At 37.5% G+C, this 72,089-nt stretch overlaps 1 protein-coding gene and 3 pseudogenes across 1 annotated transcript; all 4 read right to left on the bottom strand.

Annotated features, from left to right (window-relative positions):
• Positions 1-17,364: 17,364 nt before the first annotated feature.
• LOC149637925 (uncharacterized) lies at positions 17,365-18,782 on the bottom strand. Its single transcript, XM_089850800.1, has 2 exons — positions 17,423-18,782; positions 17,365-17,369 (listed from the first exon to the last, which is right to left on the bottom strand). Exons 1-2 carry the CDS (start codon positions 18,780-18,782, stop codon positions 17,365-17,367), a joined length of 1,365 nt encoding a protein of 454 aa, XP_089706926.1.
• A 36,140-nt stretch (positions 18,783-54,922) lies between these two features.
• On the bottom strand, positions 54,923-55,040 carry LOC149637924 (5S ribosomal RNA; annotated as a pseudogene).
• Positions 55,041-55,181: 141 nt separating this feature from the next.
• Positions 55,182-55,300, bottom strand: LOC149637923 (5S ribosomal RNA; annotated as a pseudogene).
• A 140-nt stretch (positions 55,301-55,440) lies between these two features.
• LOC149637922 (5S ribosomal RNA) lies at positions 55,441-55,559 on the bottom strand (annotated as a pseudogene).
• Positions 55,560-72,089: the final 16,530 nt, after the last annotated feature.

The following is a 72,089-nucleotide window of genomic DNA, read 5'->3' as shown; positions in this document are numbered from 1 at the left end:
TATTTTTTATAAATTAGACTAATTAATGAATCTCTTTGAAATTTTAACCACATATTGAGGGCCCGAATTGTAGTTCTGTGGAATTTATTCAGAACAATTAATGCAATACAAAAAAAAAACTACATCCAAACAAAAAACCTTCCTTATACATTAAGAGCAGTATGAAGTCTTATCTAAGAGAGCTACCGCTCTCTCAGAATAAACACTACTGAAGGGCGCAAATCTATCTGTGATCGGTAATGGTGACCAATATAGCAATTTGCCCAATTAATCAGTTTGAACTTCATTTGCACATTTCTATTCGTTAATTTGAAATGTTGCGAGAAATTTGAATGGAATATAAGTAGATATCTCTTTCAGAAGATAATTTTTGATGTTGATATTTAAGATTCATTGAGTTAAAAAAATTGGTATTGGTATTTCAAGTAAGCTTTGATATCAACATCGTTTAATTTACGATATGGGCTTATGATGGTAGTCTTTTTATTAGATTAAATCGTTACTTTAAGTGTCACTAGACAGTATCTACCTCCAAAATCGAGAGTTAGTAACTTTATAACCATCTCCTAGTCACAGGATATCCGAGGGTCAATTTCTTATATATCATATGTGATAATCTGACGAAGGCTATAGCTTAAGCTCACTCTCACTACAGCTGTTTTCGGGCTGAAGCGACCAAGGCTTAGCGCAATTTCACGGGTTTCACCGCCTTAAAAAAAGTGGCAAGTTTAGGAATAGATTGTGGGACAATTAAAAGGTGGAAAATTATGAAATTAGGCTTATATTAAAGCTTGAAACCTACTTTATATTATATTTAAAATCCATCCATCAGCAAATCCACAAAAAATATGAAAATGACAACGATAAAGGACCCACTCTCAAATTTTTTCCCCTTAAAAAAATGGCGGCCACAAACGGCGTAATATTATCACGGCGACAATATTAAAGCAGTCTTATCTCACTACCGATAGGCCATTTCAACCAAAAGGCATTAAGAAAAAACAATCGGATTAATATGACGCAACTAAACGCAAAAAAAAGGCCAATTTTGGTCGCGCTGATATTTTCTAGTAAATCAGTCTATCCATGCTTAAATAACGCAGATTGGGGTAATTTTGAAAATTTAAAATTAAACATACTTAAACTTAAAATTAATCAATGAAAGCTGGAAAGCACAAATACTAGATATGAGGCTTTCGTTTAAAACCGTTTTCAAATCAAACAAACGTATAGTTATATCATGACGGCTACAACAAGATGGTTATCTGTAAAATATTTTCCCATGTTATTTCTATGGGAAAATTTCGAGGTTTTCGTCAAAATCTATGATTATTTTTATGGAAATGAAAACCACCCTTAGCAACTTTATTTTTCATTAAATAAACTATTAAATGGATCTCTTTGAAATTTTAACCACATATTTAGGGCCCGAATTGTAGTTCTGTGGAAATTTTTCAAAGCAGTTAATACGATACAAAAAAAGTTATAACCAATCAAAAAACCATCCTTATACATTAAAGTCGGTATGAAGTCTTATCTAAGAGAGCTATCGCTCTCCTAGAATAAATCAAAGTCCTGACTGACAGACTGTTTGACTGATAATCAACCCGCAGCCCAAACCGCTTTCCCTAGAAGGCTGAAAATTTGCAGGGACGTTACTCATAAGTATTAGGCCGCCATCTTAATAAATAGTGCCCAGAAATTTAAAAAAATTTTCTCTATGCAATAAAGTCCGTGCGTTTCAACCGATCTCGCAGATATTTAGTACACTGGTCTCCTTTAACCTTGAGACGGGCTAAATGGTCTTTTGAGTTCGATTTGTTGCCATCTTTTTAAATGGCGAGCAGAAATTTAAAAACCCTTCTTTATGGAACAATGTCCGCGTGAAAAGTAATAAAAATGTCCTGACGGGCAAAGCCGAGGGCCTTCACTCTTTAGATGCTACAAAAATATTAGTCATCAGTAAAATCAGAAATACATGAACCGAAATTACCGAAGACGTCTTTTTTCTCTCTTTGCAAAGTCTCATAGTGCCTGGGGAGGGTGTAAAAAAAGAAGCTTCTAAAAGTGTTCCCTCCCGCGCACGAGACAATATTTCAAGGAACCATGGGTAATTTTGTTGCCATGGTGAGAGGTAAACAATTGGTGGCAGATTTCTAGCAACCAATGGAAAACGGCATAATACGTCGTCTGCAAACCTGGGCTTAGTCATCTGGGCTAGTGTTTACAACTTGCTAGTTTTACATAATGCAAAACGTGGAAGATTTAGTTAATTATTTAAAAAAACTTACTAGACCATTTATAACTCAAAGAAAAGAGAGGTTTTAACGGCAAAAAAAAGCACTGAGCTGCAACATGAGCAGATTTGATCAAAGGCTTAGCCGAAACTTCAAATTTCTTTGGGTTTTCACCTTTAGTCAAGTTCCAAACCACCAACTTGTGCTTAACTTTCGGCTTATTCCATAAAAACATATTACATTGTGTATAAGCTTCTTTTTTTGACATTTTGAGAGAAAAAATCTAATTTCACTTGCTACTCCCTACACGCACGCTAAACAGGCTGCCATTATTACAATGACTAAAGAGATACTTTCTCTCAGTATCATTTTTAGTCTGTGTATAAACAAAGCTTCCCACAGCAACCACTACGTGGCTAATTCAGAGCTCCTGCTTGAAATCAGAGACGTTTCTAATACGAAGGGGGGATTACAAACGGCGTCTACGAAAGTGGGAGCACAAAGAACTTGCCTCTTATGTTAGGGAGATATATCTCCCGTAATTTCGGTTCATGTATTTCTGGTAAAATCTACCCATTCTTTATATCATTTTCATGTAAGTTCTTAATACAAGCGAGCGACGCCGCTGGTGACAGCTAGTTGATATATGTATAGATTCATGGTTAAATGTGCGTGGTCTTTTACTTGCCGAAGACGGTCAGGGTTAGATGTAAAACTGGCTTAAACGGCAAATAAGTAGCACATTAAAAATACAGAAATGGCGACATTTTGTTCTTGTATAACATTATTTTGAACAAAGCTTTCAAGGGCTTTTTAAATCGATAATTTACTTATAGTGAAGTTATCCTTGCAGATAAAGAAAGTAAAATGCAATATTAATTAACAGTACCTCTTCTAATATGTAGAATTGTATCATGAACTCAGTCACAATGCAAAGACTGTAAGATTTTAGTTTTAGACATTGATAATAACCTAGCATAAGGAAAACTCCGCTGCAAAATGTATTCTTAGATTTATTTAGTAATCGCCGAGGGGGTGCTTTGTCACTGAGCCAGCAAGGCCCCTGAGTGTCCACCCTCTAAAAAATAATGAAAATTACAATAATAAAACAGCGAGACACAGCAGAGAAATAAAAAGCAAAAATAAATAATAGTAATAATAAATAAAATCAAACAGGGAAAAAATCATAAAGTAATAATAAGAACAATAACAAAGCGAAAGCTCAGGGAACCTAAACAACATGGGGGCACAAACAGTCACTAAGGTAGGAGCAGTCAAAGCCGGGTTGCTGGTGTTGTTAGCCAGTTCATGACGGAAGTCGTTGATAACCAGTGTAGTGAAATGGTTCTGTTTGGCACTCGTTCGCGCCTTCGGCTTCCTTAGTTTGACGGACGAAAGGGGCGGGACTGAAATAGTCCGTGAGCAGGGATGAAACGCGACCGTAGTGAAGATCGTGAAGACAAACTAGATGGTTAACGCGATGACGCACCGCAGGAGTCACCAAACCCAGTTTCGCGTCGCGCGTGGTGGGGGTAAGAGCCCCACAACCTTGATTGACCTTCGTGAACCTGTTGTGGGCTTTATTTAGACGAACCCTGGCGCCCTCTTGAGCCGGACGCCAAGTTAACTGACGTGAAATAGAGAGACGGGAGCACGAGAGAGTTGTAAATAGAGCGCATAAGGCGCGGAGAACGAAAATAAAAGTTACGTAAGCCATGTAATGGAGTTTATACGGTTAGCAGTATTGGCAGAGTGCTGAGAAAAGGTGAATCGCGAGTCCACGAGTGTTCCCAAATCACGAGCACAGGAGGTGATGAAGATGGGCACGCCATTGACGTAGTAGGGGTGTTGAGGGTTGCGTGAACCAAGATGGAGCATTTCGACGCGTTAAAGACTAGGCCATATCAAGAAGCCCAGCTGATGACGGCATAAAGATCCCCTTGAAGAACCCCACAAACGGAGACGTCCCGTATGACCCTCGACAATTTGGAATCGTTGGCGAAGAGGAGAATCAGGGAGTGACGGACCACGGTTGGCAAGGAGTTGATAAAGATGCCGAACAGCAGGGGTCCAAGGACCGAACCTTACGGGACCCCATTGCTCAGACCGAGAGGCAGGGATGACTTTCTCTGGTACAGCACACGCTGAGTTCGACCAGTGACGGAGAGCAGTGCTTGTTACCCGTGCCCTATGTAGGTCCTCTATAATGCCTTGCGTGGGGATGGTGTCGAAAACCTTAGCAAGGTCCAAATAAATGACATCGACCGACAGGCCTTTGTCCAACCAGTCCACCAACGAGTGAGTGGCTTTGAGGAGGTTGGAAGAGCAGGAGTGATTCGCGCGGAAGCCATGCTGGGTCGGGTGGAGGAAGTCGATCGCGGATAGATGGGCGTCAATCTGCGCCTTCACGATACATTCAAAGAGTTTGCAGACAATGCTGGTCAGGCTAATACGGCGGTGATTATCGGCGGTGATACGGTCACCCTTTTTAAAAATGAGGGTCACGTTGGCCGTGGTCCATGCACGGGGGACCGAATCGACCTCGAACGTGAGGTTCAACAATCGCAAACGAGGAGGAAGAAGATTTTGGAGAACCGGAAGCCAAGAAATTTAAAAAAAAAAACCTTTGCAAATATGTGGAAAAACTGTATTAAAATTTTTTTATTCATGTTTGAAGATATAAATGCACAAATTTTTTACTCTTAATAATAGATTAGAGGCTTTCAGGATTCACGCAATTTTCACGAAGGCCATAGTGAAGGCAACTTTGACCTAATAATGTAAGTGTAAATTCTATGAATCCTGAAAGTCTCTAAAGAAATACTATCATCAAATGTAAAAACTTAAAAAAGAGAAAGATTTCATTTCTAAAAAAATTTAAGTTTTTCTTAAAATATTTTTTTAAGATTTAAAAATGTTAAAAACATTGGTATGAAAATATTTTTAAATGAAATTTAAAAAAAGTAAAAATTTTTCCTTGAACATATTTTTAAAATAAAATTTTAAACTTAAAAAAAGTGAGTTGTCAAAAAAAATATTTCTGTATATAAAATTTAAAAGTGATAAAATAAAGTGATATTTAAATAAAACCTAAAAGTTTTATAAACAGCGTATAAATATTTTTAATATCAAATTCTTAAAAAGTTTGTACAGGAAAATTAAAATTTTATAATTTGAAAAAGTAACAATTCTTCTAGGAAAATATTTTTTTACATACAAGTTAGATATTGAAGAAAGAGTTTTTCAAAAAAAAATATTTTTCTATATAAAATTCAAAAATCTTAAAAATGAAGTTACTCTGAAAAATGTTTCTTTAAAAAAATTTTAAAGTGCAAATAAACAGCATAGTAAAAATTTTATTATCAAATTTGAAAAGTTTTCTCAAGAAATATATTTTATTACAAAAAAATGAAAAATTCTCAAAAATTGAGTTTTTATAATAATAATATTTTTGTATATAAAATTTCAAAATGTTAAAACAAAAGTTTCTTTAAATTTTTTTTAAAATAAAATATCAAAATTCTATAAGAAGCATTAAAATACTTCACTTTATAAAACGTAAAAAAAGTTAAAAATTAGTAAAGGCTAAAATTGAAATCAAATCAATTAAAGGTATGACAAGCTAAATTCAGATTCATTAAAGTGCTGACTACACACTTTCACATCGCCTGCATCTTTTATTTTCTGTAAATGATTATTTATCTCCACTATGTTAGTGGTTGAAAATATCACAGATATCCATATTTATTTTGCGCCCTTCGCTAGATGGCGCAAAATATTGGGGAGCATAAACAGAAAGTTTAACTCCTCCTTCGTTTCGTCTTCGTCACACCGCTTATTGGACGGCGTCGAAAACCCCACCTTAATTTTCACCCTCAGCTGTCAGTCAACTCTAGCTTTAGAATATGTATACAGTACGCAAACAGAAGGGAAATCGCAGAGCTAGTCGTAGCCCAGGGGCAAAAAGCTCGACTGTTTTTTCCTCGTGGATTGTTTTAAAACCGAGGCTCGCGCGTTCGAGCCTACCTTGAAATTTTGGTAAAAAATTTATATTTATTTTAAGCTATATAATTCATTTACAAAATATTATTTTAAATTATATGAATTATTAATTTTAAATAATATGAAAAAATAATATTTCAAATAGTAATTTGAAATATAATTTTAAATATATTTTGGAAAATGCCAGGTATCGATTTCGCTAAAATATACGAGATGTGGCGCAAAAATTGTAATGGTCCTCATGGGAGCCTTGCTTTTAGTAGAGGGGAAGCTACGATTCTCTAGTCTCTACTCCTTCTACAATACACATCCGTGCCTTCAGGCTAGGAAAAAAGACTGGTATACTAGTTAAAAACCAGTTTATTAATAGCTTAGGCCAGTTATTTTTGATTCATAACGTGAGACTCACTGGTCCCAATGACTAGTTTATTAATTCCTACTTTTATTAAAAGTTGATATAGGGACCACTATAATTATTTTAGTTTTAACATAAATTTCGACTCCAGTTGTGCATTTTTTTATACACTCCTAGGTTGAGACTGGAGAGAGTCCAGAGAGATGTTTTTAGAATAGAGCAATGATGCCAGATTGAGGAAAATTTCCCATATCTAGGAAAATTTTCCCCTGAATTTTTAGGCCCATTTTCAATTTCCCAGACTTTTCCCTGACTTTTTAGGCTCATTTTCAATTTCCCAGACTTTTCCCTGACTTTTTAGGCCTAATTTCAATCAAAAAAGTTATTAAATGAATAAATCTATATTGTTATAATTATGTTGAAATGAAAGCTATTAAATCCATCTCTTTGTTATTTGGCTCCGTTAATTTCTGAAACTTAGCAAAAACTAGTATATTACATATTTAACCAAAATGTATGTTAATTATCTAAACAAAAAAACGTTATGAAATAAAGAGCTTGAGAATGGATCCCCTTAAAACCTGAACCAAGACTTGTAAGTGTTATAGTTTGAAACAATTTTTGAAAATGAACACTTTCGTTTCTTTTATATCTACCTACGATAATTTCAGAATCAAGGCTTAGTTGCAGAACCACTGTAACACTGAACAGTGTGTTACACATTAAACATAAACCAAAATAAAAATAATTTTAACTATACATCGTGTTATAAACGCCTTTAAAAAAAACGCGCCCTCAAAATACAAAAGCTACGTTAGTATGTCGAAAATTAAGAAAACATGTTAGAGAACCAATGAACAGCAATCTTTTGCACGTTTAATACAAAATTTAAATTTTCATAATGCGAATATAAAATGTTATTAAATGAAAGACTATATACAGTTCTGTTTGTCATTATTTCCCTTGAAAAGTTGTCGCTAGCGTTCAGCCAACGGAGGGTTCATCATCAAGGTGTAAAATTTACCACTACAGCTGATTGATGTGTCCTAGCTTTCACAGATAATTATGTAGTAATTGATTGATCTACCAGTAAGATTAATAATTAATTTGAACATACCAACAGTATTCGTAATGTCTGGCTTTTATCTCAACCGAAGTTAATGTTGCCTATAGGGACTCCTATAACATCAACATAACGGCAACGCTACCTTCACCGAGGCTTAACGAAATTAGCTTAGCGAAATTCGTTAATAACAAAATATTCTGTTGGCTTTTAAATTTAAAATTAATTTTACTAAATTTCATTGACGTTTTTTGTTGTGAAAACAATAAAAATCAGACCTAATTAGCCTCCAGTTTAATTACAAATCCAATATTTTAATTTTAACCGACAGCTCAAACGCCATGTTTTTCTTGCTTAATATCCCTCTAACGGCGAGAATCACGACACAAACGCCGTAAGTCCAATATAAAATTGAGTACTAAAATGCGTGTCTCTAACAGTGGTAAAACGCCGTAGTTCCAATACCCAAAACAACGTAAGTCAAAGTATGTGTTAATAATGATAAAAATCAATACTTAAACTTAATTTATCTTAATGAAACTAAGGGAACATCTATGGACTGTTATCTTTCATTTAAGATGGTTCCCAAACGTAACGAATGAATAGTTTTCTTTATACACAATCGCAATTAACGTCATTTTTCAAAAAAATACCATGTTATCTCTATGGAAGAATATAGTATTTTTCACCAAATGTTGGATTCATTTTATGGATTCTAAAACCATCCTTAACAACTTTATTCTTTATATTATTAACTATTAGTTGGATCTCTTTGAAATTTTAACCACAAAATTAGGGCCCGAATTTTAGTTCACTGGCAAAATTTCAAAGCTGCGAACACAATACGAAAAAAGTTACGGTCAATCAAAGAACCCTCCTTTAGCATTAGCGGCGGTATCAAGTCTTATCTAAGAGAGCGACCGTTCTCCTAGAATTTGATAAAATTGCCAAAGGTAGTGGAACTAGCAACTAAGGAATATGCCCAAAAATTGCTTATTCATTCTCGGAAGATATTTACAAAGGAAACGTTGAGTGCATGCTCCGTGATGAACGGTTAGCAACTGCACCAGCGTTCTTCAAATATCTTCAGGACAACTGGTTGTCTATAAAGGAAATGTGGGTGACGTGCTACCGAAGACAACACTTTTATTTAGGAGATACAACAAATAACCGCCTGGAATCGCTTAATCAGAAAATTAAAATCGTATGCCGTAGAAACGCACCCCTAGACGAGTTCTACACCGATCCTAAACTCCTGTATCATATTATTGAAAATCAGCATGATTTCGAAAAATTCTAAGCTAAAACCAAGACAAAATTTCAAAAAATAGACACGAACGACAAAGACGTCCACCACGCCAGTAAAGTAGTTGCTGAATTGTGTGTACCGAAGATGGTAGATAGAATAACGACAAGTTGGGAAAACCAAAATATTACCTCTCCGTGTCAAGAGGTCTACTACTACAAACGTATTTACCTAGATATGGAATTATTTCACTTTTTTGAAGTAAAAATTTACGAAATATTGAAGCAGTATTCCAAACATAGCGAATGTACAGTAAAGCAGACGACATTTTACATCCAATAAGGATAAATCTTGAACACATGGAAATCAGTCAATGGGGAAAAGAACAGGAAATGAAGTCTACGCTTCAGCTGTTTACCCTATATTCTGAAAGCTACTTTCACAACTGGTTTGAAGTGTAAACACTATCATCTCGTCTCACCTCAACAATATTCTTAGTTTGCCAACAGGAATGTTACGTTAAATAACACCTATGCTAAATTGTAGCTAGACGCACTAATAGTCAATGCGCACCATAAAGAGAATAATAAGTCTGTAGTTACTACCCGTTTACCATTAGCCCTTTTACTAATCTAATTATTATTATTTAAGAGTGTATTTAACATTCGGCCCACTCTGAACCGTTGATGTCTGTTCAATTCAGAAACGAAAATCAAAGCCAAAAGTTTACTTCACCTCAGGCCTCAATTATTTACTCTTTGTTTCACTAAGCCTATTGCGGATAATACTTGTTATACGCGCCGGAGTCTAGGTCTTAGTTTTCTTCATGAAATCACTAAATCAAGGATTATTCTATATACAGATGTAGTATAGCTTAAGCAATATATAAACAGCCATTTCAAATAACAATATTAAAAAAATTCTTTGGAATATCAAAATGAAATAGAGCTTTAAAGCTACAAAAGTACTTAATGCATCATAATTACGAAAAATACTTCCACATATTCACTTTATATTATGGAAAAAGGGAATATTAAGGTTCTGTATGATTTCTTAACAAATCAACACAAGGCTAACTGCTAACGCGACGCACAAGTGTAACAATGGACGGACACACACAGACAAAAACATAGACTGCTTTTTAACTCTTCCCCTATTAATTTTGAGTTGAGAAACAAGATTATGTTTAATATTTAAATAAATATAATTATTTTTAATTATTTTAATCTTCAATAATTAATATTAATAATAGTTAAATCGTTTAAAATAAAGTTATACCTATTATCATCTCAAACTTTGCTAATATTGACGTTTAAAGTGAAGGGTACCCCTCTTGCCCGCTTTCTTCAAATTTTGGGGTATATATACGATTCGTTTCCATTATAATAGTAAGGAAAAAGCGCAATTGCGAAAACCTTTGGTGGCGATCCCACCTTAGGGAGGCTAGACGTTTCTCGTAACCCTAGCTGGTCGCCGCGTATATCTTTACCTTGACGATGATAATGGAGTAGAAGCCAAAGCTACAGATTGGCATGCATGTGGAATGCACGAAAGACCAGAAGATGGTGGTGTTTAGAAGCCAGTAAATACAGGCTGGTATGCATGTGGAATGCACGAAAGAACAGAAGGTGGTGGTGTATAGAAGCCAGGAAGAAGAGTATGGCGTCTATGTGTTATAGATGGAGAACTACTGCGTTGTAGTGGTGTAAGAGCAACAATGTTATCAATTTCTGCGACTTGAGAAGGCAGTGCGGAAATTGCGAACACCTTTGCTCCGATTTACCAACTGCGAACGCGGTGACAGACAGACACACAGACACGTCCGGCGTAATACCTCTCCGTGACGTCATCGTCACTCGGAGAGGTAAAAAATAGTGAATAGCAGAAGAATACCAGCCTGTTTCAATTAAACTTGATGTAATTAAATACTCTTCAATCAAAAAATACAAAATCTGCTAGAGAAACGCTGTGAAGAAAAACTTCTCATGACAAATTCGAGCGTCCCCATGGAGTCAGTCTCCAAATTTCAAAACTTTGTTACGAAAATTATGCTTTTGGAAAACACTCTAAATCTAAACATAAACTAACAACAGAAGGTGATAATAGAAGGATGACACTCTGTATTTTTTCTAGTTATGTAACGTCATTCTTCCCAGGCTGACCCTTTTTGTTTGCTTCCTGCTCATCAAACTTCAGGTGTTGGGAAGAATGACTTGCCCCACTTTGTGGTATACTTCTCTCGAAGAGAAGTATTATATACTTCTGCTTATGAATAAATAGTTTTATTGAGATTTCGTCCTTTTGATATAATTTTCCAATTGAAAGCTATCAGTTGGGGGAGCTAAAATACGGGAGATAATTTTATAGCCATACTGGAGGGTTGAATACAAAAAGAAAGCTGGAATTCACAATTATGGTTGCAAAAACTGTGACAAGATTTAAGAGGGTGTGACGTAGTACTAAGTCAATTTAAAAATGATATCGAAACTTTTTGAGACACAATAAAACATGAAGAGCCGTTCCACCATGGATATGTATAAATACTAAAGTATTATGGATTCTCATCTCTCACCTTCCACAAGGCATTTCCCTTAGGCGCCCAGTCAGCAGAGAAATAACCCCTAACTAGGAGAGAAATTTGTATTTTCTCTCTTGAGCATTGGCGAATTTCAAACCTCAACACTCACGATTCTCCAGAGAGTTATAGTTCGTTTTCCCTCTAGCCATACCCATTTCCACCTCAATTTAGAAGCACTTCCCATCGACGAGTGTAACGCGTATTTGGTGGCAAAGATATTTGGCCTAGTGGGGAATCCATGATACGTAGAATTTATACTATCGTTACCTTCACTTTTAAAGCTTTACTTTAGACTTGTGGTTTCTTTTATGACTGGATTAGAAATAACAATGGCTTCCTTATAATCAAAGAAAATTGGCTCACTTATTCGAGTTTTCGTAATGCGGTTATACAAAACTCTGCCAATAGGCCTTTCTATAAATTATTTCGCGGGAGGGTACGAACGTCCTTCATCTCTGCTTTTTCCCCCGGCAACATTTTCTTTTCGCGGGAGGGAAGAATAGCCTTCGTCTCTGCTTTTTCCCCCGGCAACATACGGATTTTATGTAAAGGCCTATAGCAAGAGCTTTATTGGAAATGTGCAAAATCTGAATAAAAATGGTATACACTTGTAGATTGAAAAATTCGAAACAAATTTATTTGTTACTTTGTAATTACGTTGTCTGAGAGGTTGCCATACTCTTTTATTGTTAAATCTCTGCATGTCTCAGTCTCTTTGAGGATTAACTTATTTGCCAATTCAGACTTTTCCTAAGCAAATATTCTTGAACTTAGTATAATATCACTTATACCAGAAATGAGATGAGACTAGAAGTGAAGGGCTCTAGCATTGATAGTAGATCCTGGCACTAGTGAACAAATTTGAGGACTTTATGCCGCTTCCCACGCGCTTACACTACTGTGAAAAAAATTGGTCGAGTTCCAAAAACATTTCCTATCCCCTTCCCCTCAACCTAAAGCCGTGTAACACGGACGCGGCTCCTTGAATCTAGTTCCGCCGTCTACCACCGCGAGCGTCTCAAGTTTTGGAGGGAAAATTCAGAAACCGCTACTAGGGGGCCAACCGTTCTTGTGTTATCAAGAATATTCACTTTTGCCGAGTAAAGAATTTAGTTAGCTCAGTACATCTGGTCTCATCTCACTTCTGCTTATACGAAACACGACTTCAAAAATTTAGAGCCTTGTTCATACCAAAATTTCAAGTTTGCTTATGTAACCAAACCTAGCTTTGCGATGGTGTATTGTATAGGGGTGTGTGTGTGTGTAACGGTGAAAACTCTAAATTAATTATTTTCAAAATTATTTCAAAATTTATAAACCTTATTTCAAAATTTATAAACCTATTTTTATATTTCCAATTCTAATCTTAAAAAGCAACGAAATACACAAATACCTATTCAAACAAACTAAGGGTATTGTCCGGTCTTGGGACTCTTGAATGCGGGCATTCAAAATACCAGGACAATAAGACCCTTCAGTAGCTACCCAAAATGGGAGCGTTCCACCTACTGCAGAGGTTGTTTGCCCCTTTCCGTCCATTCGTTCCGCTAAGGTCAACTTTTGGGACTTGCAAGAGTGACCCCTTTAGCTATTCATTTTCTAAACTCTCCCCACACGTAAATGTTATTTCCCCGCTAAAAATAACTAGAAAGAAATCAAGGTTGCCAAACTAAATATTTTTGTATAGTTGTAAGTAGTGTTAACAATAAGGACACCTGCAAAATGTTACTGAATTCAAAAGTCGGCAACGTCCAAAATGACGTAGATCACGCGTAGATGGTTTTTCCATGGAAAGACACGTGAACCAGAGGACTCGAGGTCCCGAAAGATATTTTTGAAAAATACAGGAGTCCGATCGGATACTTCGAAGAGAGTAGTTAGGACGAACGCTTTTGGTCCTCGACCCCTTTGCGCGCCACCACCTTGGCCGTCATGCTTTTGGGGCTCGGACGCTGATGTACCACCTCAACCGAGACCTTACTGAAAAATCCCGCGCACTTTCCGAGTAAACTTTTAAGAAAAATAAAAGAAGTTCCGCAAATGATCGCGCAAACTAATCGCGGAACTAATCCGATAAGCGCGACGTATAAATTAAAAACCTGTGCGCGAATCGAATAGCGAAAAGATTTACTACGTCGAGAACAAGGAATTCGTCGGCCCTCAACTACCGTCCATGGACCTCAATGGAACTAACGGAACTTAAGTACCTACCCGCTAATCGGGTTCATTTTGATTTAATTATTTTTTGTATTTTTTTGTCGTGTATTCAAATCGGTTCTACTGAACCTGAATATCTTGTTAACTTTAAGTCCTTTGGCCATGACCATGGTCCACACCCTTAAGGTGTTTATTTATATATATTTAATAATTTTTACTAGTGTTAATTAAATTCCTGTTAAATTTGGCAACCTAAACCTCTCAAGTTTTTTCTCTTATTCTTATATCTAAATTTAAAAATCAATCCCCTAGACAACGTACCAATTTCTTTTATAATTTCTCACGCAAGTCCCAATAGTGTAGGCTTGCCGGTTACACGGACAATATTAAACAACCTTTGTAGGAAACCACTCATACCGTAGGTAGCAGCCCTAACCACTACCTCACTCTCACATCTTATATAGAATTCCCTAACATGTGTCGGAGCAAACGTGTTTGCAAAAAGAAATTTTTGACTTCTACTCTATTATCAACGTTAGGATTAAGAATTACGCGGCAATCGATTAGGGTTACGAGAAACGTCTAGCCTCTCAATGGCAGGGCTTCAAAGGTTCACGTAATTGCGGGTTCTCTTATCCATGGAACTAACTAACGCTAGGGACGGTCCGCACCGATAGAACTTACATTAGTCTCTCTGAAAAACATTCGTTGATAAACCCTCCCGCTTTTAAATCCCCCCTCCTAAAATTTGGTGATTCAAAACGGAAATAAGGTAATTCTTAACGCCACCTATAATTTAGTTTTCGTACTAATATACGGGATCCGCAGTAGAAGTCGTCCGCTATGCTAGGCGTAGCTTAACCATGGCGTAACCTTTGTGTAAATCAGTGTGGGAAATAAGGATTTTTTAAAAACTGGACCTGTGGCCAGTAGAGCCTAGGTATTTTAATTAAAAAACTGGCCACGGTGCCACCTACCACTTTTAGGCTAAAAATCAGGCTTTCGAAATTTAGGGCCAAATTATCTATTCTGGACAATATTTGCTAGGGCGTAGGCTTAGTAGGTTAGTTTTTATAGTTATGGATATTTAAAAATATTGGAGTCTTAAATTAAAGGGAGCCATCGGAGGGTTTGCATTTCCCTCCCGCGGATTTCCGAGCCCTCTTCTAGCTACGAGGGGAGTGAATAGAAAGTATCCCCCCATGGCCACCTAGAACCAGGCTTCTCCCACAGAAAACTGAAACAAAGTTGGACGTGCAGATTCAGCGCCACAAAAGTGCAGCGTCGAAATTTGAAACGAATAGGCAGACTGGCTAGCATACCCTCCGGTGGCTCCCTTTAAGAACTATAAGTCTTTATTGAGTAATGCTAAATTAAAAAATTCGGCCCGTAGGGAGGGAGTTGACACTCCATTGCTATCTTCCCATAGACTCTAATACAATCAAAGGCAGCAGGCTGCCTTTCCCTAGAGACCAGACCCAAACAAAACTACCGAGAGTTTATCTTCCCTTTAGCCATGCTTTAGCTAACTGCAAAAATCACTTCATCTACAGAATTTACACTGTGTAGAGCGTAGACAGACATACTAAACCCACCCATAATCCCACTCCCACATACACAATTCAGGCTAAGCAAGCAAACAGCATAGAAGCAAAGACGAGACAATTTTAGGGATTAACATAGTATTTATTTAATGATCCAAAATCTTGAGGGGGAAAACTTTGAATTAATTAAGTGGCCACCAGGGCCAGTAGACCCCAAAGCGTTTAATTTTTAAACTGGCCCAGGTAATTTTTAAACTGGCTATTGGCCTGTGAAAGTGCCATATTTCCCACACTGGTGTAAATTGTGCTACTATGGAACTAACTAACGCTTAGAAGTTCATTTTATCCCTAACTTTGAAACATAATTTATTTATTTAACACTTTGAAGGTTGTACCGTTGTTTTTAAAATAATTATAAATATGGATATGTGTGTATAGTGGTTGTAGAAGTGACAATCGCCAAGCTCATAAACAGTACATGAGATATGCAGAGATTATCGCTTTGCCTAAACCTAAGCGTAATTATGAAATAGCAGACTGCTTTTAAGGCTTTTTGTTACCCCCCCCCCTTTTAAAAATTGAATCACTTTTCCGGTTCGCACCAAAATCTCGCTAGGGTGCGTTGTCACCGAACATTTCTCAGATATTCATGCTTGCGGACCGTCCCTAGCGTTAGTTAGTTCCATGTCTTATCATTCAATGTGAATCAATCTTCTTAGATACCCCTAAAATTTCCAAAAATTGTTAAAGGGGCATACGCTAGAATTAAAACGTCAACAATAGCTACGTTTAAAATTATTTTAGGAACAAAGTTTCTTAAAACGACTTAACTAGAATTAAGGTAAATTAATGACGATTAAAAAAATTATTATCAATAATATTTATTTAATACCTCTTAATTGCGTCTCAACTCGGAGATGTTCATTTTGTTATACCAACTTGTTTTATTTAAGTTTTTGAAGTTCTTATACCTTGAGCTCAAAAGATCACAATCGAGCTCTAGATATTTTTGATTCTTGCGTCATCATAGTCAAAGAAGGGGCCATTTTTAATTTTACACGGAATTTTAATTCCGGTAAAATTTAAGAAACGGCACCAAAACCCCTGTCCCTGTCCCTGTCCCGGACGCGTCCGCGAAACGAACGCTTACGACAAGAGAGGGAAACCGGTCGCGTCCGCGAAACGTACGCTTACGATGAGAGAGAGATCGCTAGCGTACGCGGTGGCGATACGAAGCTCCGCGTAGAGAGAGAACTGCCTGCCTGGTATATTAGTGAGAGGGGGAAGAGGGAGAGGGGGCATCCCGCTCGGAGAGAGAGGAAAGAAAGGTAGTTTAAATCTCGCGGGCTTTTTTGAGTGAAGGGAAACAAGATCCCGCTCGGAGAGAGAGGAAAGAAAGGTAGTTGAAATCTCGCGGGCTTTTTTGAGTGAAGGGAAACAAGATCCCGCTCGGAGAGAGAGGAAAGAAAGGTAGTTTCGCTCGGAGAGAGAGGAAAGAAATGAAAATGGCTAGGGATGTCTTTGGAGATAGGCTTAACAAAAAAATAAATAACCACAGTTGTTAATAACTTTCTCTAGCGCAGTTATAGCGCAGTTTTGTAGTTGAAATCTCGCGGGCTTTTTTGAGTGAAGGGAAACAAGATCCCGCTCGGAGAGAGAGGAAAGAAAGGTAGTTTCGCTCGGAGAGAGAGGAAAGAAATGAAAATGGCTAGGGATGTCTTTGGAGATAGGCTTAACAAAAAAATAAATAACCACAGTTGTTAATAACTTTCTCTGGCGCAGTTTTAGCGCAGTTTTATTTCAGATTGCAACTCCGAATATTCTGGAGAGTCATCAGTATACCGTTTTGAAAAAACATATGGATTTGTGATAGGAATAGTAAGACTCCCTATAGTCCGCCCAATACTTTTCGTTGAATAATTTGTTTCCAAATGCGAGATCAATTTGGGTATGTAAGTCAGTCGAAAATTTGCCACTCAGATTTGGCATTAACTCAATATCCCATTTGGAAAAACATTTCGTCAAAGCGGTGCTAGACTTCAAGAAATCGACGTTTATGTCGCCGACTACAACAGTAGGAACGTTTTTGTTGTACTTCTCGCGGAGTGAAGCCTGTAGATTTTGTAGTACTAAGACTAAAGAAGCGTTGGGCGATTTGTACAGCAGTACCAAAACCATTTTCTCATTCTCAAATTCGCATTCCATCCACACACGCTCAAGGTGAGCTTTTCGGTTAATACCTCTTCCAGCGGGAAGCGAGGGGTGCATTAACTGCGAATTAAGGGTACTGTTTTTGACACTATTATAAACATATATAGAAGAACCAAAGGCAACTCTTTGAGACACTTCTTCATCCAAAAATATTCCACCCAAATGCACAAATCCACCAAGAGGGATATCATCAGACTTTTTCATCCACGTTTCAACAACACCAATGATTTCGGCGTTCATAATAAGATTGTCACAGCGCAAATCATCCGCATGACTCCGCAATGATGTAACGTTTTGGAAATAAAAAACTGGTTGAGAAACCAGTGTTGGTATGACAAGGGTTGCATCTCTTCTCAGTCTGGTCATTTCTATTTTGACCAAGTCTTTATCTTCTGCCTGATTATTGGGTATTTTAAATTCACCATCTATAAAAAGGCCTTGCGCTGTTTTTGCTCTACTGCAAGCGACGTACAATTTGGGACGTTGAAGACGTTTGTTTTTAGTGTGCACCACAACCGACGAGTAAGTGTCACCTTGACTTTTATGTACCGTTATGGCCTCGGCTACTCTCAAAGGAAATTGCTTCCTGGTGACGGGTATATTTTTTTGGTCAAATCTTCGATTAAACGATCTAACCATCTTTTCAATTGGAGTCCACGTTTTATCCGCATTCGTGGCAGCTATTAACCCGGCCGACGTCTTACGAGATTGTTTTCCAACAGTATCATGATCAAACTCTACCCACGTCCTAACCGGAACTCTAGTACCTCTTTTAGTTGTTCCATAGTCAATCCGTCTAAGACTACCTGTCGCACCATTTGTCAAACCGTCATTTATATCGCAGTTGTTTGTCATCATGTATCTAGCTCCTACTGTGAGTCTTAATTTTCGTGGCAAGCCATAGGTATCTGAAATTTTCCATAAATGTGCGTTTTCTAGAACCTTTTTCTTTATATCGTTCCGGACGTCTCCACCAGCGCAATCGAAGGCTAACGCAATGCAAGTTTCGGTTGTCATCTGCATCAAGCGATCTTCGTTGAACCGGTCCACATCCTTGTTGTTCTCAAATAAGTTGATGGCGTCTGACGGGTGCTCATTGCCTTCCTTAACCTGACGATTTTTGAAAAATATCACATCTTCAGGTGTAAGCATTCCTACGGACATTCGATTCAAAGTCAATGCGAAAATTTTGTCTTCTTTTTGACGCATAATTTCCGACAGTTCAAAAAGGGAAAAATTTTCCCATAACGGGCTGTCGATCAATGCCGCATAAACATTTTCGCTGGGCCGAGGGGCCCGGAAAACAAAGTTACCACCAACTGGGGGTAACTGATTAAAGTCTCCTACTACTAATACAGAAATTCCACCAAAATGTTCTTGGGAACCCATTATTTGCTGAAGTCTGGCATGTATCTGATTTAACATTTTTACGCCCGTCATGGATATTTCATCTATAATGAGCAACTTCAAATCGGTCAACGCCACCCTTATTTTACTCAAGCTTTCTACCTCCAAACGGGCCATTTGCCCACCGTATTGACTAACGGGTAGATTGAATGTGCTGTGTAGTGTAGAGCCCCTATGTTAAAGGCCGCTTTCCCGGTTGGTGCTGTTTTAAGAACAACGAGATTGGAGTTGTCCGCACCAGGCTGCTTATGGAAATATTTTGTAATTCCTTCAAAGACAGCATTGATCAAAACACTTTTTCCAACTCCAGCTCCCCCAGATACAAACAATCGCAAAGGTTTTCCTTTGTCCGTCTTAAAACGGCCCAAAATGTAGTTGAAAACCTCCTTTTGCCTCAAATTGAGACTTCTTACTAAGTTTGTATATTCTTCGTTCGTTGAATATAAAACTCTTTGGATGATAGTGTTGTCTACAGTCCCGTTATCCGATATATCCCTACTGATGTCTCCAACAGCAGTCTGCAAAGCCTCGACAGCTAAATCAGGATCATCCATTGTGAATGTCTTATTTCTTGCGTCTTCATGCTCCATAAGAGGCTGGGTATTTTCAACATCCACAACTTCACTAAGCTGAAAGTCAGCCATCGCTTCTGCTATAGCTTGTTCATCAGATTCGTGGAAAAACTGTTTTCTTTTTTCGGTTAACGCTGATAGATTTGATTTATACATTTCTTCGCTGCTTTTGTTTATAATATCCCCAATTTCGTCTCTATATGGCCAAAATAACATTAGTTGCTCTCGGTAAAAATTGGCTTCATCCTTCTCCAAGCTGTAGTGCCGAAATCTAATTATTTTGGGTTTCCCTCTTTTACGAATATATCCTTTCCCTTCATTGAGAGGAATCCAGTTCTTAGACTCTGCACCCTCATCTTCGACAATATCAAATTCATCTTCATTAATATTTGTTGAGGCTGGGGATTTTCGTTTCGATTTTTGATAGTCGTACCAAGCGCAAAATTCGGAAAGTGAGAGCGTTTCCAAATTGTCTGGTCTCATTGGATATCTTTCGATTAATCCTGATGCGTACATATCCGTGCTGTTCTCTGACAGATTTTCTAGTTCCGACGGGGATTTCAAAATTCGTAATCTTTCTTCTGGGGGACTTGTATTGATGTATTCCGTGACTCGACTGGATCGAGAAACAGGTATTTGTATACACCCGGTGGCAGCTTCTTGAGCGGATATTTCCTGACCCGAGAGAAATTTGTTCGCTACTACTTTAAATCGTTCCTTTATAGATGATCCTTGTCGTTTGGAATCTTTCATTGCCTCCAAGAGTAATTTTGAAATGCCTCTCTGCGATTTCCCTATATAAGAAACCACATACATAATGCACGCATAGGGATCCAGCACATACTGTATATCCATGTTCGCTTTCCAGAGAGGCAACACGGTTTTGTTGAAGGCATTAATGCGTATTTCTTTGGGACTTCTTCTTAGCAGAACGGTCTTCTTGCTTAATTTGTAAGTAACACAATCTGTATATACTGACTCTGTTAAGCCGAGTTGTTTAATAAATTCGTCGCAGGTTTCTGGAGCGCTATCCGGCTTCAAATTTTCAATAGCATCAAGAACTTTCCTATATTCTTTCCCAATCTTCTTTGTCCAACTTTCACTCCATTGTCTCAATTCTGGATCATGAATTACTGTTCTCGGCATAGGGGGAATAGGAATACCAAAGCGACAAACTGTTTTTTCGTCTCGTTTCTTCTTACATGTTCTCGAATGCTTGTGCGTCTGCAGTTTTATAAAGTCAGCCCACTGGTCTTCGTTTTGTTTCTCACAAGTTATAATGCGATCGATAAATTCAATAACTTCCGGCGTATTTGACCCATCAGCTTTAAGCTTTGGTGCTCCTTCAATCCAAATTAAAGCGTGCATGTGGGGAGACCCACGGTGCTGGAATTCCATACGAAAATAGTAATCCGTAACAGTTCCAAGTGGTGCTGCCTTGCTTTTTAAGTATTTTAAGAAAGCCCTAAATCTGTGGTCAAAGTACCTTGCGCAAGTAACTGCGTCATTTTGAATCAGCTTTGGCTTTTCAAGGAATCCCATCTGCTCAATTTGCTCTTCACTTTTTGCATTTTGCCCAGAAGAAATCAAAAGCGCATTTATCAATTCTGGCCACTTCGTTTCTGCAGCCGATATCGTAAAAAAGAGCGTTGGGGTTCCTAGTTGTCGCAACCTTGACAAAAGCTGTTTAGAGCGTTTTTGCCAATAAGCTGGAGACGACCTTATTGAAGCTAATATTCCAAGTGCATCATCGTGCTTAACTAGCGTCTCCAATTCCCCTGCGGATCTTACTACTCCTGCAGTGATTAAGCGCCCATCTTTACTCATTGTTTTACGCAATGCAATTTGAATAGATTGGCTAACTTTTAGCGTTTCAATTTTAAGGAATGTGTAAAATAACTTTGAAACATCCGACGCGCATCTACGATCAAAATTGGTCAGTTCCCATTTCGCAATATCTTGGTAACTACATTCTACTTTATAAGCCCTAGGTTACCCCCCGTAAATCCGTGGAAAAGAAAGCTCTTCCGCGTCTTTATCAAACAACAATGAGGCTGGCCTTTGACCTTCGCCGGGGGCATATTGAATAGTGACGCCACTTGGTAAATTGAAATCCTCATCGGAAATTAATAGAGTATCATTTTGGCCGGTATTTTCAATAGCACCTTCTTGATCTTCATTCCATTCATCATCGCTATCAAAGTCATTATTTTTTCCACCTGTTTTTATTTCATGGTCAAGGCTATGCAAATCACCATCAATATTTTTAAATGGATGTACGCTCGGAACTAACTTGTCGTCCTTCCTACTATCTTGAATCTGATCATTTATTACATCGGGATTGCGGTCATTTTCATTAACCACAAAATCCATAGTTTCGTTATCAACAGGAAGTAGACTTTCTGTTAGAATTACGCCATTCCTGTCGTAAAGAGGTGAAGCAACCAATAGCCTTAAAGCTTATATGATATATTTTGGTCGAACTGTCTCGTGCAAAAAAGCATGGTCGTATTCCATCCGACGCATGAGCTTGACTTGTATGGTTTTTGTTCCAGGAGGAAGCCTTGGCAATATCGAAACTGTGCTGTCAATGCCTATTGGTACATTTACACAATTCCCTTTAATTCCTCTTTGTTGGTCCACTGCCATCTTTAATACTAGGCCTTGAAATGTACAACAGAAGCATTTTTTAAGTGACACTTTGAATTTGCGCTTAGTAACCGTTAGATGGCGCTTTTCTGAGGCGAATTTTCGCGATGAGGAAAGTAAATTCGTACTGCGCAGTCTCGCATGACGTCACGTCTTTCTCTTATGGCGGACTATTTTAAAATGTCCCATAAATTTCTATTATTAGAATGGCTAAAGGTGCACCTCTTTTTAGGGTAGAAAGAAACTAAAATAACAATTTTTTGGAAAAGGTTGCAATAAACAAGCTAATTAGCAAAAACTTTCGGAAAGGTAGCAATAAATAAGGGTAAAAATATATCCAATTTAGTAAAATTTTGTAAAATTTGGAAATATATTCAGTTGATAAAACTTGATAATTCCAAAAACAGGTGCACATTAAGCCGCTCATATTTTTTTAAAACTAAGAGGTCCACTGGATAATTTGACCAATAAATTTTCAGAAGTTTTGATAGCTTGGCTAGGGAGAAGCGTCTTTATTTTTGCGCACTCTAGTGGATAATGTCCTATAAATTTTCCATTCAAACTGGGGGCACTGGACACTTGTCCTATAAGAAGTGTTTCTTATTTCCGGCCCTGACTATGGGTGCAATTAGTCGCTAAAATGATACTCAGTTATGTATGATTGTATCCTTCGTCAAATTCAGTGAAATCTGAAGCCCAACTACAATGAATAGATCAATGTGTTTGTATCGTGTCTCTCAACCTAGATCCCACGCAAAAGTTTTGAGTTTAATTCTTTTGCTGGATCGTGGGGATATAGGTATCCCAGCAATTATTTGACGAAAATTTGAATTGGTATTGCAGATTTTGTAAAGAAAGCAATGCAATTAATTTCGAAACGTTGTTCATTGATGATACTTGTCATTCTATTCAACCATATTTTCCGAAGGCTTTAAAATGTGACTGTCACACTTATTTGGCATTAACGAAACTACTGTTAACAAAGTTTATAAGACCATTGTTTGACAACTACGCGAAAGATTTAACAGATCGCAAATAATCGTACAAAAAGTTCAAGAACAAACCTCTCTCTAGAAAAACTCTAAAGATTTAAATACATTTTACCCACGCTGTGATAAATGCCTTCTTATGTTTTAACAAGTTGAAAATAAACTTGTCGTGTGTCAGGTTATTTTAATCAGCTGCTATATTATCCTCAATACCTTTACTTTAACCGTTCTGTTGCAAGCTTTCAACAATTTTCCATAGTTTTAAACTTGCCGCCAGTTTAACACCTCAGAAAAGCGACATCTAGCGCCATTTGTGAAATCCTAACTGCCACCCCCCTTTTATTCGTATCGCATGGCCTAGTATTAGAGATGGCAGTGGTTGGTCGCAACCAAGTTTCCGTATTTGCATGAACGGAATTCTGGGTGCGACCATTCTTTGCTCCAAATTTGACAATCTTTTCATAACCATTGGAATCTCTGGGAAAGTGAACCCATTCATTGGAGAAAATTTTGGGAGTTTGCCTTTGCAAATGGCCTTGTTGCATGTGTGACAGAGATTTATTTTGTCTGGTGCTTCAGGTACAATGTTTCCGACAACTTGAATATATTTTTCTTTTTTCATTGGTCGAATACTTGATTTGAATTTCAAACACGAACACCCTTCACACTTCCATATCGGAGCTTCTTTTATGTTCGATAAAAACGTTCCAACATGAAACATGGCAGAGTTTTCCGCTTTGCGGGTTGCTTCGTTTTGACTTCTAGCGGCTCTGGCTTGATTTTCCGCTTGCCTAATTTCTTCGTTTTGAAGTCGCGCTCTCTTGGCAGAATTTTCCGCTTGCCTGATTGCTTCATTTTGACTTCTAGCGGCTCTGGCTTGATTTTCCGCTTGCCTAATTTCTTCGTTTTGAAGTCGCGCTCTCTTGGCAGAATTTTCCGCTTGCCTGATTGCTTCATTTTGACTTCTAGCGGCTCTGGCTTGATTTTCCGCTTGCCTAATTTCTTCGTTTTGAAGTCGCGCTCTCTTGGCAGAATTTTCCGCTTGCCTGATTGCTTCATTTTGACTTCTAGCGGCTCTGGCTTGATTTTCCGCTTGCCTAATTTCTTCGTTTTGAAGTCGAGCTCTCTTGGCAGAATTTTCCGCTTCCCTGATTGCTTCATTTTGACTTCTAGCGGCTCTGGCTTGATTTTCATACAGTCTTACTTCTGTGTTTTCACGCCTTAATGAATTTCGTTGAGCTGACTTGGATTTATTCTGTTGAGTTCCGGGTATAATTTCGCGAGACGGCCTATGCATAATTTCATTAGCAAATTCCAGGGATTTATTCTGTTCGATTTCGCGAGACGATGGAGCCAAAGTTTCATGAGCTAATTCAATTTCGCGAGACGGTGAAGTTAAAGTTTCATTTGCAATTTCGAGGGATTTATCATGCTAAGTTTCGAGTACAATTTCGCGAGACGGTGGAGGTATAGTTCCATGAGCAAATTCCCTTCGTTTTTGGTAACTTTCTCTCCTTTTTGCATTTTCTCGCTCGCGATATTCAGGATTTTGGTGCCTTAATGAATTTCGTTCTCTCCTTTTTGCATTTTCTCGCTCGCGATATTCAGGATTTTGGCGCCTTAATGAATTTCGTTGAGCTGACTTGGATTTATTCTGTTGAGTCCCGGGTATAGTTTCGCGAGACGGCCCAGGCATAATTTCATTAGCAAATTCCAGGGATTTGTTCTGTTCGATTTCGCGAGTCGATGGAGCCAAAGTTTCATGCTCGGTTTCATGATAAAATTCAATTTCGCGAGACGGTGAAGGTAAAGTTTCATTTGCAATTTCGAGGGTTTTATCATGCTCAGTTTCGAGTACAATTTCGCGAGACGGTGGAGGTATAGTTCCATAAGCAAATTCCCTTCGTTTTTTGTAACTTTCTCTCCTTTTTGCATTTTCTCGCTCGCGATATTCAGGATTTTGGTGCCTTAATGAATTTCGTTCTCTCCTTTTTGCATTTTCTCGCTCGCGATATTCAGGATTTTGGCGCTTCAATGCAATTCTTTTACGGTTTCTCTCATGGAGATTCTGATTTTTCTGTTCCGAGTCTGACATTTGCTATAAATTATCAAAATACTATTTTAAGCATTATCCATTATCTTAAATGTTTAATCACATCTATTCTTTCAATGCTAATTTATAGACCAAACCACCCAAGCATTCATATTGGGGAAGTGTCATACTTATGGGTATTATGTTACTTATGATATAATGTATACAAAAGACACGCGCCGACCAATTTCATTATCCACAAATTGAAGCATTCATATTGGATAATTAATATAATCATAAATAATTAACATAATGCATACTGACAATCGCTATAAATTATCAAAATAAGTGTCATACTTATGGTTATTAGTTTTACATTTCAATGCTAATTCATAGACCAAACCACCCAAGCATTCATATTGGGGAAGTGTCATACTTATGGGTATTATGTTACTTATGATATAATGTATACAAAAGACACGCGCCGACCAATTTCATTATTTTCAAATTGAAGCATTCATATTGGATAATCATAAATAATTAACATAATGCATACATAATTAACATAATGCATACTGACAATCGCTATAAATTATCAAAATAAGTGTCATGATTATGGTTATAAGTCTTACTTCTTTGTTTTCACGCCTTAATGAGTTTCGACTGACATTCGCCGGCCCAGGCATAAATTTCGTTCAGCTGACTTGAAATTAATTTTGTTCAGCTGACTTGAAATTAATTTCGTTGAGCTGACTTGGAATTATTTACTAGGGGACTTCGGGTGAAGGAAGGAGAGCAAGTTTACTCTTAAGAGATTCAAAACCGAAAGACCCTTTATTTTCCAGTACGAAAAGACAATATACAGTTTTTACATTGCGATTCCTTGATTCTAAGAAGTCAGATTGACATGTAAATTGATGGGGGCCATATACGGAGAAAAAGAGTAAATACGAAGCTACTCTACAAGTATTGCCCGGAAATGGTGCAACCGATCCAAAAACCTAAACATTTATATTCAAGCTTAAATATTTCGTTACGCTCAAGGGTTTAGAAAGTTTCCCTTTGTAAAGTAAGCTAGTCTTTCGCTATACCCGTTTCTACTGAAACATTTGTCATGCTGGACGTGATAATGGCAGGAGATAAGGGTTGGCGCCTAGTTGGGATGGACAGGTCGGGGTTGTTTCCTTCCTCTGATCTGTAGATTCTTACTTAAAAAGAAATAGTCGTGGTAGCTTTACCTTAATCCTTTAGGAGACTCATGGGATGAACAAACAGTTTTCTTTCCCCCCTCTATCGAGGAATTCTTCTTTATGAATATAATGGCAGTAGCGGCTCCGCAACCTGGGTGGCTTACCCTTCTCTACCGCTAAAATGTCCTATTGCCAGAGTGTATGACATCATTGGCTTTTCTCTGGTTTTTGGAGTGTTTTATGGAAAAGTACCATTTTCTATGCCCTTTCTATAAACCCCCACCTCATGCCCATTTTTAAATTATAACTTGCGGTGTCGTTACGAAGGCTAGAGATTCATTTTCGTTCTTGCTCTCCAGTAAGCAATTTTCTCCAAGATGACTGATAAAACCACCCAAACAATTTACGCTAAAAACGCTTGGGGTGAACTTGAAGTAGAAATTGGCGACCTGCGCACCTGGCCAAATTCCATTAGGGATTTATTTTGGAAAAAACCCTTGACGAAGAACAATGACCATTTAGTGAAAATTTGCGCGTTCGGGCATTTAAACGGCGCGCGTGAAACCACGCTAATAGGCGCGTTGATGTTCACGAAAGTCGGCCATTATTTTTCAGACGTGTCAGCAGCCGTGATGGCTATTTATTTCGCGTGAAACTCGAGCAGAGACTTGCGAAGAACCGTGTATAGTTTTCACGTACGGCTTGGAAAATTTTTAAACTTGGAAAAAGAATGGTAAGCAACTTTTAAATTATTTCTTTTTTAAAAAGGCGGAACAATACCTCTTTGCACTATATTTTTTGAGCTAAATGTAATTAATTCGCAACTTCAACTGTCAAAGTGTTCTTTTAAAGTGCTTGAATTCAAGAAATTTCCGATATCGCATTTAAAATCTGAATTGCTTTTATTTATAGGGTGAAAGAAAAGTTTGATATTTTTCCGGCTGTTGAGTCGTCTATGAGGACTTCAACGCCCAAAAAAGGTAGGCCTCTTTTCAGAAGCATGCGCAGTAGCGTCTAACGGATTCCTTAGTTTTTAGTACAGTACCTTTCAAGGGAAAATATTAAGCCTGAACATAGAAAATCTCACCCTTTCAAAGCCAAATTTTACTTTTTGAAAGAATAGACTAATTTGAGAGATTTTTGAATTTCAACGCAATTATTAGGAGGGATTTGAAAATGTCAATGTTTATTCTCATTAGGACATATTTAGAGATTTTGGGATTACGATAAAAGTGTACGGGATTTTGACTAGCGTCCGACCCCCCGATTCTTGCAAACTGAAAGTGGTGCAAAGCGGGTTCTAGGCTTGTTCTAGGGTTCTAGCGAACTTCTGATAAACAAATTAAACAATAAAGGACTCTGAATTTTCCCCCCAATTTTTAATTTTACACGGAATTTTATTCCGGTAAAATTTAGCATCTTCGTTCTAAAACAGGTTTTCACTAGCCAAAGGCTGAGTCGACCTTCCATACTTTTCTTCCATAATCAGATTACTCATCTTTATTTGTTTCTTAGGAATGACGGTTAAAAGACAGCAAATTGAGGACTCGCCATCCATGTAACTATTTTATTCCATTATGATTTAAAATAATTAATGTTTTAGCAAAGGACGCATATCACATGAAATATTTATAAAAATACTTTAAAAAATTAAAATCATACAAAATTTAACATGCATTTTAAACATAAGCCTCTTAATAAATAAAATGAGTTCCTCATAGATGTTACTCATATTGATTTCCTTTCTTAGGGTTAATGTAAAAGTTCCCCGCGTCATTACCCTTGAGGACGACAACGAAGAAATTTTGGATGATGACTTGGATGTGTTGTTATGCCAGTCTTTGGAAAAGGTTGAAGCTCAAATTGTCAGTGTAATTTCTAGCTAATTTATTTCTTCGGGAAACTATCTCAATTTGAAATGTCAATATAATTAATCTAGTAAAACTTATTAACTGACTTTTAAACTAGTCACTCGAAAAGGGCTCGGAGCCTTTAAAGGACGCACCATTGATAAACAACTCGGAGCCTTTAAGCGAGGCACCACAGGAAAAGGACTCTGAGAGTTTAGACGAGGCACCACTCGAAAAGAGCTCGGACCCTTTAAAAGTTTAGAAGAGGCACCAGAAGAAGCATAATTTCATTTCTCAAGCCTTCCCACAATATAAAAATAAATATATAGTTTCATTAACTTTTCTTGTACTGTCATTCGTGTTGGTTTAGGCTAGTGAATAAAGCTTTTAGTTTCATAATCTCTTTAAAAAAAGCCCCATTTTATGAGAGAGAGAAAAAAGAGAAGGCGGCAAACCCTTCCCCTAATTCCTCCATGGTCTCAGCTTCTACCCCTCCAAGAAGTTTTGGGTTCTAAGTTTGTCTAGGATCAGACCACTAAACTCGGGTCTACGACCGTCACCCAGGGTATCGGAAGCTAACAGTTAGGCAAGGAGGAAAGGTAGTATGACGTCATTTAGCCCCCTCACTGGTTGGAGTATCTTCAGGTGGAAACCGTGGAATGCTGTTTCCAACCAGTGGGAGGGATCAAACGGCTGTAAGAGATAGGAGGGTATGACGTTGCGAGGTTTGAACTGTTAGCTCATTATTGCTTGTTATTTATAGAGTGAGAATGAGAACAAATTTTCTTTTTTACATCATGTTTATTTTTACTTTTACACTTTATTTGTGTGGAAGTAAAGAAACAAGATGCTACATTATTCGACTCATATTGGTTTTTAAAATCATTATATCATAAGTAACAAAAGAACCAAAAGTATGACACTTCCCCAATATGAATGCTAAACTTATAGAAAACGTCTTATAAACCTACGTATGTATACATTATATTAATTATACGGTTAATGTATAAACTATATATTGATTTTGCGCTGATCTTTGGAGGTTCGCGTGTCACAAAATTTAAGAAAGGGCACAAGCGCCTGTCGGGTTCGCGTGTCCTTTGTGTACATTAAATCATAAGTAACAAAATAAGTATGAATAGAGAGATCAACTATATGGGAGGCCACGTGAGCCGTGTAAAATTACTATTAAGGGCCAACCCTTGGGCCATCTTGTTATTATCCGCTTAGCAATATTATTAATTAATTAATGAAATTTAACTAATCGAGTTCAGTTTTTCAAAAATCCGGGAGTTAAATCCATTAAAATGGATGGGGAAACAGTCTCAGTAAACGAATCGGAGATACGTGCATTTTAACATCAGTGCCTTGGAGTTAAGAGAATTTTGAACTCGAGCAAGTCGATAAAAGAGAGGCAACCCAAGGTCGGTCAAAATCGTGCAGGCACTATAAGGTTAGAGCATAGAGCCTGTTTTCGGAAGGGAATTTCGCGGTGGCTGGTTGGGAGGGTAGAGAGCGCGCCCCCCTAAGATGACGTAGTAGTGTTCCACTAAAGAAGTTACGAGCGAGAGCAGAGAGAGAGAACCAGGACCGCCCTTTTAAAGCGCTTTTGACTCGAGTCTCGCGTTTCAAAGTTTTTTGGACGGACGGTTGAGGCGCGTAGGAATGTCTCCGGCCCCCGGGTCTCTACGCACACATAGAGATACAATAGGAACAGTTGAATTTTCAGCTTTGATTCGGGTTCAATGGAAGCGCCCCTTCGCGTGTGTGATAGGGTGAGTTGCTTGTAGTGCCATCTACATGCGGCGAGGTAAACTAAAATATTACTAACCCCATGTAATGAGCGCGGTCTGTACTTGGGAGGGAGACAACGCGGGTTCGAATCCCGCCGGGGACGTTTTATATTTAATTAATTTTTATTAATTTCCGTATTAATTAATGGAAGTAAAAGTGTTTGTAAAATAAAGACATGTTTATTAACAGAGAATTAAAATATTTGCAAGATGAAACATTACGGTATTTATTTTTGGTTCAAATTGAATAACTCCTTCGCACGCCGATAGGGGCGCCACGTATCAAAAACCCTATCACACACGCGAAGGGGTGGGATGGAAATTTTCGTAACAGAATGTCGCGAGACCCCCCTCGGAATAGTTTGTCTAGGTTCTTAATAGTGTTCTAATGTCTATGTACGCACAGTGCTGGCCGAGTCGCCGTTGCATCGTCCTGGTAAGGCTTAGATTTTGTAAGTATGATAATCAATTTGTGTTTAATAATTGGAATTGAAATAATAAAATTTAAAATTATAGGTATTTAAAATGCCGGGCTACAACTGTGCAGTAGTTGGTTGTGTGAACAACGTCATCAAAACCAAAAACATCGGAGTTTCGTATCACAAGTTTCCTGTTGAAACGCGGGTTCGTAAGAGGTGGATAGAGAAGATCAAAACAGACAAAATTAATACAAAATTCTCGAAAGTGTGTTCGTTACATTTCGCAACTGAAGATTTTGAGTCTGATTTAAAATCTCAACTTCTAAATATAAAGCCTAGAAGATACTTAAAGAAGAATGCAGTTCCTTCCTTATTGCTGGACAATAAATGTAATTCCTACTCCAAAGAAAACTGTGATAAGAATTTAAACACTCCAAATACTCCCAAATTGGACTCGTTGATAAATAACTCGGTTCCTTCCATATGTGATAGTCATTCGAAAGAAAACTGTGATATCAATTTAAGCATTCCAAAATCTCCCAAATTGGACTCATTGAAGAATAGCTCGACTCCTTCCATATGTAATAGTCATTCAAAAGAAAACTGTGATATCAATTTAAACATTCCAAAATCTCCCAGATTGGACTCATTGAAGAATAACTCGACTCCTTCCAGAAAAGAAAACTGTGATAACAATTTAAACATTACGCCTACCAAATCAGTGTACCTGAAGGAAAACTCAGTTTCTTCCTTAACATCGAATGACCATAATTATACCTCCTACTCAAAAGAAATTGATTTCAACACGTTGACATCTCCCTCTTCCCGAAAGAGAGAAAGCCTACTTGAGAAATCAATCAATTCTTTATTGACCCCCCAAACCCAAAGTTCCTTTACGTGAAATTGCGCGTATTTTTAAAATTTTGCTTCAAAAAGAGCGAAATTAGTGGTTCACATTAACGGTTATATCTCGAAGGCTATTTCACTTAGAGTGATAATTCTTTTTTCCTCGGGTCTAGGAAGGTTCGTCCTATGAAGTGTGAGTCAATTTATAAAATTAGAAAATCTAAATCGAAAGTTTTAAGCCGCATGTTTGAGAGTCATTTAGAAACGTCAGTAACAAATTAACCGTTAGCGCGATTAAAATTTTGCACGATGATGCTCTAGTTTGAACATTTTAAATCATATTAAAAAAGAGCCCGACCCTCGGAGAAAATCCGTTGGCGAGTGTCGGATGTTTGCCCGAAGCATGTTTTCGCTTCTGGCATCATGTTTAAAATTAAAAATAAAAATAAATAAAATAGGAATCACCATTTGAACTCAATAATGCCCTGGCAATGGCACTCTAGATTAAGAAAAACAAAACGAAATGAAGATGCGATGCGTAGAACCCGAGTTATGGGCGCTTGAAAATCCTGAAATCTATGAGGCTTCACCTTAACTAAAAAATCCAACTACTCAAAAGAACTTGTGTTTGCCTATATTAAAATGAGAACAATTATAAGAATGAATTTCATAAATGAAAGGGAAAAAATCCAGTCTCAGGACTGAAAGAAAGAGAAAAAGATGAAAAAAGTTGTATCTTAAAAATTTGTAAACCAAAAACTTTTGAAAACTTAAAATCTCAGATGTAGAAAGTTAATCTAAAAATTGTAAACCAAAAAGTTGTAAACCAAAAAGTTTTTTAAAAATTAAATTTACAGATCTCAAAATAACGTTTCTTCTATTTTCAGAAAAATCATAATTTATATTAAGAAAATTACGCATGTTATAATAATAGTAGTAGTATAATACCATCATTCCATTCTGACAATACCTTGATTCCTAATAATACCACTACTGAAATATATTTCACTACAATATTTAAATTATATCTAGTTTAACCAAAGTATATAATTTAAATAAAATATATGATAACGCAAGCAATAATTATAGTGAACTATTTCACACTTAAATCTTAATACTTGTATTTATATATAAATATAGGAATATTTTATACGGATGAATATAAATATTAACATCAATATTAATATTTATGTTAATATTTTATTAATCCTGATAAAATATTTATATATAAATACATATATTAAGATTTAAGTGTAAAATAGTGTTCACTATAATTATTGTTTTCATTATTATATATTTTAGTTAAATTATATACTTTAGTTAAATATATATATATATATATATATATATATTAAACTAAATATTTAACTAAAGTATATAAATATATATATAACAAGATGGCCCAAGGGCTGGGCCTTAATAGTAATTTTACACGGCTCACGTGACCCCCCGTATAGTTGATTTCCAATAAATCGTACAACTAAAAACATTTCTGAAACACAATCGTGTATCCCTTTAATTTCTAATAACGTCACATTTCAAATAATATTAATGAAACTAAATTGTGCACCCCACTAAAGTATAATTTTTAAAAACCATACGAATCAAATAATGTATTTAAACAAAATCCTGGATCCCCTAAACCAGAAATCACTATGACCGTAAAGCGTCCCCTCTATTTTACGAAACCTAACCTAACCATCCAGCATAATCTCTGATGTATCACGCGCACAAAGTGCAGTAGTTCACGAAAATTATCATCTTGTTTCCCTTCACTCAAAAAAGCCCGCGAGATTTAAACTACCTTTCTTTCCTCTCTCTCCGAGCGGGATGCCCCCTCTCCCTCTTCCCCCTCTCACTAATATACCAGGCAGGCAGTTCTCTCTCTACGCGGAGCTTCGTATCGCCACCGCGTACGCTAGCGATCTCTCTCTCTCATCGTAAGCGTACGTTTCGCGGACGCGACCGGTTTCCCTCTCTTATCGTAAGCGTTCGTTTCGCGGACGCGTCCGGGACAGGGACAGGGACAGGGGTTTTGGTGCCGTTTCTAAAATTTTAACGGAATAAAATTCCGTGTAAAATTAAAAAGCGAGAGAAACTTTCTACGGAAATTTTCTAGGGCGAACGTTCCGAATGCTCTCCCGTTGGAGGCAACCGAGCCTCTGATCTCCACCGTGACATACGCTAGAGCATAGCCCCCTGGATCACGCGACTCGCGGACGCAGGCTGCTCGCGCTATAGAAGCCCGCCCAAAGAATTATTTTCCAATGTTAAAGCGCGTATCGTGGATTTTTGCTCGAAAAATCAAAGCCGTCAGCTTTTAACATGGTCGTCTATGGGTGGAACACCGTTTTTTGGCCCTAATTTGGCAAATAATGGCTCAAATCTCTTGAAATTTTAATCGGGTGTGTAAAATAAGGTTTGTGATTTTTGTGCAAAGTTTCAAAATATTATATCGTGTAGTTTTTTGTAAAAAAATTAAAACTTAGCCGAAAATCAAAGCCGTCCGCTTTTAACATGGCCGTCTATGGGGGAGAACTAAGTTTTTGGCCCTAATTTGGCAAATACTGGCTCAAATCTCTTGAAATTTTAATGAGATGTGTAAAATAAGGTTTGTGATTTTTGTGCAAAGTTTCAAAAGATTACATCTTGTAGTTATTTTGTAAAAAAAATTAAAACTTAGCCGAAAATCAAAGCCGTCAGCTTTTATCATGGCCGTCTCTGGAAGGAACACCATTTTTTCGCCCTAATTTAGCAATACTGGCTCAAATTTCTTGAAATTGAAATGAGAGGTGTACTGAAGGATTTTTAATGATCAGGCAAAGTTTTAAAGCTCTATAACCAATAGTTTTTCCATGAAATTCAATAAAGCTTAGTTTGTACATGAGCACAACCAGAAGATCTAGATTGCTTCCGGTGACCTTTGACACCTGTCTGCTTTTTTCAGAGCGTGTTTGGTCAAAAACCTATATGATAATCATTTCTTCCTAGATGCTATTGAAAAGACAGGAATTAACATACGGAATTCAGTTGTTTGCCAATGAACTGATGTGGTTCAGTTTAATTTTAAGAGTAAAATTCACAGCTGACACAAAGTTATCCTAACTGAAATTTCCCAACTATTTGAAGGGAAAAAGAACCTATTTCTAAGATTTAAATGCTTTAACCAAACAAATATAAATCTAGGGAACTTCTAACTGTGAATACTAATGAGCATTTCAGGAATTATAACAAATTGTATGTGCTTATGAATTTTTTTATTATCACTAGAAAATTACAAATTCTCTCTGGAAGGATGGAAGATTGAAGGTCGAAGGAGAGTGGGAGGTAAAGTGAAAACCAGTTTCAACAGCTAGTAACCAGTTTTTCTCAGTAATATTTCGCGCGGATACCTTACCGGGAAATTTAAAATGAATAATGGTTGTGCTCATGTACAAACAAAGATTTATTGAATTTCAGGGAAAAAACTATTGGTTTTAGAGCTTTGAAACTTTGCTCGGTCATTAATATTCCTTCAGTACACCTCTCATTTAAATTTCAAGAAATTTGAGTCAGTATTTTCAAAATTAGGGGCAAAAAACCTGGTTCCCCCATAGGCGGCTAAGTTTTAATTTTTTTTACAAAAAAAACTACTAAATATAATCTTTTGAAACTTTGCACAAAAGTCACAAACCTTATTTTACACCTGTCTTTAAAATTGCAAGAGATTTGAGCCAGTATTTGCCAACTTAGGGCCAAACAACTTAGTTCCCCCATAGACGGGCATGTTAAAAGCTGACGGCTTTGATTTTTGTCTAAGTTTTAATTTTTTACAAGAAAACTACACGATATAATCTTTTCAAATTTTGCACAAACATCACATACCTTATTTTACACATTCGATTAAAATTTCCAGAGATTTGAGCCATTATTTGCCAAATTAGGGCCAAAAAAGGGTGTTCCTCCCATGGACGACCATGTTAAAAGCTGACCGCTTAGCTTGGTCACGTTGACCCATCGTCTCGTTCTGCTTGTTTTTCTAAACAGGATTCTTGTTCGACCTTATTTCACTTCTTCTTTCTCTCCTCATGTCCTCCTCAAGGTTAAAACTTTCTCGACTCCATATGGTCACTTGTACTCTTTGGAGTATTCTTTATAGTCGCGTATTGCATAACCGACTAGGGGTTATTTTACTTGTTAAACCAAACTACACTGATTTATGCTCGAACATTTTCACATCACCCTAATCTTAATGGCATAAAAAAACTCACACATCTCAATACTGCCACTAGAGTTAGGCATTTTCAATCAACATTATAACTTTATCTGTAGCGGAAATACATCGCGTAAGTAGCATGCTAAATCGATGCTATTTAAACGATTATCCATTAATTTTTAGATAATAAGTAAACAATGCCGATTTTCTAAATGATCACAATATTATCAAGCTAAATAAAAAAGAACGAAAATAGTTACCTTCTAGCTCATCCAGGCCCGTCGTATACGATACGTAGTAGCTGAAAGACAAAACAAACCATCAATTTTATTGCACACCGTAAATTACCTTGAGCATGAAAGATGCAAGGATAAGAGGTGAAAGCGAGAAAAAAAGTTAGTTGTATAGTGATATTGGCCTTCATGAACCAATCTGGGATGAATTTATTAATTTTCTTGACGTAGATATCGCTTTGAATGCTTCTGATTTTTAGTAATTTTAGTGCAAACCCATAAAAATCATTCGCGAAGGATCAAAAACTTATTTTTATGCATATTGTGCCCCTCTCTAGTATTGACCAACCACACAATTTTAAAAAGGTTTAACATTGTTGGACAGCACCAAGAAATTGACTGGTGGGGTTTCCACCCTGGAATTTTGTATATTTCATTAATATTTAAAAACATTTACATTAGAATTTCGTTTATTCCAATTTAGATGTTCCTGAATTCGGCACGACCAAGTTCGAAATATCTACTAGTTTCATGGGACAGTATATTTGTTGGTCTTGTTTCTTTTTATCAACTCTTTTCTGCTGTGGTGTTAAAACCAACTTCTTGCCCGCAAACAAGTACTTGATCAACGGGATTTCGGACCTGAAATTTTACCCAAATTCCAAACTTCTACTTTGGTTGGACGATAGCTTGGGAGAAACTTGTGATTCAGGACGAAAAGGCATTGACGTAAATCCTAAATAAATGCTTGCTTAAGATACTGGTTACGTTAGAGTTATATTAGTATGCTATTTATGATGTTAGTAGATGTGTGTGCATGCAATTTATCATGTTAGTAGATGTGTATGCATGCAATTCATCATGTTCTTTAGATGCGTATTGTATTTTTATAATTTCAGAATTTTTTAAAATTAAATCAGGGATAGATTTATGATTAAATAAGGAAATTTTTTGCTCAATTTATTCTGAAATACGTAGATTAATTAAACAAATGTCACTAATCCGACACTTTGATTACAACGATACTTCCAATCGACCGGATAAGATTTTTATACCTATCCCATGTAATGAACAAACAGGAGTTTATTATATTGGGAGTTACTTAAAGCAATGCTTCCTATATTGAAGCGATAATTCCTATCGCCCAACAGAATGTCTCAAAAATCACTTTTTTTCCATTACAAGTATTTTTTAACTATAATCGTTTTAATCTGAGCGTGGTTATGTTTTAATCAGTTCAAATAATTCGCTGATGCTCAGTTGTTGTTAGTGACCGTCGTTTGCACCTTATTCAATGGATACGTTGATCCTAAAGGCGACTGTTGAAATGAGGGCAGTGGGAGTTCAAAAATAGTTAGGAAAGCCCCGTTTAGTTTCGTAGTATAACGCTCAGTCCTAAATGGAGATATGTTTCGGACTTAAACTGTATTTTGTAGACCATTGTTATTTTAAAGGCCGACTTCCATCGAAAAGAGTTCTTGCGAACTGAAAACCGAGCATCGAGACTAACAATGAAGTGACCGTGCCGATTTTCGAATCCCATCTGGGTCAAAAGATGGAAGGGTTCTAGCTAAGTGAAAGCCGTGCAATGTGGTTCTAGCGAACTGAAGATACACAGTAGAGAATTTCCTTCAGGGGAAAGCAAAAATTCGAGAGGAAATAAATTTAAAAGGATTTCTATTGTGTAAGTTCTGTTCGCTAGAGCCACATTGCACGGCTTTCGGTTATCTAGAACCCCTTCCAACTTTTACCCCAGCGGGGCTTCGAAAATCGGCACGGTCGCTTCATTGTTAGTCTCAATGCTCGGTTTTCAGTTCGCTAGAACCCTTTTCGTGGAAGTCGGCCTTTAATCGTATTGTGCTTGTAAAGTATTATAAATATATTTACATAGGAAAACAAAGTTGAGAGTTAAAATTGTATTTATTCACATGACTTTTTTCAGCCCATCGGGGACTGCAAATTTATAGAAAATATGGAAATGACTTTCTTGAATATAAAATTCGACGAAAATCCAGACGATTTTCAAAAGTTTATGAAAAATTTTATCGACGAGCAAATGATTTTTGTGGGTTACTACTCAAATATCGTGTCAATACTTGATAAAATAAAAGACAAACTTTTTGAGGAGAAAAAGAATTATTACGTTCGTATTGGAGAGCCTTCAAACGACATCCCATTTGGAATTATGTTCAAACGTGGAGCAAATTCAAGTTTGAAAGAAAAATTCAACACTGTGTATGGAAATATTTTCCTAGGCTTTAATTCATTCAGGCTGTGCTATTTTTGGCAAAAAGTTGGGTACATACAATACACATAAGTTAGTAATCACAAAGTGGGAATATCAAACCTTTTAGTTTAGCAATTTCAATAGATTCTTCAGTAAATTTTCTATCCGAGTTTCAAGTAGGAGTAAGGATCTTACGCGAGGGCAGGAGTGAGATGCAGCTTCGCGGCAGAATAGAAACTTGAAATACGTAAACGTCAAGCACAAGACTTCAGTCGTGCAGCCGTGTTAGGGGAAATACGTGTTGCATTCCCGAATGCAATAGTTACGCATTTTTAAACCAAAATATAAATTTTCATCGGTTTCCCAAAGAAGAACCCGTTAAAAACTGGATTTTTGGCTTGGCGGGACCGATTTTTTTAACCGACCGTGGCGCGAGAAGCTTGCCTCATGAAGCGCGTGAACTGGTGCATGATAAACAGACCATAGCCTTGCGAGTCGCGTGATATAGGAGGCTATAACCAGAAATTTTCTATCAAAGTTTCCGCTCTTCTCTTGTATCGGGGAACCACGAAGAAAGAAATTTATTTGAAGAGCTATTGTGGCCAACACACATTTTATTTTTCGGAATCAAACTTCGCAAATATTTCAGTTTTCATCCAATTTTGTGATTTAGGTATTATTACTTAGATTGGTAGCAATATTTACCAAGTGAACAGTCAATTAAAAGACGTTGTTCCATAATGACTTCATCGTTGGGAAAAACTATCATGGGACAGTTATATAGAAAAATTTCCTTATGCTAAAACTAGACATTAATCCATCTTATTCAGATTTATGCCTGTATCTCATGTATAACAAACTGAATGCGTCTTAATATAAGCTTTTCAAGTTTCGTGCAAAGCTAAAATGGTGGTAAACACTGTTTTCTTCAGCTAAACGCAAATAATTTTGTATTTCAGAGCTCTTCTCTTCCACGAGACTAGTCAGGACACCCGTGTACTACGTGAACAGAATTTTAATCAAAGTAAACTGTTTGAGCAACCAGCGCAAACTGACACTTGGAGTCCACTTGGCTTACAAATCATTTTTGAAGCATCAAAGCTATACTTTGTAGGACTGGCAGTAGCGACAGGGGCACTCGTAGCGGAAATAATTACTGCACACTTTAAAGATAATCGTCGTCGTTCTCATGCCAGGAAGAAAGTTTTTGGCAAAAAATGGAGGAAGAGTTTACCGGAGATTATGTTTGGGTGACTGAACCCATTCACTCGTTCAAGTCATCACGCAAATATCGTATGCACTAGTTTTGAGAAGAAAAATACTTGGCCATGCTGGTCATTCAACAATCAAAACTAATAAAATTACGTATCTGATTAAAAAGAGATTTCACTCATTTTAGTATATTATGGTATTGATAGAAATGATACGTATAATTGCACTAAATCAAAAGATAATAATAAAACACATCTTACTAATCTTACTCATTTAAGAATGTTGGGGCCGTTCACAAATTACGTATTGCATAAACTTTCTCATTTAGAAAAACCCTCGTAAGAAAAAGAAGACCCCGGGCCCCTTAATTACGTAAGAAATACTTCAAACCCCCTTGTATAAAGATTAGAGAAATGTTTCAGTTTTTTTACTCGTAAGAGCATATAAATTAACGCCTATTTAAAATTGGAACAATGTGTTGTAACATGGCTGCCAGATTCCAGGCGTTTCTACTCCTTGGATCTGGCAGGGTGTCATGCCTCCATGTTACATACTCCTCCTCTTCCAAAAAACAATCTCTGTGATCGCTAGAAAGTCAGTCAGTTGTTAGCTCTCGGACGGAGCAGTTTGTTGTTTTGTTAAAAATAGTTAACTGTCAAGTGTACAGTCGGGTTAATCCCTTTTTCATTAATAAATATATAGAAGACTCAGAGTTTTCTAAACTTGGATTAATAAAGTGAGTTGTTCTTTCTTTTATTTTTATGGCTCTCTTGATTTAATTAATTAGTACCGAGGGTTACATAAATGGCGCCCGAACAGGGACTCGAATTGAAATAACTAGGCCTTAAGACTTGGTTAAGTCCCGTAAATTATATTGTTTATCATTGTCGGTATATCCGCCTCCCACGTGAAGTTAAGCCTTGGCTCTCCACGTTGGTTGGTAATTAAAGATAATTATTTTAATCTTAAGAAATCATTATTAATTTAAATAATAAATTAACATAAAAATTATCTTTATGATTAATGTATCGATTTAAAGATAACTTACTTGTATATTTTGTGTAAACTTAACTAAATTTAACAAACTTGTCTATTGGTTAATTTAACCTTAATAATGGCTTATTCGGACGATAAACAAACTTGGAGGTCGCCTCGACCATCCGAGGATGAGGATGACGATCTAATTTTAAAGAAAAGGGAAGATAAATCTAAAGAAGATCTGTTTACGTCCATGGAAGACGATGGCGACATGCTAGCACCGCCTGAAACAGATGATCCATTGGAGGAATTTAACCGGAAACTTCGTATTGAGGAAGAGAAAGACAAAGAAGATTCAAGAAGGAGAGCTGCAGCCCCTTCAGAATCGGAATATTCTCCCTATTTACTATTTCATCATAAGAGTATTCCTGCCCCCAAGGGAAGTTCAACTCCCTCTAATTTCCCTCCTCAAACTGGGATAAATTCCCTTGATCCTCCTAAATCAGAGTCCACAATTGTTAAGCCTAAAATTAGTTTTGCTAATGTCTTACCTAAACCAGAAACTAGAACTATCGGAACCCAATTTTCTCCGTCCCAACAAATCCCTCAATTAGGACCAGACACGTCCGACGAGGAATTAAAAGCTTTTATATTGCCTTTGCTTCAAACACTGGCTGATAATTCTAATCAAAATGTGGCAATACAAAAAGCTTTAGCTACTAGTTTGGATAGGTTAGTTAGGGATCTACCCTCGTTAATAAATAGAGGTTCAACTCCTCAAACGGGAAAAGTCCCTATTGAACCACCAGAAAGGCTAGCTTTTATGGGATCGTCTAACGATAACGCCACCGAGTTTTTAGCAGCTTTTGAGGAGTATGCTAAATTTCACAAGCTATCACATGATGAAAGGTTAGCTGCATTGCCTCTCCTTTTAAGAGGGCGTGCCTTGTATTGGTACAGGGATTTAGTCCGTCAATATGACGAAATGTGTAGCGTAAAGCCTTCCCATCCTCATTTAACTTGGAATACGTTTAAGAGACATTTTAAGGTTCAGTTTAGAGATTCCGAAGCTGATTCTAAACTTAAGATAGAAATAAACCATAGAAGTCAGAAAGATAAGGAGTCGGTAGAGGAATTCATCGGGGAAGTAATGAAGCTGAATCTAGGGATGACCCATCCCCTCTCCGGAAAGGAATTAGTTCCTATAATAAAGAGTAATTTAAAAGATGAACTTAGAACTCCCCTCCTTTTCCTTCAATTTACTACTATGGAACAGTTGAGAAATTCCTGTAAAACAATAGAAAAGGTTATTGAAGTTAGGAGAAAGAACGCTGAGAAAAGGGAAAAGAGGAAATCACCCCCTAAGCCAAAGGTTAAAGCTGAGTCTTTTTGCCCAGCTAATAAGGGCTCTGCCCATAATCAGTGTTCCCCCGGGCATTGTCAAAGCCCTTGTCCTACTTCTCCATCACATCCTAAATGGGAATATCCCTTGAGACCCTTAGACTCTAGATCACAAGCTAGAGCTCAAAACACTTCTAATAGAGGTCAAAGATCATATACTAGATATAATAATCAAAGATCTAAATCTCCTGGTCGTCAGTTGGCCGTATCTTACCCCTCTACACGTACAATCACCTGTTACAGTTGTCAGGAACCTGGTCATCTAGCACCCGATTGTCCAAATAAAAATATGATCCAGTCGGGGGAAGCCCAGACGGGAGAGGTCCCTCGTGGTCCTTCTCCCGGTGCCCAGTAAATTCCCCTAACAAGAAGCGTGTCGCGTTTCCCTTAAGGATAGAATCAGTCAAGAAAGGTTCGGTTTATAAAAGGGTTACTATTCCCGTTACTTTTGAACACGCGACAGTTCACGCTAAATTAGACAGCGGGGCCGATGCCTCTTTTGTTAGTCTTGACCAGTGGCAAAAAATCTGTAAACATAGAAATTCTTCAGTATTACCTGAAGATGAAGAATTAGAATGTGTAGTTTGGGACGACGGCCGTTATACGTTTACAAAAGGTTCTCACGAGTTAGAGTTTACTCTTAAGTCAATTGACAGTGAGAAACAATTCAAATTTAAATTCTACATAGTTCCTTCCCTTAATAGTGACTTTATATTGGGTCAAGATTTTCTTGAAGAAAATAGGGTCAAATTAGATTTTGAGTCATCTCAATGCTTAGTGGGTAACTTAAGGATCCCTTTTTCAATACCATCAGAAAAGGATCCAATAGATAAGGAGATTGTAGAGAATATCAGGGACGCAGTTTCCGCAGCCCCAATTACTGATGAACAACGTCATCAACTAGAAACTCTTTTATTAAAATTCCCTGAGTTGTTTTCTGATAAAGTAGGAAGAAGAGGACTAGTCTTCCACGAGATTCATACGGGTAATAGTCCGCCCATCAAATCTCAACCTTATCGTGTTAATGACCAGAAAAGGAAAATAATAGAACAACATGTAAGGGAAATGTTGGATGACGGGATAATTAGACCCTCAGTATCTCCTTGGGCTTCGCCCGTAGTTTTAGTTGATCAAACAAAACGGGGTAAGCCCTATAGGTTTTGTATTGATTACAGAAAACTAAATCAAGTTACCATCAAGGACCCTTATCCTTTGCCTAATATAGAGGACATGTTAGCTAGGGTTGGAAGACCTAAATACATTACTACACTTGACCTTAAATCAGGGTACTGGCAAGTGGAAATGCACCCTAAGAGCAGAGAAAAAACTGCCTTCGTGACTCATATGGGAAAGTACGAATTTAATGTACTCCCTTTTGGGCTATGTAACGCCCCTAGCTCCTTTCAGCGTTTAATCGACGAGATTTTTAGGGACGCAGATTACTTCCAATTAATAGACTATTTAGATGATTTAATCTCGCTTAGCGAAGATTGGGACCAACACTTAACGTGTTTAGAATATGTCCTCAATAGATTTAAGGAAGCGGGTCTCACCCTACAGTTAAAGAAATGTCGTTTCGCTCAGAAAGAAGCTACCATATTTGGTCACATTGTAAATGAAAAAGGGGTGCACATAGATCCTTCAAAGATAGAAGCCATTCAGAAATTCCCTCCTCCTAAAAATATTAAGGAAGTACAGAGATTTTTAGGGATGGCAGGTTGGCATAACCGTTTTATTAACCACTACTCTCAAATAGTAGCCCCCATTAATAAACTTAAACGGAAGGATCAAAAATTTATTTGGGGTATCGAACAGCAGCAGGCGTTCGACAAGATTAAGGAAGCCATTTGTAAGGCTCATCCCTTAGCTTCCTTTAGAAGGGATTCCCCGTGCATACTAACTACTGATGCTAGTGATGCAGGGTTAGGTGCCCTTCTTTCCCAAATGCAAGACAATGTCGAAGTCCCAATAGCTTATGCTAGCACAGGACTAAAAGATGCAGAAACAAGGTACTCCACTAGCGAGAAGGAGTGTTTAGCCATATGTTGGGCAGTTAAAAAGTTTAGGCCCTTTCTAGAAGGTCGTAAATTCACTGTCCTCACTGACCATCAGGCTTTACAGTGGTTGTTTAATATTAGGGAACCTAATTCTCGTCTAGTTAAATGGGCAATGTACCTTCAAACATTTGACTTTACTATCAAACATAAGAAAGGAGTAGAGAACGTAGTAGCAGACGCTTTATCGAGAGCTCCGATAAATGTCTTAAGTATCAATCCTAGTTCCTCTACTTCCAATTCTACTAGTCATTTGGATCCAACTAGTAGTAGTACCAGTCAAAATTCTACCGATAGTAGTAGTTCCTCTAGTGACACTGTTGAAGGCCGATTACGTCCCCCAGGTCCTAGAGCCCTATATTCGGTCTTCACATTAGAAGACGTAAGAAAATCTCAGAGGGAAGATCCATTCGCTTCACCGATAATTAATTCCTTGCAAGGACCTAACCCAGTTAGGCATAAACTTTTTGAAATAAAAAATGATCTTCTTTATAGAAGACCTTATAGGAATCATCCGGAAAAAAATTTATTTTCCGCCTCGGTTAAGGCTAGAAGCCATGAGGTTGCTACATGACCAACCACTATCAGCTCATAGGGGCAAAGATAAGACCCTTAGTAAAGTTACATATAGATATTGGTGGCCCTCTATAATTAGTGACGTCCAGGATTATGTTCGAGGTTGTTCTTTATGCCAACAGTTTAAGGCTAGAAATAGGAAAAAGCCAGGGCTAATGCAACCCTCAGAAATAACAAGTCCTTGGGACCAAATAAGTGTCGACATTATGGGACCCTTCCCTTCTAGTAGACACCACTACAAATATTTAATAGTTTTTGTCGATTATATGACCAAATTCGTGGAAATGATACCTCTAAAAACTATTACCGCTAAGACCTGTGTGCAGGCTTTTAAGTCTATTATTGCCAGGTGGGGAGCTCCTAAAGCTATCCTTAGTGATAGAGGGGTACAATTTACCTCGAAACTTTGGCTGCAAACTTGCAGAGCATTTCGAATTAACCCAAAGTTTACCACCCCCTATACTCCTAAGGGAAACCCCACTGAAAGAGTCAATAGAGTAATAGGCGAATTAATATCATTTTATGTAGGGAATCACCATGATAGATGGGATGAATCCCTTGACCTTCTTCAATTTGCTATAAATTCCGCACCCCATGAAACAACGGGCAGATCCCCGTTCTTTTTAAATTTAGGGCGGGAGCCACGTCTCCCTTGGGATTTAGATATTGAAGAACCCATTCAGGACAATGATGACCCCAGTCGTGATAAGGCTTTAAAGGTTCTTAAGAAACAATTAGCATTAAGCAATGAATTGTCTAAGTTAGCAAAGGCCCATCAGAAAAAATACTACGACCTCCGCCATGACCCTTTAGAGTTTGCGGTAGGAACCTTAGTATGGATGGAAACTCATCCTTTATCTAGTACGACAGGTCAGCTTATGAAAAAGCTTAGTCCTAAATGGGCAGGTCCCTTTAAAATAGTAGCTAAACACTCTCCCGTAGTCTACGAGTTAGAAGACGCTAACTCAGGGCAGAACGTAGGGAAAGTCAACTTAGAACATTTAAACCTCTATTGGACCAATGTAGCTGTCTTCGACAACGCCGAAAATGCCCCCACTTCACAATCAAACGTTGCAGATGATCCCGAGTCTAGTCATAAAAAGGACGGTGGAACCATGGACCACCCTTCTGCAGAGACTTCCTCAGTCACGTCATCTGAATCATCATCTTCTACGTCTCCGTCACCTCAGGACGGTCAGGAAACCAATCAACCGATTTTTCCTGGTATTCCCGATGTCCCTCAAGCCTCGACATCCAGTACAGTAGAAGATCAAGCAGCGGATCAACCGATCCCTCCAACAGATTCTGATAGTGAACCGGGCATGGCCCTTTTTGAAGACCCTCCTCTCCTCCTATTTACCTATCATGATATGAGGGCTTTTCAGCTCGATCATCCCTCTAACGATAGCCCGCCTTCTGCGGCAGGGGAGGCTTCCCCGTCTGATCATGAATCAGTCGTGGAAAATAAGCTACATACCCCAACATCCAGTTTTTCAAAAGAAATTGTAACGCCAGAAGACAAATCAACGTCTTCTGAGCAGTCCATACCGGAACCTGCGTTACACCATTCTCCATCTTCTGGTTTTTCGGAGGAAATAGTACCTCCTGAACCGATTTCTATTTCTACCGAAGAAATAGTACATCCTGAACAGAATTCTACTGTGTCGGAAGAAACGTCAACACCTACAACGCCTTCTCAATCGAAATCCCAATCGTTACGTGTGTCTGATAGTTCTTCAACCACGTTATCGGAATCAATGAGAACTCCTCGTTTAAATAGGGCTACATTACCCGATATTTACTTAGAACCTTTTATGTTGGGATGGCGACGAGAGGTATGTAAGAGGGCGACGGTTCAGCCCGGAGGTAATAAAGTAGACATTTACTAACGATCTCCCGATGATAAAAGGTTACGGTCACCTTATGAGGTTCAAGTTTACCTTAACAATAATAATATAAAGAACCTAAAAGGGAATACTTTTGCTTCTCCCGAGAGCCAATTTCTTTTTTCCCTTGGGAATTTATCTCCCAGGCAATTAAAAGAAAATACTAAAAACTTCTATTTTTAGATGGCCGAGGGTGGAAGAGAACCTAGTAGACCCATTTATTTTGATCCTCCAGAAGGAATCTCAAACCTCAAGATCGGAAAACAAAATAAAATTCAGTCCAAAGTAGAATTATCACAGGACGTTTGTTTTAAATACAAAGCTTTTTGCACTAACTGCGGCCAAGATTCCCACGTCCAAAGGGACTGTTATTTCCCTAAAAGGAAATTAGGGGAACCTCTCCGTTGTGTAGAATGTAGACAAACAGAGCACCTATCAAAAGACTGTAAGACCCCTTTGGAGGACATACCTTTGATACTAACGGTTACTCAAGAAGAAAGGAATTCCCTCATGGAAGTAACCGAAAGCCAAGCTGAACTTCCAAGGAAGGGGTACGAATATCGTCAAGAACAAAAACACCAGGCTCAACCCGAGAAGGAAAAAGGAGCATATCATCCTGATGACGGACGTCATCAAATTGATAGTGAAGACGAAGATTCAAATGGAGGTTTGGAGCATCGACAAAAGGAACGAGAAGCCCGGGAAGGCCCTGTTGCAGCCTTCTTGCGCTAGTTACCCGAGCTCCTTGGCCACAACCTCCGGCTAAGTTCCCCGTCGCTCCTACGCCCCGTCAATGGAGCCCAAACTTCAGTCTAGATGAAGAAGACGCGCTTCATTGGGAACGCTTCGGACGAATGGGTTGGACCCTGAAACCAACTCCAAAAATTCGCATTCCGGCGAAAGTCGAGGGAGCAAGACACTCCACCATCTGGAATACCGTGATCTGCTGGCGATGCCACAAAACTGGGCATCATGTTGTGTCGGACTGCCCAGGAGGGCGTAGTCAAGAATCCCTCGCCCGCCGAGAAGCTCGACGACTTGCTCGATTAGCGAAAAAACGTTCGTTGAAATGAAAAAAAAAAAGCGAGAAAGAGATTTTCTTTAATTTTCTAGTGATAAAACTTGTGATAAACTTTTTTTTTGTACCCCTGCTCAAAGGTTAAGGGTTCCTCGGGGTAACCCTATTTTCTTTCATTTTGTTATGATTAAAATGAGTTCCTAAAGAGGGGGGATGTAACATGGCTGCCAGATTCCAGGCGTTTCTACTCCTTGGATCTGGCAGGGTGTCATGCCTCCATGTTACATACTCCTCCTCTTCCAAAAAACAATCTCTGTGATCGCTAGAAAGTCAGTCAGTTGTTAGCTCTCGGACGGAGCAGTTTGTTGTTTTGTTAAAAATAGTTAACTGTCAAGTGTACAGTCGGGTTAATCCCTTTTTCATTAATAAATATATAGAAGACTCAGAGTTTTCTAAACTTGGATTAATAAAGTGAGTTGTTTTTTCTTTTATTTTTATGGCTCTCGGGAAAATCCACCCTTGATTTAATTAATTAGTACCGAGGGTTACAGTGTTAAGAACCGTAAAAAGTAATTTATAAAAAAGCTTAAAAAAACCCCAAAAAAATTCAAATATAAAAATATTCAAGTGGAATGCACTAAAATAGTACTGAAAAATAACTTGAAATGAGTTTTTAAATTATGCCTAAATGAAGACAGTATTAACAGAGGCAGGAGCCTCGATAAATTCTCGTCCCGAAATTTATTGTTATAATGATCAATAATTACACCTGCTGATTTTCTGACAAGTAGATGAGTAACTTATTTGACCCATTTCAAAATATCAATTAAAATCAGCTTGTAGATTAGAATTAAAGAAAATACTCAAATATAAAATAAAACATAATCAATATAATGACAAAACATTTTCATGATACTTAATGCAACTGTGCAGACCACATTGTGGTTTAGAAATTTGTGAATAAAAGTGGCTACCTTAAAATTAACAAAAAAACTAAAAAGACAACCCTTGAAAAATATAATTGAAACTAAAAAATAAGGTAAGCCTCGGAATATTGATAACCGGCCACAGTGCTAAGAAACTGAACACTAAACACTTTAAACATTAAAAAATGCATTAAAAATATTTAAAAACAAAATAATCCTAGCCCTAGAAATCATTGTCAATAACAGAGGCATTAGCCAGTAGCCACGATAAATTCTCGTACCGAAATTTATTGTTATAAAGATCACTAATTACTATTATACCCGCTGATGTTTCTGACAAGTAGATGAGCAACTTCTTTGGCCCGTTTCAAAATGTCAATGAAAATCAGCTTGTAGATACAAAAAAATAATCGAAAAAAATTAATAATCAATTAATTGAAATAGCTAAGGAACTGAGCACTAAACACTATAAACTTAAAAAATGTATTGATAATAATTAATAACAAAATAATCCTAGTCCTAGAAATAATTGTCACGAACTTTTATCTCTTTATAATAAGAGTGGGGTGGCGTAGCGGTTAGCACTTTCGCCTCGCAGCAAGAGGATCCCGGGTTCGATCCCGGACTGTGGCACCGGGTGAAAATCAGGGAACAAATCATTCTGCGTAGAGTTTGCAAGTTCTCTCCCCCCTCGTTAAAAGGAGTTTTCCTCCGCGGTCTAACCCGGTTTCTCCTTTCCATCAAAACTTTCAGAGGTTAACGGTAATAGTTAGTATAGGGCGCTGTAGGTTAGCTGTGGCATAGGGGCTAGCCACCACCCCTCTATGCATTGTAAAGGGACCTACCTGTAAACAAGTCACAGGCTTAGTGTGGAAATCCCTTCATAGACAAACCTTAGATAAGAAAAATATTGACGAATTCTCATTGATAATATTGGGGTGAACTATGGCACTTAAATACAAGAGATTGGCTCAGCTATTTTAGGAACACCAATGGCGTCTATAGTCATGTATTTATCGTTCGTGAAATCGTATAAGCCAGCCTGTGGGCTTCTTCTTCATACTTAATTAAAGATATTTCACCACGTAATATAAATTTATATCATCAATAGCCGTCTAATCTCTGTGTAAGATTTTGGTGAGACTCAGACAACGACGACATCAGTCAGGTGGTGAAATTTCTTTCCCCGGGCTTAAACAATGGGCCGTCAGGTGACTGCTGGTCAAGGGGTCGGACGTTTCTAAAAATCCCGTACAGTTCGTTAGAAATCTATTTAAAATCTCTCTCGAAAATCTCGAAATCCCGAAATCTCCCGTCAAAATCCTAAAATCTCAAAATTTACGTCAAAATCTAAAAATTCCAAAATGTCACGTGAAAATCTAAAAATCCCAAAATCCGTACTTTAAAATCTGAAAATCCCAAAATATTCACCTAAAATCCCGAAATCTTAACGTAAAATCCCAAAATATTCACCTAAAATCCCGAAATCTTAACGTAAAATCCCGAAATCTCACCCTAAAATATCAAAATCTGAAAATCCCCATTCTTACATTACACGTTTCACATCTATTTTAAAGAGGGGAAGACACGGGGTTAAAACTCTGCCTTCCATTTCGTTAGAAATCTATTTAAAATCTCTCTCGAAAATCTCGAAATCCCGAAATCTCCCGTCAAAATCCTAAAATCTCAAAATCTTACGTCAAAATCTAAAAATTCCAAAATGTCACGTGAAAATCTAAAAATCCCAAAATCCGTACTTTAAAATCTGAAAATCCCAAAATATTCACCTAAAATCCCGAAATCTTAACGTAAAATCCCAAAATATTCACCTAAAATCCCGAAATCATAACGTAAAATCCCGAAATCTCACCCTAAAATATCAAAATCTGAAAATCCCCATGCTTACATTACACGTTTCACATCTATTTTAAAGAGGGGAAGACACGGGGTTAAAACTCTGCCTTCCATTTCGCTTTTTGGCGCCTGCCCGATATAAGCGTTCTGTATTACAAATTAGACTATTTTTCTCCATTACGGTAAATTAAAACAAATTTAAAGACTAAAACCTAAACCCATATTTGAAAATATCGAAATATCCTTTGAACACCGGAAGTTAATAGTGAATCTTGATATCCCCTGCAAATTCCGAAACTTTCATCAAAATCCGAAAATCTCCTCGAAGTCTGAAAATCTCCTTCAAAATCTGTAAATCTTGTTCCAAGTCCCAAAATCTCTTTCAAAAACTGAAAATCCTGAACAAAATCCCGAAATTTCCTTCGAAATCTGAAAATCCCGATCAAAATCTGAAAATCTGAAAATCCCGATCAAAATCTGAAAATCTTGAAAATCCCGGAAAATCAGAAAATCTTGAAAATCCCGGAAAATCTTAAAATCTTGGACTAGATTTCAAGATTTCTAAAATCTCAGTCAGAATCTCAAAATCTGGGGCAAAATCTCAAAATCCCGTACACTGAAATTCCGAACGTCCGACCCTTCGCTGCTGGTTCTTTAGAGCTAAGGCTTACGATTTCGTGAACCATAAAAGATGGATAGATTCATGATTATAGACGCTCAAATAGCTTTGCCACTCTGTACTACTCTGTAGTATCAGTGAGCACAAATATTTGTGCTCCCTGGTAGTATTTCAGTGCCTTAGTTGACCCCAACATTAACAATGAAAACCCGCCAACGTTTAACATTGAACCAACTCAATCAATGGTTATACTATTGTAAAATTATTTAGCATTAATTGTAACACACTCTACTTTAAAACCATTACAAATTATGATAACTCCTTTTGTGGAAATAATTCGACAATAACAAATGGTAGTCAACACTTTTTACCTCTCCGAGTGACGTATGTCTCGGAGAGGTTCTAAATTCGACGTGTCGGGGTGGGTGGGTGTGTGTGTCAGGCTGTTGTTATTGACTTACACCCCAGGGGACGGCGTTCGCAGTTTCCGAATCGAAGCAAATGTGTTCGCTATTTCCGGACCGCATTCACATTTCTGGGAAAATTCAAACCTTGAGGCTATCCACAATTCAACTGTCCAATATCACTTCATCTGACTAGTCAATTGTCCATTCCACATGAACGCCAATCTGTATTCATTGGCTTCTAACACCACCATCTTATGGGCGTTGTTTTTGTCCATCCCACATAGACACCAGTCTGTACTTACTGACTTCTAACACCACCATCTTCTGGCCACTGTTCATCCCACATTGACAGCAGTCCGTACAAACTGGCTTCTAACACCACCATCTTCTGGTCTTTGTTTTTGTCCATCCCACATGGACACCAGTCTGTACACCTGGCTTCCACACCACCTTCTTCTGGTCTTTGTTTTTGTCCATCCCACATGGACACCAGTCTGTACACCTGGCTTCTACACCACCATCTTCTGGTCTTTGTTTTGGTCCATCCCACATGGACACCAGTCTGTACACCTGGCTTCTACACCACCATCTTCTGGTCTTTACTTTTGTCCATCCCACATGGACACCAGTCTGCACACCTGGCTTCTACTCCATCATCATCCTTAAGGTTAAGACATACCCGGCGATCGGCCAGGGTTACGAAAAACGTTCAGCCTCCCAATGGCGGGGCTTCCACCAAAGGTTCATGCAATTGCGCTGTTCTTATCCATAGCTTCGATTCGAAACCCTTATATACTACCTATTTGAGTAAGGCGAAGCAACCAGCGTATGCTTCATTTCAAACGCCCATATTAGTCAAGTCTCTGAAGAATGTTTAATTGATCTCTATCAACGCGAGGTAACGCTCAATAAGGCGAACAACTAGCGAAGAAAATATTTTATATTAATTGTATTTGTTTTAATATTTAAGATAATCTTGTTTCTCAACTCAAAATTTAAACGGAGTGAGTTGAAAAGCAGTCTATGTTTTAGTCTGTGTGTGTCCGTCCGTTTTTACACTAGTGCACCGCGTTAGCAGATCGCTTTGTGTTTTGTGGAAAGAATTCCCACAAAGCATAATTCTTTCTTTAATGATTTCAAGAAGAACGCTACTATATCGGTTAAATTAATTTCTATTTACCAAAAAGTAAACGCTTGGTTTTCGTTTCTGTAATGCAGAGACATTAGAGGTTCAGAGTGAGCCGAAAGTTAAATACACTTTTAAATAATCAGGCTTAGATTTTATAATTGATGAAAGCATCATGGTGGAAATCTGGGCCGCGTTCAGAAGAGCTCAGTGCTTTTAGCACTGTCCTACAGAACCTGATTTTGTTTTTGAATTCTAACGACACGGTGCGCAGCACTGAGCCAGCTCGGTCACCAAAGAAAATAGTCGGGTTTTTGGATAACATGATTTAACACGCGTAGTTCTCAGCTTGGCGAAAAAACATGGATGAATTATTTCAAGTAGCTCTTGCTGATTCAGATATGACTATACCTATTTAATTGGCGTGAAACCAGTTGATCACTCGAGAATTTTAAGAGATATGTTAGTCTTTCTAATTTTAATTATGAAAGTTGTTCTTGTTTATCTCTATAAATATGTTATCATACAATTTTTGTTAAGCCTTGGTACCTTGCACGTTTTATTGCGCTAACGTCATTTTTAAAACACCGATGACTGGAGAAAAGCGTTCAGCAAAGCTATGACGACTGAGCTCAAACGTTTTCCAAAATCCGCTGTCTTTTTTGGTGAGTTCTGCTGAACGCAGATCAGTGAAAAGTCTGATCGTAATCAGATTATAGCTTAGTGTTTTCATGCTTTTAGTGGTGCGCATTTACTTTCACTGCATGTAGCTACAAATAAGCTTTGGTGTTATGTAACGTTATGTTGACAAACTAAGAAAATCGTTGAGGTGAAACGATGATGATAGTGTTTACACGGCAACCCTGTTGTGAATATGGCTTTGAACATAGAGGGTATAAAGTTGAGGAGTAGGAAATTGGGCCTTTACAAACACGTAAAGGTAATATCCCTCCAAAGTTTTATCTCTTCATTTTCCGTTTTTTCCCCATCGGATGATTTTAATGTTTATAAGTATATCCTTATTGGATGTAAAATGTCGTCTGATTTACAGTATATTCGCTATGTTTTGTATACAGCTTTAATATTTCATAAATTTTAACTTCAGTGTTTGTTCATAAATAAAAAAGAAACATTTCCATATCTGAGTAAATAAGTTTGTAAGTAGTCCTCTTGACTCGGAGAGGTAATATTTTGGTTTTCCCAACTTGTTACCTCTCCGAGTGACGTATGTCACGGAAAGGTATTACACTGGACGGGTGAGTGTGTCTGTGTGTGTGTCTGTCACACCCCACGTGACCGCGTTCGCAGATTGCGTATCGGAGCAAACGTGTTCCCAATTTCCGGACTGCATTGACAGTTCACGGAAATTTGTAAAATTGTGTTTGTCCCCGCTGGCTATTCTACTTGAGTTCCAACACCACCAGCTTTGGTTTTCGTCCACTCCACATGGACACTAGTCTGTACTTGCTGGCTTCCAAGTACCACCTTCTTCTGTTCTTCGTCAATTTCACCTTGACACCAGCTTCTATGCGCCACCATCTTCTGTTCTTCGTCAAATCCACATTGACACCAGCTTCCATGCACCACCATCTACAAGTCTTTGTCCATTCCACATGCACGCCAGTCAGTACATTCTGGCTTCTTTTCCTTCGTCATCATTTGGTTTCAAGATATACGCGGCGATCGGCTAGGGTTACGATAAACGTCTAGCCTCGCAATGACAGGGCTTCCACCATCGGTTCACGCGAATGCGTTTTTATCTATTATTATAATGGAAACGAATCGTATATATACCCCAAAATTTGAAGAAAGCGGGCAAGAGGGGTACCCTTCACTTTAAACGTCAATATTAGCAAAGTTTCGAAAAATAATAGGAACAACTTTATTTTAAACGATTTAACTATTTTTAAAGTTATTTACTGGCGATTAAAATAATTAATATCATTTATATTTAATTAATTATTTAAGATAAATTTATTTCTTTGAAGTGACACAAGTGAGAGTTTATATAGAACGAGTAATGAACATTGCATCTGAATCGAAACACTACACGCATATCAAAGTTAATATAAAGCGAGTAGGATGATAAGATCTCTTACAAAACGATAACATTTCCTTTATGCAGAATATTAAATGGAAATATTTTAAATAATTTTCGGCATTACGATTTTTTTAGTAGTTGTGTAGCTATAAAGCTCTGTTTCATCTCAATATTCCAAGAACATCTTTTGATATTAACATTTAAAATTTGGTGTTTACTTTTTAATTCAGCTTTACTACATTTATATATGGTGTAAACGTAACTTTTAATTTCACTACATAATATGGATTTTAATACTTCGTCTCTCTGTAAGTGTTGAAGCGATTGGGTCTGTGAAATAAGATACCCTAGATTTAAACCAGAATTGACCTTGTTTCGTGTCCTCTTACAAGAGGTGTTAACGGTTCAGAGTGAGCCGAAAGTTAAATACATACTTAAGTGATAGATATTAGGTCCTCATTAGTCTTATGAGAATACACAGGGAAATGCTAAACGATTAAACTTTTACAAATGTCCTTCGCGATATCCCGCCAATTTGAGCTACGTATTTCCGGCTTTTCTCATTGGCTGGTGGACCCATGGACGAAGTAATACTGAAGGACCAATGGCAGCCCATTACTGCCCCCATTACTAAGCGACTTTACAACCAATGTAAAGCTTACATCCCTCTTTTCAGCCCCAACATGGAGGGTGTTATGAAAATGCGGAGTCAAATCCCGGAAAACGCTAGCGCCATCTAGACAAAATAAGACGTTAGCTGCTTCCCTCGTTAGAACTTTGATTCCCCCACTATCCGGTTTGCTACTATCTGCCGCTAGAAGGCGAATCAACAAGTATTTTTCAACTTTCGCCATCTGCCATCCGTCCTTCAGTATAAGTTCGTCCATATTGGACCTGTGTTTGGAAAGTAAATTTGTCTCGACTCGGAGAGGCTTATTTTGGTTTCCCAACTAGTTTAAAAATTACAAAAAGAAACTGTTTGCTTTTCTCATATCTGGTGGATTTTAGAAAAGGAAACTACAGTGTAAAAGCCAACGGGACGAAGTGTTCCTAAGTGGTTCCCTCCCAAGTACTGACTGCGCTCGACGCTGCTTAACTTCGGTGATCGGACGAGAACCGGTGTTTTTAGCGTGATATGGCCGTTTGCCGAGAACTATAGTTATTTATTCGAATTTAAAACTAATTAGACAAAATACCCTTCTCCATGTTTTTAAAAAATAAAAAAAAGAAACTCTGTTTGCTTTTCTCATATCTGGTGGATTTTAAAAAAAGGAAACTAAAGTGTAAAAGCCAACGGCACGCAGTGCTCCTAAGTGGTCTCCCTCCCAAGTTCTGACTGCGCTCGAAGCTGCTTAACTTCGATTATCGGACCAGAACCGGTGTTTTCAGCGTGATATGGCCGTTGCCGAGAACACTAGTTAATTATTCAAATTTAAAACTAGTTAGACAAGTTACCCTTCTGCATGTTTTTAAAAAAATTACAAAAAGAAACTTTGCTTGCTTTTCTCATATCTGGTGGATTTTAGAAAAGGAAACTTTAGTGTAAAAGCCAACGGCACGCAGTGTTCTTAAGTGGTCTCCCTCCCAAGTACTCACTGCGCTCGACGCTGCTTAACTTCGGTGATCGGACGAGAACCGTTGTTTTCAGCGTGATTTGGCCGTTGCCGAGAGCACTAGTTAATTATTCGAATTTCAAACTGTTGTATATTGTAGTGGTGGTTAAAGTTTAAGTAATGACTACTAAGTCTATCATAAAAATATTTATTAAAACATCCGTTCTTGTTGTACTACATGCCAGAAAGTGTGTTCGTTACATTTATCATTTACTATTTATACAATTTTCAATTAGATAAAAAACTATAAAGAAAATAGGCTAAAACGTTTTTTATCTAATAGACAAGATAGCACAAATATGTAGATCCTGAAATGAGAATCTGCAGGTTGAACATTATGGTGTACGACGCCATTGAAGTGAATAACTGCGAATACGATCCGGAAATCGAGAATAAGCCGTGGTTCGGCTTAACTACCAAAGATGAACTGCATGATTTGATGAAGAAAGAGTACTATTGCCGCAAAAAGAACAAGTTCGAGTTTTACATCGGAGAACACAGTTACCGGAGAGAATATTTTTCATTTACATCAAGTCCATCCGTGTCAGGCAAGATATCAAGGAAATTGTCATCAGATCGTAAGTGCTTTCAGACAGTTTAAATTACATCATAATTTTTTAAGCTACCCCGAAGTTCACATTAGAAGCCTCTCGAGCTTCGCGTTTACGATGAATATTTCCAAAGCTGCTGTTTGTGGAGGCTAAAACTGGCTCGCTAACCGCTTCTCTTAAGATAGACTCTGTTTTTATATCGTTAAACATTATTTCATTTTAACATTCACAGGGTCATGAATATTTTGGAGCGCAACTTTATCCACTATAAGTCAATACCGAAGAAAATCATTTATGATATGTCGAAATGGAGAAGACCTCCGGAGGAATTATTACCTTTGACAATCAAAGTTGTCAGTGGATCTCTAATCTTGTGGCTAATTGGTCTTTCTATTTCAACCATCGTGTTCATCGGAGAATTGTTTTCGATCAAGAAAAATTATTACTAAGGAGTGCACATTGGGAATCAAATAAATTTACAGCGCTGATAGAAACCAACATTTTCCCCGTCATATTAATGAATTCGTAAATAAAATATTTGGATGGTAAACTAAAATTGACGGAACAATAGAGCAAATCATGTGCCCCCATATAGTTACTTATGTTAACAGCAAAATTATGGGCCCGGTGTTGAACATCGGGAAATTTTTCACCTCGCCATTTTAAAATACTGCGGATAATTGAGCTCCAAAAGCCATTAGGCTCTCTGTAGTAAATAGCGAACCAATGTATTAAATTTTAGTGAAATCTGTTGAAAAGCGCGAACGTTATTCCATAAAGGTTTTGTTACATTTCTGGTCGCCATTTTAAAATATGGCGGCAAATTGAACCAGAAAAGGTACAAAGTGGTTGAAAAAATTGCATAAATTACGTCACTGCAAAATTTTTGCTATTTAGGTAAAGTGCCTTGGCCTGGGAGTTGATTATCAGTCAGTCAACCAATCAATCAATCAGTATGTTAGTCAAAAATAGATAGATATAAATGTGAATTCAATTTGCTGCTTTACTAACCAAGTTGTCCTCTGTACGCCTTGAAGTTTTATTAGGAAACTGAACATTAGTTGTAAATGTTCGACAGATTCAAGGCAATACTGCAAATTGGCCCCCATAAAACTGCTATAAATAGTTTAACTTTACTACATATTTTCACAGTTTTAAGCACACCAGCTAAAGTCCGCAATGACATTAAATTACAATTGTTTTGATCAGAGAATTCAGTATTTTTGAGTGTAATGTACGCTACCATCATAAATGGAAACTTATCCAGATAATTCACGAAATGTGAAATCTATTATTTCATTAACTTACATTTTACTATACGCTCCTTAAAAAATATAGCTTAATAATTCGTTGCTATCCTGAAAAAATATTTAAAACGCGTACTGACTCAAACTCAAATGAAAAAATATAATGCTTTTTCTATGGGACGCTAACCCTAAAATGTGTAATTCCCCCCTCCTCTTTAACTTGTAGTCATATCTACAAAGGCCTACCGGCCCTGTAGAATAACTGCTGTAAATATTTTCAATATTCTATTCATTATTTTTGCTTTCAAAGTAAAAGTGTTAATATTTCCTTCTCGTTATTTCTTTTTACAAATATTTTAAATCTTGTACTGAAAGGTCACCTACAGTAATTTCAAGTGAGTGAAGGTGCTTTCATTGTTGTTATCTTGTTTGCAAAATTAGCAGTAGAGAAAATAGTTCAATGTAAAATTTTGTAGTAAATACAGAAAGCGATATGTTGTCTAACTAATGTCTCAATATGTAATGGTTTCGTAATTATCGGGATTACGGCCCCCAAAACAAGGAACTTGGTACGCATGAGGAGTAAGGCATATCAGCCTGTCCATCTTGTTTAGACAATTTCAATAGCCTCCGATCTAAGGACGTTAGTGAGCCTTTATCTAGCACGAGTGCACGTACGAGGTAGAAGTGTATCTAAGCCGTTAATATGAATGTATTTCAAAGTGTAATATCACAAATGTTTCCTTTTAATGTTTCATTTATTCGTAACAAGTTAAAATCGTTATTTAGAAGTACTGTATAAAATGTCCTCTCTTGTGCTATTACACTTTACATAATAAGCTTAGGCACACTTTTAGATTGAAGACTATTGGAATTGTCTAAACAAAATGGGCAAGCTGATATTTCTCCACCTGTGTGGCAATATCCTTGTTTTTAGAAAATAATGTTTGGGAGATGTACTTCCGAAACAGAATGTTTTAGACCCCATGTTCTTTTGACACCTTTCACTCAATCTGACCCAAGTATCTCACCTTTTAAATTATGTCTCTGTTATCAGAAACACCCGGTCTAGGAAAAAACAACGCTATTTTTATCACATTTATTTAAGCTCGAGGGTTGGGTGTCTTTACCTTTCGGTTTAATCCGAACTGATAAGACATCAATCAACGGAAGGAATCAAATTAAGGATTACTATTCATTGGATTTAGTTTCTATTATTTCTATTCGACTTTGATATCAAGTTAGAAAACCTTATCGTGTATAATTTGCTTTCCATCGACAAATTTGTAGAAATCAATATTATATACCCTTATTTGTAATGAAACAAATTGGAAGACAGAAATTCATGGTTGTATACGAATTTCTGCATGCCTAATTGATTTTTATCAGACTTTATTTTTAAACTTAAACTAGGCCTATACCTTTTGCGAAAGCAACCTGCGTCGCCAAAATCAATTTCAAGGGAGAATAACCAACTTTTCAACATTACTGTACTTGTGAAAATCTACTTGTATTTACAGTGAAACGTTGCCTGAGTTTAAAACAGAAATTTCTACTCTTATATTTCCTTTAAGGTGAAACGAAATGGAAAACTTTCATTACGTGCTCTAAATTTTAATCAATATTTTTAATTTAATAGCAATCCTTGCAAAGAGAAGTTCGTTACTAAGATTAAAGGGATATGAAGTGATCAAAAAAAAGGTAATGCAATATTTACCCTTTCGAATATGTGTTAGACACGGGTTATCAGTTAATAAATCCTCGGAAAATAACAAAATATAATCTTAAAAATGGGTTTAATAACTGTTACCAATGACATTAAAAGTTCAGACACACTGTAAAAAATAACCGTACTGTCTAGTACCTTTAAAGGTATTTTTCAATGCATACCCAGACGTACCTATAAAGGTACTACATAATACCGTTGTGTAAAGGTACTCTGAAATACCTCTTGAAGAAGGTACTTTTGAGCACTACAAGATATTTTGTGATCCCGTAATGGGTATGATTTAAACCTACACAAAGGTCGGAATAAAACTTTCAAATTGTGAAAGGTACTCCTTACTAGCGAAAAGGGTACCTGTTAACACCCAAAAAGGTTCGAAAATATTCTTTTAAAGGTATTTTGTGCTACCGCATTAGGTGTGAAATAAATCCCAAAAACAGATCTTAATTATACTTTCGTGCCATCAAAAATATTTGCGGCACATTTGAAACTGGTAAACGTTTCCTTAATTACCCCGGGCTTGAATCATTTTCAGACAAGGTAAGCAATACACCACTTCGATGTAAAAGAGACGGAAAGACACGAGTAAAATTTTCCTTCCATCACAACTTTTAGGGTCAGTGTTGTGGGCTTACGGAACGAGGGAAAATTTTGCCTTCCATCTCGCCTTTTAGTGTCTGCGCTGTAGGCTTGCGGGATCGTGAGATTTCGCATAGTATGCAAGGGATCAACCACACTACATTTCCCGATACTAAATTTTGCTTCCCCTTGTTAAGGAAGGCGTGACACTGTCATAATGTAACGGAAATTCAGGGTCACATATACATGGATATTTTCTAAATGGCGACTGAAGGCGTAAGCTCGGATTCAAACCTTTATATTAATTATGTATGTCTTATATCATAATTGTATTGCCTTTAAATGATGTAACGTATGCTTGTGTACATAGCTGTCAAAGAAAATAATTAATATTAATTATATGTAATTAAATATTTAAGAAAAACCACTAGCTAGGAAACTTGAGATTGAAATCTCAGGTAGAAAACCACTACCGTATTGTACTCTACCGAACCTATTCTTTATGTTTATTAATAATATTCCAATAGAGATTTCTTCTACGCTGCCATTACTAGTGCTACTGGCGAAGTAAACAGTTAGTAGTTAGAGAATTTGGGCTTGACGTATTATATCATGTATTTTACTTTAGTTGTGTTAGTTAAAAAATCCCTCTAAAGGAGTCTGTTAAGTCCTTTTCTACTTCCAGGGTACGATAACATACCACCAGAAGCGCTGAAACTCTAAAAGGTTTATTTATATACCTTATATTTCCAAAATACCTTTTTCGAAATGATTGAATACCGGCACTGTGAGACAACTAATAGAATACGTTCATGGGTACTAAAAAGGTCGCGGAGGTATTTTATAGTACCTTCAAAATACCTTTATTTTTAACAGTGCACTATCGGGCCTCTAGTGCCGTTTGGATGGATACCTCTAACAATTTTACTATACCTAACTTTCGAGAAAGTCTAATTTAGTGTCATATCAATATGAAAGTACGACATCAACTCTCATGAGAGCTTCTACTTGGCGTATTAATAATTATTTAAATTTCTTTCATTAGTGAAAACTCCAAGATTTTGCAAAAAGTTTCTTTGAAAAAACAATTCAGAATAGGAGCTGTTTTAATTGAAAACATTGGAATTACCGAATGACTGCAAAAAGGAATTTAACCATTTTGTACATTTATCAGTAAAATGTTAACATCTACTTTAAGGCTACAAAACTAGGGTTCTATATCGGTAAATTACGATGGTAATTTACCAGGTTAACTGTAATTTACGATTTTCTCGGGTAAATTGCGAAAACGGTGATTACCCTGGTCATTACCGTGGTAAATTTCCAGTGTAAATTACCACGATTGTAATTTACCACCGAATTTTTATTTCTTTCTCTTGTAAAATGATCTAAAAGCTACATGTTTTGCTCTAAAATTTTATTTTTTTGTCTATTCTCATTGTCGAGTTCCTTTGCGTCAGCTGGAAACGCTGTAGTTGTTAGAATTTTGTTCAAAAAATGTGAAATAGCGATAATTCGTAAAATGGGTAAGAAGAAGAAAGTGGATGTTGCTGTTCAAAAGTATTTTGAGCTGCAAAAACTCGGTTTTTAAATAATGTACGATACCAGGGATAGATTTATTTTTTTAAGACGGAATGAACAACGTTTGGCCTTTACTTCAGTCCGACTCATAGCCGAGTATATAGCCCCTTCCTTCAACACGTAACCAAAAAATTAAATTATCTTATTGGCTCACTAAAACGCTTTGGTCCCATTGAACCGAATTCCCATTCGACAGAAGGGGGTTTTTTTGGGGTCCCATTCGATCGAACGTAGCCAAAGGTGCGATTTTATTATAGTCCCATTGGACCGAAATTCTATTGAACTGGAAGAAGACATACTGTGTGGTTTTGCATTAAATATATTTTTAATTTCAAAACTTATTATTGTTAAAATAAATGTGAGTTGAAAATGTATTACTGCACTCCTCACCTCACCTACCCTAGCCTAACCTAACCTAACCTAACCTAACCAAACGTAACCTAACCTAACCTTACCTAACCCAACCCAACCTTGTTTGGAGGTAAAAAGATTATTTATATGAGTATTAAAACAATTTATTAGCAATAATAGAAATATTTTGGAAAAGATGTCAGATAATTAATTGGAGAATATTTTGGAAAAGGTGGCAGCTAATTAATAGGAGAATATTTTGGAAAAGGTGGCAGCTAATTAATAGGAAAATCTTTTGGAAAAGGTGGCAGCTAATTAATAGGAGAATATTTTAGAAAAGGTGGTAGCTAATTAAAAGGAGAATATTTTGGAAAATGTGGCAGCTAATTAGTAGGAGAATGTTTTGGAAAAGGTTGCAGCTAATTAATAGGAGAATGTTTTGGAAAAGGTGGTAGCTAATTAATTGGAGAATATTTTGAAAAAGGTGGGAGCTATTTAATAGGAAAATCTTTTGGAAAAGGTGGCAGCTAATTAATAAGAGAATGTTTTGGAAAAGGTGGTAGCTATTTAATGGGAGAATATTTTGCAAAACGTGGTAGCTAATTAAAAGGAGCATATTTTGGAAAAGGTGTCAACGTTTTATTGGAACCAAACCTAACCTAAGCTAACCTAACCTAAGCTAAGCTAACCTAACCTAACCTAACCTAACCTAACCTAACCTAACCTAAGCTAACCTAACCTAAGCTAACCAAACCTAAGCTAACCTAACCTAACCTAACCTTAACTAACCTAAGCTAAGCCAAGCTAACCTATCCTAACCTAACCTAAGCTAAGCTAAGCTAAGCTAACCTAACCTAACCTAACCTAACCCACCCGAAACCAAAATATTAAAATTTTAATTTAAAATTTAAAGACATTGATGGAACTACCATTAAGACTGCACTTCATTTTAAGCACAATTTGTTTATTAATTCTATATATCTCTTGCCTTGAAAGGAATAAAAGTGAGCGTTTTAATTAGTATCACGAAACATTTACTTTTAATATTATTAACATACCTTTCGGAGATTCGAACCAACAACCTATTGCTTCGCAGTCCAACTTCGTATCCACTACACCACCGAATCGCTGACGGCTACAGTGTTTCAAGTTATATTCATGTATTTTTTAGGGGCATATTCGGACGATTGGGATTTCGGTCCATCGGGAATATAGCCATTGGGCTGGAAATCTAAAATCATTGCGGGATATTCGGTCGAATGGGATTTCGGTCCATTGGGAATTGGGTTGAAAGGAACGATACCCACTAAAACTACGTATTGGTGACGTTGCTGACAAGGAGGGCCAAAAATACGTAATTCCTGTTTACCTCTGTCGCTATGACTACGACCCCTCTTGCGTTGTACCATAGCCCACTCGATCACGCGCGTCACGACCCAAGCAGCGCAGCGTCCGGGAGCGCGGATCGAGTGGGCTATGGTTGTACAGATAAGCGTCTTCACAGGGGTTCAAAATGGAGCCGTCTAAAAGCGAGATCCGGAAATTATTCGGGAATTGTTTTTAATAGCAATTAAGAAGGTAGTAAGTGAATTTGGTGCCGGTGTTTTGGATTTGGAGTACATCTGTAAGGGTGAAAAGTGTTCGCTAATTCTTTCTTAAGCCAATCATGTCTACTATCCTCATGATTTTGTAAACGAATTTGATGAGTTAACCAAGGCTTAGTGAATGACCAGGAGTTTTGTGAGCTTAGTGTTTGGTTAAAACCTGTTCGTGTTGTAATATCTATGAAGACTTTTACTCAATTCTAACTCACTTTTAATTTTCTTGGGTCTTCCCCGATTTTTTTTAGTTGCAAGCCCTATGTCTTGTGTAACTTCCATTTTTAAACAATGTTCTTTCAAAAATTACAATCCGAGCCCATTCCAACTTTATTTGACCCGGATATACATACAACGCCATAACGAAAATAAGACCCGCCTCTTCTTTCATATCCCTCCGTCACGGGTAAGGGGGTCGTGGACTTGGACGCGCACCCGAATAACCCTGTTACCCATTCCGTCTTAAAAAAATAAATCTATCCCTGACGATACTATGCTATAAAAAGTATAGCTATGTTCAAGAGGTATTTTTCATTATTTAGCTTATAAACGATCAATATAACTTACTTCTGATATTACGTAAATTACCATGAACGGTAATTTACGGCGAAATTTACCATTTTTCCAAAATTACCGTAATTATCGAACCCTATACAAAACCAACCTTTCAATAACAGTGTCAAGTAGATTTCATGGTTTTACATGAGTCTAGAGGCTCGTTTAAGTACACCTTTCATTGTTTTTCTTTTTCGAAATTTAAGTGTTTATGTTGAATAATTAAAACAGTATGATATTGATCGAAACTTTGAATGCGCTTTCGGCTCGGAGATTTGGTGCATTTCGTGTTCGTCAAACGTGTTATAAAGATGCGAGATTAACCAAACTGTTGCTAGCCTAAAAGTACTCTCAAAGAGTTAGGGCGTTGTCCAATAAAATTGCAGAGTTTTGTTTAGGGATTTCATAGTTAAACCTTTAGTTTTTAGGGGTTTTTTTTGGTTAGTTTATGGATAGCTTTGAAATTCGTTCTATAAAAAACTACGGGATTGGTTGAATTTTCACAGGCTGAGAGAGGTAAGGGTAAGTGGTTCGTTTTAACCCATGGCGGATAATCCAGTAGTAATATCAGCTACTTAAATCTTAAAAGGGCTACGTTTCAAATAGCATCATAGCTCCGAAACCAACTATGATTCAGAAAAATAGGAAATTTATACAGCCATGAGTAGTTCTAATATGTATGCTAATTTGCGCCTATTAATTGTTGAATAAAATTACACGCAATCTAGTTGAATCAAACCACGAGAAGCCAGAACATTCGTTGAAATTCTGATCACAAATTATTATCTGGAGATGAAGTATTACCTTGAAGAGTTTGAATATATTGTCGATTATATAAGAACTAGGTAATGAGCCTTTAAAGGTGAAAACTTTTTACATATTAATCTGTTTAAAAAAAAAACTATATTTGCAATTAGGAACTTCATTTGTTTATGCGGGTGCTACCTCAATGCTTCTGTCTATAAATTCGTTGTAAGTATTTTTACCTCTCTGAGTGACGATGACGTCACGGAGACGTATTACACTGGACTTTTCTGTGTGTGTATGCCACCGCGTTTGCAGTTGGCAAATTCTAGCAAACGTGTTCGCAATTTCCGGACCGCGTAGAATTTCGGAAAATTGTACTTCCTTACACTATCTAGATAAACCATGCACTTATCTTTCGCATATACCTCATACACGTCTATCTGTACTTATTGGCTTCAAAAACCACCATCTACCGGTCCTTCGTCTATACCATGTTCACACCAATCTGAACTTATTGGCTTCTAACAACACCCTCATACACTGGCCTTCTGTCTATACCGCACAGACACCAATCTGCAGCATTGGCTTCTACTCCATTACATAACTGTCCGCGCTCACCTCATTTCAGTGAGGTGAGCGCGAATTGAGCGGGGCTCTTCAAAATAATTGATAAGCTCACAAGCCCGAACCAAGCATGAAAGATTATTAGAAAGATTTCTGAGCTTGAGCCCGGGCTCACAATACGTCACAAAGAAAGTGAGCCTTGAGTTGAGCCTGGAATTAATTGAAAAAATTATTGAAAGCTTACGCTAAGCGCTTTTACAAATCTTTTGGCTTTCTTGAGCTCGAGCGAGGCCAATTCAGAAGTATGAGATCGCTCATTTTGAAAGGGCGCTCACTGTTTTGAAACTGCGCTTAGATTGGCTCAGCGCCCAATTTAGTGCCAACAGAAACTAGTGTAACTCATTCTTGGTAGAAGTTTTTTTTTACAAAAGTAGTACAAGTCATTTGGATAGTAAATATACTGTATATTGTAGTTTTGCATTTATCGCGTAAAAATAGCTTCAAAATGTTTTATTTCAACATCTACACTTTCGGCCTGAAAAGAATATCGCATTGTTACTACTTTGTCCGCATTCCCTATCCCCCTCCATAACCCCCAAAAACAAGAGTTTGGAGAAAATATCTTGATTTTAAACCCATTCAACAAGTCGGCTTCGATACAGCAGTCCATCAAATTAACCTAATCTTGATGGTTGCCGCAATCTAACCTGGTGAATTATTTGACGATGACGATGTTGTTTCTTTGGCAATACTTCCCAGAGCCGTTATAAACAAGGGCCCCGATAAACTTTCACCATGCTTTCGCAATTCTTTCCCATTACGAGCTCCGAGTTGCTAGTAGATTTTGCCTAATTCGGTTTCTATCCACTGTTTTTTTTCGCGTACCCGGGGCTACAAACACACACAGACACACACACACACGTCCAGTGTAATACCTCTCCGTGACGTCATCGTCACTCTGAGAGGTAAAAATGAAATTTCATCATAGATAGGGCTCAATTAGACAAATAATTAAGGCGAAAATTCAAAAAGCAATCACTGTCTTGCCACTTTATAATTATAAATATTTGAAGGTTAGGATGATTTTTATCACAAGTAAATTCACCATTTTCATTTTCAAGTGTAGGTAGCTATGTACAAACATGCTTGCAAAATACAAAGTTACACAAATATAATTGATACTGTCGTCAGATGATCTATTCGATTGACACCTATAATCATGATTGGGATCATTATCTATCCCTAACACAAACTTTATTAAGTAGGCTTTTTAGGCCATTGATTGCCAACTACGCACATGATGTTACTTAAATAGAAGTTGGGAAACCAAAATATTATCTCTCCGAGGCAAGTCGAGGTCTAACCGCAAACGTCTCTGCCTATACAGGAAGTTCCTGAAAAGTCTATCAGATATTAGGGGTGATGTTCTTCGATCCATTTATTTCTATGGCATTTTGCCATCCGAGCCACTGTTATCAAGTTAGAATTTGAATGCTTTATGGATGACTCCTTAATTAAATTAGCATTGTCTTTTAATTTCATAAATAAGTTTAAGGAGTCATCCGTAAATAACTCCAATCTTAACTTTGAAAACCGTGAATAACACAGTAAAAACTAATGGTCTTGCAACGGTTTCGCCCTCCGACCCCGTTGCAGACGACAGTGGACGAAAGCTTAAAATTTCAAACCTCTGGCTTATGCTCAGTCCACTGCCGTCAAGTAACTACCGCGACCCCACACATCTAGTTCTTTCCGGTTGCCACCCTTCCCCCCTTTGCAGAAAGGAGTTAGCATCCCACTGGGAAGGAATAAAATGAGAAAATTTTCTATTGTATAACGCATTCGCATTGACACCCGGGTACAATGTAGTCGTCACCATTTTTGCTGAACCTCATGGTTCAAGTCTCGTCTTTATGATTTACATTTAATTTATGTTTAATAAAAGTCAAAGAGTTTTTGATTCATCAATATGTCTTCTAATTTAAATTAAGTTAAAAGTTAGTCTCCAACCAAGGACGATCCGAAAGCGGCACAACCAAGAAAGAACCTGGGTAATATGTTTTTAACACTTAGCGTTGTGACTACGGTCCTCCTTTATAAGGATTGACTGAACGCCTTGTCAACGGAATGGGACGAAACTTTTTTCCGTTGCAATTGGTGCCGTGTACCCAGTGAAACGAACCCCGTGTTACAAATAATGCCGTGCCCCTCGTTTTTAACCCTCGGTTATTGTTTTTCCCGTCCCGTCGCTTTTCTTCGCCGGCGGGGTGGTCGGGCCCGATTCGCGAGCTAGTTACAGTTTAGTTCTAGTTTGAGTTAGATCGCCGCCATTTTTGGGTACCCGTCTTCTAGAACATTCGAGGGCGTGTTTCCACATTTTTGATTATAAATCGATTTGAATCATCGCAATTATTTATTATAGTATTTATTTAAGTTAGAACTATTTATTTTTCATATAAAATCTCGTGATAAATTAAATTATTTTTCGGATAGATAAAATTTTTGAATTTAATTATTTTTGAAATTTTAATGAGTCATCCCGAATCGTGCCCGAGTTTAAAATTATATCGCGAAAGCCAAAAGTCGGAAAATTCTTCGGTCTCATCCCGTGAGTCGGACATTTCGGAATACACGTAGCCGGTAGCTAAGCCTAACCTCGTGGTGCAAGGCGAGATACGCCGATATGGCCCTCAGAGATTGTTAGTCTCCGGATTGGAACATTCACATTCGACTTAAACTTAATAAATCTTATCGAACTTTTCACTCAACTCAATCAAGAGACTTTATAACATTTTACTCGGAATTAACGAACTTTACAAACATTCGCAACCAAACGATGTCGGACTAAGTGACAGTGCCTCACATAGCTTGTTAATACCCATAGTCTTGCGTAATTTACGGATCACTTCCCTACCCAGACTTAACGTATCATAACAAGACGGCCCCCAAACATTAACTTCCGGCGTAATAGTGCTACGCGTAATAAACTATATTTCCCCACCATACCAAATCGCACGCCTGCGGATGTATCAATCACCGGCAAAGAAGTGCAACAACTGACCAAGAAACCCCGATGGAAATCTCCGCCGCTGATCCGATAGATCCCGGAACGGAATTCCATACCAACAAGAGACCCCCAATTGGACATCTCCACCGCTGATCAGACAGATCCCGGAACGGAAATCCACACCAACTAGAGACCCCCGATGGACATCACCACCGCAGATCAGACGATCCCGGAAAGGAAATCCACCCGAACCCTCCTCACGATATATGACGAAACCCAAATCCGACACCGACGAACTCTCCGAACAACCGTACCGCCATCGGACAACCGCACCACCATCTCCCACGGAAGCATCCATCCTCAACACATGAAGACGCCCCAGGAAGACTAACTTACAAAACCTTAATTTAATTTGATTTTATAACAATGTATAAAATTTTTCTTTGGGGGGTAGAATGCAACGGTTTCGCCCTCCGACCCCGTTGCAGACGACAGTGGACGAAAGCTTAAAATTTCAAACCTCTGGCTTATGCTCAGTCCACTGCCGTCAAGTAACTACCGCGACCCCACACATCTAGTTCTTTCCGGTTGCCACCCTTTCCCCCCTTTGCAGAAAGGAGTTAGCATCCCACTGGGAAGGAATAAAATGAGAAAATTTTCTATTGTATAACGCATTCGCATTGACACCCGGGTACAATGTAGTCGTCACCATTTTTGCTGAACCTCATGGTTCAAGTCTCGTCTTTATGATTTACATTTAATTTATGTTTAATAAAAGTCAAAGAGTTTTTGATTCATCAATATGTCTTCTAATTTAAATTAAGTTAAAAGTTAGTCTCCAACCAAGGACGATCCGAAAGCGGCACAACCAAGAAAGAACCTGGGTAATATGTTTTTAACACTTAGCGTTGTGACTACGGTCCTCCTTTATAAGGATTGACTGAACGCCTTGTCAACGGAATGGGACGAAACTTTTTTCCGTTGCAGTCTTAGATTAAACCCTTCAGGGTTTTTGCACTTTTGTCAGAAAACCAGTACCAAAGTGGTTTGTTTGGAAACCATAATGCGATTTTCCCTATCCAAATAACACTATTGTTCAAACCATTTTACATCTCTAATTGTTATTTATTTCTACCGTTTTTAAACCCTTGCAGGTGGTATATTCGACCTAATTTGGTACATTTCTTTTCCATTAGTGGTTAGCTTCTCAACCTTTCTCAAACCACTTACGGCGTTATTCTAAACCATTTTTTGATTTTAGAACAGCCATGTTTAAAACCGAAATGGTCGTATATTCTACCATTAAGTGTTGTTTAAAGAACCTTTTTTAAACCTAGAAAACTGTTGGAAAAAAAGGTTTCACTTGAAATCTTTTGAGGACACTTCAAAATTTCCCCGTTTGAAAACTCCGCTAAACCCCACGACTCCTTTTTCTAACCCCCGCGAGTTCTTATTCTAACCCCCCCCGTGTTCTTATTTTAACCCTCGCTAGTTCTTGTGCTAACCCCGCTTGTTTTTATTCTAACCCCCCGCTTGTTTCTATTCTAACCCCCCTCTCTTTCGTATTCTAACCCCCCGCTTGTTCGTATTCTAACCCCCCCCCGCTTGTTCGTATTCTAACCCCCCCCGCTTGTTCGTATTCTAACCCCCCGCGTGTTCTTATTCCAACCACCGCGTGACCTTATTCAGACCTCGCGGGTTTTTAATCAAACCACGCTCTAAATTGGACTCATATCCAGCCTTCAGTGTTAACATTCCGGCGTACTCCGAACAGATATATCACGCCATTGAGTAATACTTTCTTATTTACTTTGAACTGCAAAAATTAGCGTTTTGGATATATATAAATGTAGTATGGTTTAACTAAAATGTAAACACCCATTTCAAAGATTAATATCAAAAGATGTTCCTGGAATATCGTAATGAAAAGGAGCTTTAGTGCTACAAAACTAGTAAAGGCATCGCATTTTCGAAAAATATTTCCCAAATTTTCGTTTTATATTGTGAAAAAAGGTAATTATAATTTTGTTGTATTTCTTCACACACGAACACAAGGGAAACTGCTAAAGTTGTGCACTAATGTAACAACGGACGTTTACAGACACACAGATGGACGACTTTATTACTCTTTCTGTATTAAAATTGAGCTTAGAATTAATAATATCTTAAAATATCAAAATAAATTTAATTAATATTATCAGGGATAAATAACGAAAGGAGTTAGAGACGCTAGCTTCCATAGTGCAGAATACAGTGGGACTTTCAAACGTAGACACAGAAAAGAGAAAACGACTCGGTCGCGCCGTCTATAATTCAAAATAAGTATGATATTTTCCAACCAATAGCGTGGCAGCAAAGTTTCGAAAGTCATGATGGTATATCGATTTTCTCCTGTCTGCTAGTGTTCGTCTGCTTACGACTGAGTGACAATTAGGCTTAGAGTAAAGTTTATTCATTAAGGTGCACTTGAATTAGAAACAAGCAACTTTAAAGTTGGTAAATGAAATGGAATTGAATGTCGTTTTAGTTGTTTTAATTTCTTTAGTCACAGATACAGTCGATGATCCTGATCCCACAGTTCCCACTGGCACTGACTCGGAAAAGTCACTAAGCCTTTGCTCACTGGGCCGACTCTGTAACCGCGCACTTACGGCAAAACAAGTTTGAACACATTTTGAGGATTTTCCGGCTTCAAATTGCAAATTGTTGTATTATCTTTCTTCTTTAAATCGCTGTTTACTCGCGATTGAATATTATAATTATATTGGGTTGATTTATGAGACGACTTCACAACATCGACACCCGCCATTTTACTTTACCTTGCGGCGCGGGATTTTAAGGCAAAACTTTAAGGTTCTGGTCTTATTTACAATTCAGTTCCAAAGATGGCACTACATTAGTTAAAAATCCTATGACGTTTCAAGGTCCCACTGTATTCTACACTACGGAAGCTAGCGTCTCTAACTCCTTTCGTTATATATAAAAATTTTAGTAGTTTCGTTATTTAACCCTGTCAGAACTTAATCGCAATGATTTCCACCTTGATAGACCATACGTTCCTGCGTCCCTTAAACGTGCTGTCTAATGGGGGCAATGAAAAGGACTTGAACAACTCGCGTTCTATTCGCTAGTGAAACGGGAATAGAGGGCGCCGCAATCACTACCCCTGAAGCTTGGGTTTCCTGCGTATAGTTATGATCAAACAAACCAAAACATATGGGCTATGGCAGCTTTATCGCTAGAGGCGGAAGAAATTGTCCTGTTCTATTTTGTAATAATACTGCGCTCAAAAATACTGAAACAAAAAATAATAATGAACAAAAGTCGGAGTTATCATTTCACACATTACGTAGTCGTTTTAGTTAGAGACCCTTTCTGGTTCACCCTGAACATTCTTTCCCCTTCTTCTTATGCTCCTGGCTTGTCTCCAATGTACTTTAGAATTTCAAACATGGTGAGATTCACAATTACGAAAAAAAAAATTGAAACACTATTTAGTAATTATTAATAGTACAAAGCAAGGGTGATTTTTTATCGATTCTTCTACTAATTATAAGATGAATCTGCATAGTGAAACATCCAAGATATAAAACAGAGTGATTTTAAAATTCAAATTTGGTTCAGATTTTATGGATAATTTAGTTAAGAACCTCCGACTAATATGAGCGGCTAAATGTGCGCATGTTTTTGTTATTATCAAGGTTTATCAACTGACTAAATTTCCCCCTTTTCCAAAATATTACTAATTTTGCATGTTTTTACCTCAAAATATTGGTACTTATCCAAATTATTGCCTTTTCCACAATATTTTTATTTCACGTTAAAAGGAAGGCAGTGAGTTATGGGATTGGTCAGACGTACTTATTTAAAATTATCCATGAAATCTTTTCATTAATTTGAAATTATAAACCATACTGAAGTATTTCACTTGGCAGATAGGTCTTATAATTAGTTGAATAACCGATGAAAAATGACTTGGTTTTCCTTTCTACCCTCCCTTTAATGACGGCAAAGCTATTTGAGATTCCATAGTTTTAGTCCATTTATAACGCGGAAAGCCGGCAATGGCGAATTAGA

This window comes from Phalangium opilio, unplaced genomic scaffold (genome assembly GCF_054372755.1).
Source record: "Phalangium opilio isolate 3A_F unplaced genomic scaffold, DU_Popi_V2 ptg000094l_1, whole genome shotgun sequence".
Taxonomy (NCBI): domain Eukaryota; kingdom Metazoa; phylum Arthropoda; class Arachnida; order Opiliones; family Phalangiidae; genus Phalangium; species Phalangium opilio.
This window is presented reverse-complemented; position numbering and strand designations above follow the sequence as displayed.

Bases quoted from the DNA above. Each gene is read 5' to 3' on its own strand.
- LOC149637925 (XM_089850800.1), bottom strand. From the start codon at position 18,782: ATGGGTTCCCAAGAACATTTTGGTGGAATTTCTGTATTAGTAGTAGGA.